Source organism: Carassius auratus, chromosome 4, assembly GCF_003368295.1.
Source record: "Carassius auratus strain Wakin chromosome 4, ASM336829v1, whole genome shotgun sequence".
Taxonomy (NCBI): domain Eukaryota; kingdom Metazoa; phylum Chordata; class Actinopteri; order Cypriniformes; family Cyprinidae; genus Carassius; species Carassius auratus.
The window spans coordinates 17,591,025-17,663,113 of NC_039246.1; the positions used below are offsets into that span (position 1 = coordinate 17,591,025).

Genomic DNA, 72,089 nt, shown 5'->3' on the forward strand with positions numbered 1-72,089 from the left:
CGAATCTGTAAAGGGTCTAGTTTTTTTTTGGATACAGACATAATAACAAAAAACCTTTGTGCACTTATAAAATAAAGATAACAAACAAGGTGCGCTGTCTACAGTCTTTATCTCCGCTGATCGTCATGTACAAACATTTCATTAAAATGAAGTGTAACTCCGTGAATACTCAACGAAGAGACATGAGAGAGATATCTATAGAAAGCCTGGAATGTCTACTTTTAAACTAAACAAGTGCTGCCGAAAACAAATATTCTGAGATAAAGTAATCCATATGAAAACAACGCAATGTCTGTTTTTCATATCTCCGCTCATTATATCTAATGTGACCACGCCCCCGCGCTTAACGCGCTATTCAGATTCAAACTGAAGCGCGCGGCTTGAATACGCCCACACAGAAGAAAAAGCAGCGAGACTATTCTTCAAGTTTTTATTTTATTTTACTGTTTGCTTCGCGATGAGAGGAATAAGACATAATTCACCCCAAAAAGATGTGATGTGGTTGAGGATTTGAGAAATGGATTTGCTCAGAAAAAAGAATGAAGCGCTTTATTCAGCAGAGATCATAAACATGAGTAAGTCTCTTTTTATTTATTTGTACTAGTTTTCACATAACGTGTAAACATTTTACTAGTTAGACTTTTTCCAAATACTTTTTCCAAACTATAATTCCTGACTAAATGTATAATCAAGTGAAACATTATGAAGTTTCAATAACAATATACAATACTATACCATTCAAAAGCTTGATGTAAATAATATAAATGTGACAAAAAGATATAACTCTAACAAATGTAAAAACAATGCAATTCTTTCGATTTATTCCCCCTAAAAAAACTGAAAAATATTATCAGCTCTTTTCAACATTAATAATATCAATAATAATGATAATAAATGGGGTTTATTTGGTAGAAAATAAGATTGTTAAAAGGATTTCTGAAGGATTGTGTGACTAGAGAAAGGATGCCAAAAAATTTGCCCTCAGAGTGGCACAGTTGAATGAGAGGCTCATTATGCAGCTCATTATGCAGGCCTTTGTCTTCTCAGGTGTAAATCACAATGATATTCATGATAGTTGACGCCTACTCGCATATGACTTTTACCAACAAAAAGTGTTTTAGAAAATTTAAATCAATATATTGTTTTCTGTGAGTGAGTAAACAAGATGATTTTCACATCATTCAGAAAGAAAAATTCTAGGCTACAAGCTCCAGTTCTCAACTTTTCCGGCAACCAATTTTATGTATGTGTTTTATTGCCTTATTCAAGTGATTTAACATTTTTAGTTTTTCACTAACCATGCATAACATTTTTTTTCTCAAAAATACAATCATGTACATGCATGCATTTCACATATTATTATAGCCCAGTTTGTGCTGATTACAGTGATATTAGACTTTACCCATTTAGATATTTATAAGAAACTGAAAAAAGCACAAATGTCAGGGCATGACAAAACTTCTCAAGGCCCCAAAAATACCCTTAGACTCCAGAGGGAGTCTATGTGAATATAAACAACTGTCCTTTATGTGTCCATAGAGTTTTGGGAAAATCCAAAAGAATAGTTTGTTTTGAATCCTAGAATAGTATTTCAGGAATGTCAGTATTTTAGTCTATACATGGAATGACTCCAATGAAAGGCTTGGAAACTCCCTCTCAGAGCTGCTGATATCATAGTTTAGACGGAAATAAATTATTGCCAATTATATGTTAGGTCTCATGAATGAAACCCAGCACTGATATGCCATCAGCTTTCTGACAAAGCATATAATATGGCTCCTCCCCAAATTAATTTTTTCCCAAGTATGTATACAAATTTTAAAAAGAAGAATAAAGTTTAGTTTTATTATTTTTTACTACTTTATAATACCTTAATTACTATATATTATTGTTACAATAAATATTAAATTATATTACAAAATTTATAAAATTAAGAATTAGAAAGTATGAAATTATAATTACTATATATTATAACTGACCAATACATTTCAAATGAAGAAATGACCTAACTCTAGTGATTGACCTTCAGGAGACCCTCCGCCTCCACATCTCCATCTGCACTTCTTTAGGATATCCTGCCAGATAGCTATTTTCATCCATTAGGTATTCCCATAGGGGTCCCATAGCCTTGTCCTGGAGTCAAATATTTTAATTTTAGTTAGATTTATATAGGCAACTCATAAAAGGATTTTAAAGGCAGATACATTATCCATCCTATTTGTGTGATTTATGTCATTGATTAGCAATATTGTTTACTTTGATCTAGTCTACTATAAAGAAGAAATTGTTGAGAAAAGTAAAAGAAGATTAAGGCAACACCATTAGGATTTGTTATTCAGTGTGAATGAGTAAATTCAGAAAACCTCAAGATGAGATCTTTTTTAATGTACAATAAACTGATAATTATGAAAAGCACTTTTGATGAATACACCCATGCTAAATAAAAGTAATAATTTATTTTAAAAAGTCTTACTGATTACAAACTTTTGAACATAAATGTAAGTATTTAATCATTTTCCATCAGGAAAATGATCTCAAACTTGTAAATTAATCATTAAGAGTGGTTTAGTAATCAGCCAATTAATCAAAAAGATGTAAACAAGCCTTGCATGCTGAATCAAATGTAAGTGTGAAGGCTGTGAGTGATATAGGCTTACCATCTTTCCAATGGCACACACTATACAGGGGTATCTAAAAAAATGTGAATATCATGGAAAAGGCAATTGAATTTAAACATATTTTCTTATATTCTAGATTTATTACACACAAACTTAAATATTTCAAGAGTTTTAATTCTAATTCTTTAATTTTTTTTAATTCTGATGATTACGATTTACAGCTTAGAGAAAATAAAAAATTCAATATCTCAAAAAACTAGAACTGGCTGTTCACAGAGTGCTGTATCAAAATATATTCATAGAAAGTTGACTGGAAGGAAAAAGTGTGGTAGGAAAAAGGTGCACAAGCAACAGGGATGACCACAGCCTTGGGAAGATTGTCAGGAAAAGCTGATTCAAGAACTTGGGAGAGCTTCACAAGGAGTGGACTGACGCCAGAGTCAGCGTCTCAAGAGTCACCACACACAGACGTCTTCAGGAAAAGGGCTACAGCTGTCACAATCCTTGCCATGCTTTGGACGCAAACTTCAGACAAAGAAGTGGATGACATGTTCTCCCAGCGCCGCTTTAAATTGTGGTCACACCAGCAGGGTCATCATAGGCTGTCACCAGCTAACATGTTTTTGTTGTTTTGAAATGTATGCTTCAGACACAGGTCACATTGAGGTGTTCCCCATAGCGACCCCTAGAGGACACAGTGACTTGTTCCTTACACAGGGAACAATGAGACGTTTTGCAAACAGATGACAGTGTTGTCAAAACGATGCAGAACATTGACCCAGATTAGCAAAAAATACAATAAATGGTGCATTTTTCATCCTTGGTCAGTAGTTGGCAATGTCAAAACACCACTGTCATGTAAATGAATGGCCAAAGTACATAAAAAGTCTTTAGCTGAAAACAGTGCTGCGTAAACTCCCCCTAAGGTCTTTGCAAATGTGTTGGCTATGTCTGTGTTCGTTATTTTGCATGTTGTCAATACATCTTCCACAGAGCAGTTAAGTGTGAAATATGACAGTTATTTTCATCAGATAAGACTCGTTAGCTCTAGCATTCTGCACATTTCATATCAAATACGGAGATGAAATAGTGCATTAAGATCATATTTATTTAAATGTATTATAGCATTTATTTTAATTAAGTATATATATATATAGAGAGAGAGAGAGAGAGAGACTTTACAACTCTTTATTTCAACATACTAAAACACTGAAGTATAATATGTTCTACCCATGCAGAAACACTATTACAACTTGCATATGCAGAAAAAAACATCAATGCCATATAAAAACACATATATAATAATAAGCAATAAAATATATGAATTACATACATTTAAAATTTTCCGACAAGTGTGGAAGATTTTTATTGGTGGGATTTTGCTCAATCAAGTATGATCAAGATGAATCTAGTCATATATATACATACGTGTTTTATTCCATTAGAATCATATAGCCTTTGTGTGAAAGGAATGTGCCTATGTCTGCAAAAAACATCCTGACCACCACTTTTCTTTACCATAGCAAGTCTCAGGAAACATCTGGAAAAACATGCAATGGGTCTCTTCTCTTTACCATAGCGTCTCCCTAGGGAGGGATCAAAATTGCAAGCCTAAGGAAAAGTTTGACTATTTGGAAACGCCCTGTAAAGGGTATATAATGAGATGCAACCTAGCATTTCGACAGAACTCCTTGCAACGAGCTCTCGACTTTGTTTTGCTTAAAATAAAGTCTTTTCTTCTAAGAGAAAAATCCCTGACTGAGTTTGATCCTTGGGAGAACCGGCAAAATACACCACAGATTTGGCACCCCAGATGGGACTGGAAAGGAGCAGAGTGGACGACTGCTTTAGAGCTGACTGATGAGCAACACACACACAGTGGTGGCCACCATAGAATAAGGTAAGCATTTTTTGCTTATATAATAAGTGTGTGTTGTTGACTGGTCAGTTCTGAGTGGTAAGGACACTTAAAATCTGCTCTTCCAAATTTAGAAAAAATAATATGATATCTAAATTGAAAAAGGGGTTTTACTCCAGAAGAAATAACTGCATGCACATATTTGGGTTATTAATAGGAAGGCCTTGAAAGGCAACCTCGATTTAAGACAAATATGGTGTAGGCAGAAAGACATGGCATGCTGTGTGTCTGTGTTTATCGGATAGCTGGGCCTAGGTAGGACAGTGATAAACGGATAAGCAGATTAAGGAATCGCGAGGAAAAGTCCCACGGATACCGCTTCGAGAATGTATAAGTGAAATTCTCGAAGGACTGAAATAGGTGGGCCCTTAAGGAGCTCTAGGTGAGCTGTGTTTTGTTGTGTGGATGTATTTGTGTCCGGACAAATGAATGTGTAAACAAATAAATTCTGTGTTGGGTGGGTAAAAGTTGCGCACCATTATTGGACTGTCACTTCAGGGTGGCTGGGTGGAGTTGGACGCAACTAGTATCCACTTGAGAGGGATGAATGTATGATGAGCCTTGATAATAAAAGGACAATTAATGACTGATTATCCCTTAGATAAAGGGAAAAAGTATGCAAGAATAAGCACTCTGGCTCAATAAAGAGTGCAGAAAGTGTGAATGAGGTTAGGAAATTAGCATCAATAAAGTTTGAACCAAGATCTATAATAGATTTTTGCATTTAGGATGTCTGGGTGAAATGGGAGAAAATTTTCTGAGCCCAGTGTAGTGGGAGTGAGAACAAAGGAGGACGTTTCCACAGTAAAGTTGTATTACATGGGGGGAGCAAGAGGTGCTCTCCCCTCCTGGACCATCACTTGGGAGTAGAGTTGTTCCGATTCCGATACTAGTATCGGAAATATCTCCGATACCACAACAAATTCTGGCATCGGCATCGGCGAGTACATGAACCCATATACCGATCCGATACCATTTTCTTAAAAAAGACCTAGTTATGACCGCAAGCTTTGCCTAACCGTTGCACGGTTCTTCTTCGCTGCTCAAAATGCATTGAAAACACAGGAAGTTGTGCTGTGTTGCCACAAGCAACCCCTGTTTAGAGCAGCGAAGAAGAAATGAAAACGCGTTAGCAGCCCTTATCTATATATGACTGGATCACTCATCACATTCTAAACTGCCAAAAGACAGTGAAGCCGCTACTATATTATAGATCAGTGGTTAGCAGTATGTCTCTGTAGTACCGGTAGTTACAGACTCTCGAGTATATTCAGTACCGGCAACTGCGTTCAGTCGCTTCCGTGTAAGTCAAAACGCAGGGCTCCAGACAGTAGCCGAATATATACTAGTGTCTGTGAATATTAAACTGCAAAATACTATTTAAATATTACTCCCGCAAAATCTACATCTCTGTGGGTGACTGGCACAGATGCGCGAGAGCTCGCTGTTTTGTAGTCTCTGCTGTGTGTCATGAGGACACGAACGCATAAACCGTCACTTCATGAGAATTTACCGTTTCATTTGAGAATACTGTCATATCATAAACACAGACACTCAAAGATCTTCATGGCAGCCCATTAAAATAAATGTTTGGTTTACATGAGTAAATTGACAATATATAAAGCTACTGTTGTAGCCTACAGTAATAATAATACATCTCTATAATAATAATAATTATGCCTAGATGGTTGCTTGTTTTTTACTTGTTTTTTACTTGTTAGAGATTATCTGATTAATAGATCTTTTTTTATATTCCTAGACTTATTTGTTGCAGTTTTTTTATACAGTTATATTGTAAAACTTAAATACCTTTTTTAGTTTGCGGTGTTAGATTTTTGGCTGCATTTGAAGTTCTTTTTTGCATAAGAAAATAAATAATACTGTCAAATTCATGTTAGATAATAAAAATACTGTAATAAATACAGTAGTTCACCATGTATTTGTTCATGTTTTATTGAGGGATCTGTCTGAAGCACACCATAAAAAAAATTCTAGCAATTTACACAGGGCTAGTAGTATATACAGCTGTATATACAGATATACACCCAGGTATCGGATCAGTACTCGGTATCGGCCGATACCCTGAGCCCAGGTATCGGAATCGGTATCGGGAAGAGAAAAAGGGTATCGGAACATCTCTACTTGGGAGTGATCAAGTTACAGAGACGGGGGTGGCTGGTGTTGAGAAAGGAATGCAGGAGCCCTAAAACAATAAAGTCAACTGTATGAAGGTTGTTTTAGAGAAAAATAAATACAAATGTTCCAAGAAATGGACTAATATAGAAATGGCAGATATGGTGGAATATAGAAATAATAATAAATTAATTAAAATAAGATATGCATTTATTATTTAATAACTTGTCTGAATAGATTAATTTAAAAGATGCACGTGCTTAAAACTTTTTTTAATACGTGAAAACATCTAGAATTTGTATCTTGTTATCCCTGGGACACAGTATGAAAGTTAATCCATTACAGAGTTTCAGAGATTGGGCTTGTGTAAATGTAAAAAATAAAAGAAATAACTTGTGCAATGTGGAATGAAAGCAAGATTGGGTGACCAAGTTAATAGACATTTTGATTCAAAAGCTATAGGCATTTTACAATAGGAAGGAAACTAGTTGCTTAAAGAATTAAATTTAATTATTTTATTTACAATAATAGGAATTATTTTATGTTGGTTAGGAAACATTAATTCACAAATACCAGATTATTCTGAATCCTGTATGCAAATATAGAAGAAAAATTATGATTGAAGTCTTTATTTTACCATATGCATGTCTGACTGTTATAAAAGGAAGGTTTATTTTGTTTTATTGCAGTATACTTAGATAATAAAGGTAGCTGATTTCTGCATTTTGCAAAGAAGAAAAAATGCTTGCCATTTTCCTGCAATGAAGAACTTGCTTTACTAACAAAGAATAAGAGAACTGCTGTTTTCAACCAGATGATTTTGTTTTTATTAAGGGACCACTGAAAGAAGAGGTTGAAAAGTGAAAATTAGAAAAAGAGCTGATTGCTCAGAAACAATTTGGTCAGAAGTTACATAGGTACATTTGATTAATGCAGTCTCTGAGTGTTAAACTTTCAGATGATTTCTGGAACAGTGCCTTGACAAAGGAAAGCAATGAACTGGAGTCTGTCGAGGAATGGCAAAGCAGCAAACACAGCTGCAGAGAGAAGAAGAGGGAGGGGCTGACGGATGTTCCCCTCCCCTCTTGAAAGAGAAGAACACACTTCAGCAAGGAGAAGACTGAATCAAAGCAGGAAAAGGTGAATCTTTCACTTGAGACTTTTCCTGAGGTTGAAAAGAACATTATGAAATGCAAAACTCTGGCAGAAAGCAACCAGAAGCCAGACTGAGAAGAAGCAGAAAAACAACGGAGACCGTACACCACAACATCAGGTCTTTGAGTGCCATCACAGACTGACAACCCAGTACAACAGCCCAGGCTGATGATGTCATCAGAAGGACTTCCATCCCTTCTGTGCACAGGTGCTGCATATACAATGAACACTATAGAGACTGCTTCAAATGTTAATTATTTAATTATTTTATTTACTATGTTTTAATCTTGATTATTCACTGGTCTCACAGCACTTCCTTAAATTCTGTGTTTTAACTAACTTTCTCAATCTGCTTTTCAATAGGTACCAGTCCAGCCTCATGTCTTAAAGAAAAAATAATTTTGACAGACAGAAGTGAGTACTTGACTCACCAATCAGATAAACATGGAGCTGGATTTGGCATAGTAAGACTGTTTCATTAAACAACTAGGGGGAAATGCACAACTAAATACTTGACATCAATGCTGAGCGCATTGGGAAAGAAGAGAATAAATAAATAAATAAAAAAGGGTATCTTGATGAACAATAGGAAAAATATATATGGTTGAGAAAATAGAAATATTGGTCACTCCATTTTGTTTTAAGGTAATTTTCTAAGGTAAAACTGAATAAAATAATAATGAATAAAAGATTATTCCAAAGATCCAAAATCATGAAATCACATATACTGTCATCACTGGGGATAACCAGATGGAAATGTTGATGGCCATGGATCCAAGATATGCAGAGATCTCCAATCCTCTTCTCAGAGTCGCTCATGAGCAATAACAAAAAAGTATTTGACTAAACTTTAAATTAGACAAACACATGACATTTGAGAAATGATAATTGGCTCTCTCAAATGCTCAATGCCTAGGCCTAATATTCTAAACAAATTCATCTAGGAGATTTTGGAAAAAGGAAGAAAAAAAAAAAAAAGGGGGAGTGAAAGTGTGTGAAAAAGTATGAATGATGGTGTTGTATGGCATGAAAGAGAGTGTCTGACGAGACACTGAGGCAATTCAATCAATTTGCCCAAACAGCTGTATACAAATATGAATGTGGGCCCACAGGGCAAATTTATGCCCAGACAAATAATGACCATGGATGAATTTGGTTAAGTTTCCTGGTCAGTACCTAGGTCCTTGTTGTGGCAGAAAGAAAAACAGTGCCACACATGCGCAGCGTATAACATGGGAAGGCAGAGCAAAGCACCCTTGCTCTGTCCACCCCACATCTAACTTTCTTTTCAGCATATCATGAGCTGATTGTGTCAAAAGGATGAAATATTGTCTTTCTGACTGTTAAAATAAATACAGTGGGTTGAGTGTTTTCCAGGTCAAAAGGCCTATGCTACTGAGCAACATAGGCCTAGATAAATTATCCAGTGATATAGTGGAACTCAGTTTACAAAATAAAAAGATAACTAAATAAGCAAATTGTTGAGAATAAAATTGAAAGGAATTAAAAAATAGTCAAAAAAATAAAAAATAAACTCAAAAAGGGGCCAAGACAGCCCTCAACCCACATTACATTTCCACAGGTCACACCAAGAAGGATGACTGGCAAGATGAACAAATTAGCATGCTTGATAACACTAACAAAAAATTCTTAAGTTTTCCATTTACAGGTGACAGCAGTTCCAGTAAGGCCAAGGAATGCTTCGCCCCATCAAAGAGAACCAGAGAGGGTGCAGTTATGATCTCAAGAGAGCTTTGCATGAATCAGAAAAACGGTTACAGAGTGACACCTGAGTTCACATCTCTAACCTAAAATACCCCAACCAAATTCAACAACTCCACACAGCATGAAGTGAGGGATGAAGGGCGTGCTAGTAACGACCCACCCTTGCCAACGAGGGAAAGACCATTGCAATGACTTGCAAAGAGTCTCCCTGGTGAAGATGGAATGAGAGAATGATGGGACTGCTACTGAGATCAAAATACTTGGGTGCAGATATGAGCCAACAAATAGAAAAGAAAAAGTGGAAAGAGAATTTTAGGTAATGGTAGATGAAGAATTTGAAGGTTATGAGAAGGGAAATATGGATGTAGGAAGATTTGAAGGGAAAATAGAGCAATTTGATGCAACAAATAGAATGAAAGGAGCAAAATAGAAAAGCTCAAGATTTGTGAATTGAAGAAGGAAAAGTATGTGTTATGTTTGGGAAAAATGCTGTATTTATAGAAGGGAGCATTTAATGAAGAACTGATCAAATTGAAAAGGCTAAGAATGATAGATAAAGAAAATGTTGGAAAAGATAATAAAATGTAAGACTGGTTTGATTTACAATTAGGAACATGTGGAGCATAGTTTACAACTAAATAGGGAAAGTTTTCAGGAATTGCATTAATGACAGGAGATTTACTATTTTACTGTATACTTCCTATATTGAGGTCACTAGTCAAAGCCACAGTTAAGCAAATTAAATTCAAAGATATCAAGATAATGGGAAATTGATACATAAGGTATCTAAGCTGAAGATCAACTATTATAATCTTGTGATATTCAATGTGTGATGTGATTTGTATTTGTATGTGTATGTATTTTTATGCCTTTTATACAAAACTGTGATAACCACAGGCAAATGCTGAACCATTTGCACATTCATGCTTTTAACAATGTCTACTATTAAAGAGGGGTTAGGGAGACTGGATCTTTTACTCACTCCTTGTCAAATTAGGAGAGAGATGTTTGGTCCAGTAATCCCTCAGAGTGGAATTTCATAATCTAGACACTGGTGAAAATACAATGTGACTTATTTAGTCACTAGGTAATGTAAATAATATGACTGGATTATGGAGTAGCACTCTGGATAAGAATAATCAAATGTGAGACTTATTAAGTCTCAAAGGGGAGAATATGTGGAAGATTTTTATTGGTGGGATTTTGCTCAATCAAGTATGATCAAGATGAATCTAGTCATATATATACATACGTGTTTTATTCCATTAGAATCATATAGCCTTTGTGTGAAAGGAATGTGCCTATGTCTGCAAAAAACATCCTGACCACCACTTTTCTTTACCATAGCAAGTCTCAGGAAACATCTGGAAAAACATGCAATGGGTCTCTTCTCTTTACCATAGCGTCTCCCTAGGGAGGGATCAAAATTGCAAGCCTAAGGAAAAGTTTGACTATTTGGAAACGCCCTGTAAAGGGTATATAATGAGATGCAACCTAGCATTTCGACAGAACTCCTTGCAACGAGCTCTCGACTTTGTTTTGCTTAAAATAAAGTCTTTTCTTCTGAGAGAAAAATCCCTGACTGAGTTTGATCCTTGGGAGAACCGGCAAAATACACCACACAAGCATCACAAGTTGAACACTATAGTCTCATCTTCACATATTGACAATAAAGCACCATTCACACACTATTTAAACTCAGATTTAAGTAAATTCTTTGTAATTTGATAAAATATATGTTCCACCCTGATCCTCAAGTCAATCAAAGTAGTAAAAATTGGTAGTACAATGATGTTTTTCCCCACAGCAACCATTCTACAGGTCGTACAAATGGCTAATTTAGCTTGTACAACTAAAAGAATTGCCAAAGTACACTGTTCTTTATGTGTTTTGAATACTTGCATCCATAAATAAATAAAAAATATCTTATTACACTGAACAAAATTATAAACTCACTATGGGATGGTTCGCTGAACAAAAACGAACCGTTCTGTTCTCCACATACGGTTCGGCACGTGCTAGGACCGCAGTTTAACTTAAACCTTATTAAGCATCTGTAATATGGTTTGGTATAAATAACACATAAAACAAACAGGGTTCAGCTAATATATGTTTCTGTTGATGGATGTGCATTCTGGTTTCCCGGAAATGACAACACCAGCGATGAAAAAAAACCTGGACAAGCATGCACTCAATATTCAATGCGAATGCCGTATGCTGGAATAGCAGTCATTTATTCCGTCATCACCTGGTTGCCGATAGCACGTGCACACAGGCTAGACCTGAACAGCACATGTTTATATCTGTGTTTAAACTAAATTCATTTAAGCTTTGCCAGTTTAAACATTTAAGTGCCAAAGGACACAAACTCGCACGCGCAGTGAGACGATTTGTGCGTGCGCTCATCCGAAACATGCAAACCCGTGCCTCAGAACATGCGCAAATAAGCTCTCTTTGAAGTATTGTGTTTAAGTAAACAAATTCACACAAAAAATTATGTCAAAATTCTCGTCTTGGTAAGTATCCTACAGCAGACATAGCCGCCTGAACGTAGGCCCACTGTATCAGTGTATTCTCTTAAAGTGACAGTCTTTATATTAATCGAACAGCAACAAAGAAATCACTCACTGCTCTTGATTAAAAAGCTTTTGTAACTTTAATAAAGAACCATCTTTAATTGATACAGTCTACTATACATTGCTGTTTTACATTTGATTACTTTATTCAATTCCTGTACCTAAAAGTAATGCTAGACGCCCCTAAAAAAAACTAAAAATCACTGTTTATTTGATTTGTATCTTTGCTCTGTTGTGTTTATTTGCGCTGTTGCTTGTAGTTAGATAGAATATTATATTTTTTTAAGTATAGTTTTTACATTAACAATACCGAACTATACCGAAACCGTGACTCTAAAACCGTAAAACAAACCAAACTGTGAAAAAGTTTAACCATTCCACCCCTAAACACAAAACTTTTGTTTTTGCCCCATTTTTCATGAGCTGAACTCAAAGATCTAAGACTTTTTATGTGTACACAAAAGGCCTATTTCTCTCAAATATTGTTCACAAATCTGTCTCAGTCTGTGTTAGTGAGCACTTCTCATTTGTCGAGATAATCCATCCACCTCACAGGTGTGGCATATCAAGATGCACTGCGTGAAATTATCGCACATGTGTGTCTTAGGCTGGCCACAATAAAAGGCCACTCTAAAATGTGGGATTTTTTTTATTTTGTGGGATTTGTACTTTATTCAAGTACAGTTTAAACTGACTACTTATACTTTTTCTTGATTACATTTCTGAAGAGGAAACAGAACTTTTAACTCCTTACAATATTATTTAATCTTGAAAAGTACATTACATTTTTTATTTTAACTTATGCACATTAAATATGTTAAACTGAAGCTGAAACATGCAGTTGACGTGAGAACCAATGATCGTTTTAATGCATGAAGCACACACATTTCTACTTCAGCTATGATTTCAGGACTTCCTGTGGCTCAGTGGTAGAGCATTGCATTAGCAGCGCAAAAGGTTGTGGGTTCATTTTTCAGGGAACACACATACTGCATAAAAAAAAATCAACAGGGTTTATATGAGTTACAGTCATATTCACTTTGTGTGGTTTTTGAAGTGTCATTTTTGGACGTCACGTACACTTGCATTATACGAAGAGAGATTTTTTTTTTTTCTAAAACTCTTTGTTTGTGGTCATCTGATGAAGAAACCCATAAATATATGGGTACTTTTCCTTTTTTAGTACTTGAGTACAATTTAAAGTTGTACTTTTTTACTTTTAGTCAAATATGTTTTAGGCCAGATACTTTTAATTAAATTGAGTATCTGCACTTACACTTGAGTATAATTTTTGAGTACTTTTTATAACTGTGCTCGTTGCCGAGGAATATAATGTAGCAATCTAGCATCTAGGCTATTTTATTAATAAAAGGTGCAGAAGAGTGTTGATAGCAAGTTTCTGTGTGTTGGCACCGCAGTCTTCGGTCTCTGACCTCTCTTTTTTCTGTCTTCTCTCTCTCTCTCTCTCTCTCTCTCTCTCTCTCTGTGTGTGTGTGTGTGTGTTTGTGTGCAAATGTGCGAGTCATACGGTTGAGGTCAAATGTTAACAACCCCCTTTCAGAATCAGAAAAATCTGCATATATGAATGCATAGACATTCTAACTGAATTTAGGACTGGTGGTGGTGTTAAAATGTTAATTATTTTACCAAAATAAGAGGAATGTTATTTTTTATTAAGTACTGACTTGAATAAGATATTTTACATAAAAGATGTTTACATATAGTCCACAGAAGAAATAGTTGAATTTATAAAAAATACCCTGTTTAAAAGTTTACATCATTCTTAATACTGTGTTGCTACCATAAACTGTGGTTGCTACCTTAATGATCCACAGCTGTGTTATTTTTTTTAGTGATAGTTGTTCATGAGTCCCTTGTCCTGAACAGTTAAACTGCCTGCTGCTCTTCAGAAAAATCTTTCAGGTCCCATGCACAAATTCTTTAATATTCCAGCATTTTTGTGTATTTGAACCCTTTCCAACAAATAATGTATGATTTTGAGTACCGTAATCTTTTCACACCGAGGACAACTGAGGGACTCATATGCAACTATTTCAGGAAACACTCACTGATTCTCCAGAAGGAAAAAAAATGCATTAAGAGCCAAGTGGTGAAGTACTGTATTCATATACATACTGTCAACTGTATATACATGAAAAACCAATCCAAACAGAAATGTTTCACTTGTTTTTACTGGGAAAACAAGACACAAATACTTACAATATATTAAAGAATATAATTATTCACACAGTAATCTGTGTATCTCACTGAAACCATTTGGTAGAGATAATGAAGGCCTAGTTTCAGGTTATTTAATGTGCAGATTCTTCCCAAGACTTGGGCATTTTAAATCACTTTCGCCATTGCTTGTTTGATTTAATGCATCTCTGCTTGAATGTGAGAGTGATCGGAAAAAGGACTTGCAACTTGCAAGCACATATGATCATTGACAGTGATAATAGTGGTTTGCAACTGATGCCAGTGTATTATATGATTTAATCTTAAATAGTTTCAAGTCAGATATACTGGAGTGAGGATTTCCATCTTTTTGCAGGCTGATCATTAAACACAAGCTTTAAAATATTTTTTTGATTTGTATAATGAAAAGGTCATCAATTAACCATATTGCCCCTGTGGAAAAGGTGTTCATGATTCAAGAAATAGACTGCACTCCATCAGCATTCAGTGTTTCTGTATCACGTTCATTGTGTTTTGTCTGAGCATTTTTCAAACAGTCAGTCATCGATACCTTAAAAGGGGCAAATATTTTTATATACCACTATATATAAAGTAAAATGTGACATTCAAAGTGATATTAAAAGCCTTGTTGTGGCATGTTCTTACCATTATCTCACCCCACTCTTTCCCAGACACTGAAAATGACTTAAACATCGATTCAAGGCCTTAAGTGATATGGATGTATCACTATTGCTCTAGTGCTTTTATAAACTGACATCATGTCACAAGATGGAGATCAGAACAGAAAACAGGATGTCCTAAACACGTTTTTGTTCAGGACACAGACTTTATATTGTAATAGATTTACACTACAGATGACCTCAAAGCAAACACACATGATGAAGACTTGGACCTCAGATACAAACGTGTGACGACAAAACTCAAAACATACTGTGTTCTCGCTGTTCTTATCAGATAGGTCCATGTTTCTTTTTATGCTATAACCACAGGTTCAATTCAAATCATCTTCCAATAAAGTCAACGAGAAGTGACATTAACAACATGGTTTGAATTTCAAACGTACGCCTGGTATTTGAATGAAGCGTTGTGTCGCTCGCTTGAAAGCTGAAGGCAAGATGAATGACTTTTACTGTTACTACTGCTGCCATCTAGTGGTCAGTTAAAGAAGTAAGTGGAGTAGGCTACTGTTGTTATTATTTATATTCCCATGAATTAATTATAATTTATTATTTATTAAAATGTTTTATACACAATCTATCCAATTACTTTGTCTAATTTTGGTCCGCTAATAAAAATATTTTCCAAACAATTTAGGACACAGACATATTCAAAACAATATAAATGTAATTTTTTACTAAAGTAATGTAGCCTACACAGTAACTGATTATGTAATCTAGATTACATAATCACACACACATACACATATACATGTATGTGTGTGTGTGTGTGTGTGTGTGTATATATATATATATATATATATATATATATATATATATATATATATATGCATAAACCAGCAAAGGACCGGCATAAACTAGCACATGACCAGCATAAACCAGCAAAGGATCAGCATAAACCACCAATGGACCGGCATTCACCAGCAACGGCATAAACCAGCACAAGGACCGGCATAAACCAGCAACGGACTGGCATAAACCAGCAATGGACTGGCATAAACCAGCAAAAGGACAAGCATAAACCAGCAAAGGATGAGCATAAACCAGCACATGAACAGCATAAACCAGCAGAGGACCGGCATACACCAGCAACGGACCAGCAACGGACCAGCATAAACCAGCACATGACCAGCATAAACCAGCAAAGGACCAGCATAAATCAGCGCATGACCAGCATAAACCAGCAAAGGACCAGCATACACCAGCAACGGACCGGCATAAACCAGCAAAGGAACAGCATAAACCAGCAAAGGACCAGCATAAACCAGCATCCCAGCGTCAAAACTTAACCAGCATATGCTAGGGGTTTTTTTTTTCAACAGGGAGACTATGCTTTGAGTATTTGTATTTTGTTGTACAGAAAACACTATTCATATTTTTATTTTATATAAAACATTTTTAAACAAACCGTGACAGAAATATCACTTGCATTAATCCCAGCTTTGCTTATTTAAATGCGCATTCTGCCCTACTGATGGTGCCAGTGCCTGAAAGACTAGGCCTACTTGAAGTAAATACATTATTTGTACTGTAATGTATTATGAGGATTTATTTTATTTTTATTTTCTTCCTTTCTTTTTAAGTTTTAAACTTAATTTTTTTTATTTTTCTTCATTGTGGACTAAATATATTGTGAAACAATGTACTAATTCATCAAAACAACGTAGCTATATGGACTGTATAATGGATATACAAGCATATGCAGTTATGTTTACGATAAAGTGAAACAGAAAGAACATAGGTCCTGTGTCATTTATGAATATGGCTTCGAACTATCAAGAGGATTCGGGTGAGTCTCATATAGGCCTAGTCTTTATTCTGGTATCAAATAAATAAATTGCATAAAACACACGTAACACATGTAACTTGTGTTCAAACTGTTCTCAGAATATATTTTTTTCTTTCAAGATGAAGGCTGCAACCAGAAATCAAGTCCCCCAGAGAAGACACAGATTCGGAGACAACCAGTGATTCTGGATCTGACACTGAAGAAGATGCACAAACATCTAGCAAGGTACAATTATTAAGACATTTCAAAGGAAAGCATGTAAAACGTTTAAAAGGAAAACATGTACAAATGTACTGTATCAACAAAACTCAATAAAAAGTGAAAGAATCTTCCACAAAACATTCTTAAACTTAAAAACATTTACATATGTAATTAAATCCATTTATCTAGAAATGATGCCCACATGTACAGTAATTAAAGTATTTAAAAGCAATTATTTTTATAATAATATAATAATATATATTATATAATATATTATATAATTATGTTCTGTGCACTACTACTAAACGAGTAATACATATTAATAAAATAAATAAAATATAAATAATATAACAGTCTCACAGTTCAAAAGATGATTAGTAATAACCACATTATTGAATGTGAATGCAGCTGGAGCTTAATAGGTGAATAAATCTTAATTATGATGCTTTGTGTTCAAGCGGAATGTCTGTATGCATTACAATCATGGTCACTGCCGATTTCAGGACAAGTGTAGGAATGAGCACATATGCAAGGAATTCCTGAAGGGATCGTGCAAGTTTGGTGCTGGATGTCGTCTCAATCACAACAGTCAGAGTTCATCGTCAGGACAGGGCACATGAAGAAGCAGACCCACATCTGCAGGTATATGTGTAATGGGGTGTAAAAGTATACTGTATCAAAAATACTCAATTATTGTTTGTTTACAATAAAAAGTCAAAGTATCTTCCACAAAACATACTTAAAAACATTGACATATGTGATTTCAATGATTATTATGCCTACATGTCATTAATTTAAGTATTTAAAAGCAATTATTTTTCTTAGCTATGCAACGCACTGGCTCTAGGACACACTCCATGCTATATAATATAATATATAATATAATGTAATTGTCATGCTTCTGAGGAGCGGGGAGAGAGGAAATGAGGAGAAACAGGAGTAAACTCAAAGTTAACAGTCTTTAATTAAAAACCAAAGGGAATACAAAGTGAATCAGGGCATGACGTACAGTAAGACACCGGACAAGGAAACCAGGAACAGAACACTTTAAATACACAACTAAACGAGGGGAAAATGAGACACGTCTGAGACAAATGAAAAACACTAGGAGCAGGAACAGGAAGAACCAAATATGGACACAAAGAAACACGAGGGAGAAAGGAGGGCATGGAGAGCTAAACAACGACAAAACATGAACACAACACAGGTCTGACATTGCCTCCAGGCGGATCAGGCCGCTCAGGGTACCATGGCAGATCAGACAGTTTCTCTCTGGGCTGGATGATTTACAGTTTCTCTCTGGGCTGGATGATTTACAGTTTCTCTCTGGGCTGGAATTAATTAGTCTGAATAGCTGTCAGCTGCTAATTTAAGTACACAATTAGATAATACAAATTTAGGTCAACCAACTACCAAGCAATGCTTCATTTTGTTTAGTCTGTGGTGTAAAAAGTTAGCATTAACAATTAAAGAAAAAACACTTAATCAAAACAGGATCAGATATGGAAGAATGTCCATGCCAAAGTGCCTTTTAATGTCAATAATTTTTGGTCCCAAATTTTTACAGGTAGTCCACTGTATGATTTTTTTTTTTTTTTTTTTTTTTGCTATCCTCGTTTACATAAGTTAATTATAGTGTCCTGCACCCACTAGTAAAAACATATATATAATGATATCTGGTGTCTGAATCATTTTTGGTTTGACTGTAAGTGATATTATGCATTAATGGGTTGGGTTATATTTAATGACTATCTGTTGACTGTATCTGTGTCTATAGGGCAAAGCCAGTCCAATTCAGAGCTCAGAACTGGAGATGGCATATCAAAACAACCGCAGTGGTTCAGTCAAGTTCACTTTTGACTCTACCCAGTATGAGATTAGCTTTAAAGGTTTGTTTTGTATTCTCCCACACACATCTGTTTCTTTCAAATTCCTTTTCTATAAACAGGAAAGATCACAATCATAAATGTCTTTGTGTTTTCAGAAATGTGTCAAAGAAATGTATCTACAGGTCATAAGAGGCATGTTAGACGACGCCCTAAATATGAACCATCTGAAAGTGGAGGGTAAATATGAAGAGTTTACTGAACAGATTTATGTTTGCCTCTTTACCTTATGAAGATTAAATCTTAGGATTAGACTGACTGACTTAAAGAAGTGATAGAAAGAAGAACACATTACCAGCACTTCTAAAAGTGTAATGTGTTAACTGAACAGATTCCTTGGAATAACCTCCCAATTAAAAAACATCTTTAGCCCTTCAACAAATACAACCCCAAAATGGCAGTTTAAAGGGAGAAATCAGTGGTACACCTTCAAGAACATGGTATAATTTTCTTTGTTTATTTTACAAATGCACAAGTCTTTTTTGGACATGTTAATGAGGACTTTGAATGCATATTTACTGTTCATGTGTACAATATATTAATTCATTTTAGCTTTTAACACAGCTTTCTACAGTAGTTGATTCTAGTCATATTTTAATTTCATATTTGAAAATGTATACAATTTTCAAATTAAAATGACAATAAAAAACTTACGATCTCAGTGATACTAATATAACACTGGGACAAATCTGGTGAAAACTCTTAGATTAAAGGTAATCAAAACCCTTCTAAAACCAGCCAACAGACCAGCAAACCAGCTTAGGCTGGTTTTTCTCATTTCTTTCACCAGAACAGTTCAAATGATTAAACATAAGGAATTAGGATGTAAATATATTTATCTAATTGTAGTAACTTGTCTGGCAGATCAATAATAATATGCAAAGTAATATAATATTGCATTGTTAATGTTCATGTTGTTGCTAGGCAGACTGATTTGTGATGTTTTAATCAGTGACAACTTTTGAAATCAGGAAGCAATTTTATTATTTTACTTATTATTTACAAATGTATTATTTTTGAGTTTTGAAGATAATCTATAAAATAAATAATGCAATAATTGTAACAAAATACAAATATTGAAATGTGAACTGAATTTTTCCATGACCATGTAATTATATATTTGGTAGCAGTGTAATAAGCGGGATAGTGTATATTCAACCGGAACCTACTTTAATATAAAGCCTCCAGGGAAACACAATACCAAACCCGATCACCCTGTAAGGGTTTAGTTTGTGATAATCATGGACTGAATGTACATTATCTCCTAATTCATGACACTGACTACTGTATTTATGGCCACAGAGAGATTCAAATCATTGTCACTGATCTTGATGTTGTTTCACAACAGGGAGGTTGTTCAATCTCAAGTGCTGACATTGAGAAGTGTTACCAACAAAACCAAACAACCATGACTTTCACTGTGAATGAGGACTATTAAACTCTGGATTTTGCAAGTATGTGAGCAAAAACATTTGATAGATTGCAAATGTCTTCTTTAGTCTCTAATATAAGGTGCCCTGTGATCTTCTTGAATTAACCTTTAAAATGCATTGTGAAAGTAGTGATTTGAATATTATAAAAGATGCTGTTTTGTCTTTTTCTTTTTATGCAGAGATGAGTCAAGTAAACCAGAGAACAAGGGCCGAACGCAAGGTAAGGCGTGTGTAAAATAATAAGGATGCTCAAGGTCTTGCAGAAGATCCAGATAAGAGTAGAATTTGAAGTGGAAGTAAACAAAACGTTATATAGTGATTTTGACTGAGATGAATGTTAGTGATTGTAATTTTGAATGTTTAATCATCATTATTGTATTATTTGGTAAAATAGAAATTCAGAAATTGTATTCGGGAATTTTGACAAATGTTAATGTAATATGAATGATTTTAAAAGCTGTTTCTCAGCTTGATGACACGTGTCTGAAGCAACCTGAAGCATATATTTTGTTTATTTATCTTAAAGAATTTTATATTTTAAGATGCTATCACTTTTGGTTATTCTATAATTACTCTTGCTAGCCAGTGTGCCATAACAATACAAGCATTATATTGCAAAATTTTACAATAGTTTACAATTAAGTGCCTGTTGGAAACAGCCTGAGAACCAATGTTTGAACACTGCTTGTGAAATTGTTTTCAGCTGGACAGTTTCGTTTTCAATCTCTAGCATTATGATAAAACAGTAATTTGGGTTTGAGTTTTATTTACAAACTGAGCTGTTTACTAAGAAGTAACAGCATGCTTTGCAAAGAGTCTGTAATATCAAATGGATACCTTTATGTAATACTTGATGGGGAAAAAATAAAAATAAAAATATAAAATTATAAATGTGGCCTTATTTAACACACACACACACAATTTCACACTGCTACTTTGACCCAATATTAATTTTCCACAGAATATTTTAATGAATTCCAATCATATGATAATTTTAATCACATATCAAGTTAATTATGGTGTCTAAAATCATTTGGTGAAAAAAGTTTTTTGTGTTGGTGCTGGTCATTTTTGAGCAACTGGCACAAATACTTTTCTCAAAAACTACAGACTGAAATGGTAGCTAAGTGCTAAGTAACTATCAATGTATTCCAGCGTTTTGGAACTACAGTATATTTGGTAAGTAGACTTATCGTGTGTTTTCCAATAATAATTTCACAACATTACTTAAGAACAGGTCTGAAAGTGTCCAATAATAGCTAAAATGGTTTTGTCAGTGGCTTCCTTTCCTTTCCAGTGGCACAGTACCAGCAGGACTCCACTGGGATAATGAGTTTCAGAGCGGGCAGATTCAGCGATGAGCTAGACTTCTCAGGTGTGAGAATGCACAGACTAACTCTAACTCGTGATGATTACGTTCTTGAAACAGTTTTTCTTCTTTACATTTTTTCTTTTCAAGACATTTACTATATGATTTGAAGACTCGGTTTCCTGTGCAATACGTTTCTTTGACCGCTTTCAACATTCGTGTCTGCACAAGTTTTTTATTGTTATTATACATTTTATTGGAGTCCTTCTATGTTAATAAAATTTTAATTTAAAAACTTTTTAAACGTTTTCATGACTTGCATCTCAATTACGATATTAAATGGAAAAAATAAGATTTATAAATTGAACTTAGTGCAATTCAATGCATTGTCTACTTTTTCATATCAAGTTACGAATTTCATATTTAATTTTTTTTGGGGGGGGGGTCCTGTAATTCTGTTTATTAAACAATTGAATACACTTTATTAACAAATATATATATATATATATATATATATATATATATATATATATATATATATATATATATATATATATATATATATATATACACATTTTTTTTTATCCAATAGTAAATAAAACCATGATTTATAATCATTTTTATCACTTAATTGAAATTATGTGAGTAATTTCTCATGTCAGTTTTAAAGGTCTTAAAATAGGTTACTATTAAGATATGTTATAAAATGTGAAATATGACCTGTACTTTTCTAGACTGACTACATTAGATGAACGAATGAATATTTGAAATGTCAGTCTGATGAATTGTATAAATTCAGTTAACACTTAGTAAACACTAGCTAGCTGAGGACCAACTGTTACTGTTTTTGACTCAGAATTTTTTTTTTAAGATAGCAGAATTATGCATATACATATGCTTGTAAAATTATTTTAAAATGACATATATTCTTTCTACTTCTAAAATATATGCGGTGCCACATGCTTCACTAATAACAAGCCTTTAAAATACAAATAAATGACTGAAGTGAAAAGATATTACTTTTTAAATAATTAATTTATTTGACTCCAAAATCACAATCTTTCCAACCATCCAGTTCACATATATATATATATATTTATGAAAACAATCCAGACGTTTTATGTACATTAATCGAGACTATTTGAAAACTGCATGTAGTGAAACACTCATACAGAAAGTTATTTCCACAATCTCCATCACAGACCTGTTATTGCACAACTCTCAATATAAGGCCTCTCATTCATTAGACCAGGACAAGCATTCCCTTAGAATAAAACCTGTCTGGATATTAAAGATTCTCCCCAGGAAAGTGATTCACTTGCAACACGATTAAAAAGAGCTCTAAGTGGCAGTTCTCCTCTATTTACTGTACACTTTTTTTTTTTTTTTTAAATAATACACATTTTGGTGATTTGCTGTGTTGCAATGGTATGTTTGGTCATGATATGTAATCACATGATAAGGAATTCAATTGGTCACTTCCTACAACAGGAAACTGCCCATATAATGACAACAGACAAACAAAAAAAAGTGGACTTAATGTAATGATCCGTAACTTCCTTCAGAAGCACAACATTACAAGAAAATACAGACTGAACAAACACAGGGTAAGAGGTAACAGCAGAGAACCAAAAGCGAAACAAATGTATCAGGCTTCATTCATGAAACACATACTTCTGTTACAAATTTGTTGTATACAATATGCTACAATTGACCATCTATAGCTGCAATTTATCCAAATAACGATAGGAAACCCCAGAACTAAATGCGAAAAATTGTATATCTTGCATAAAGATGCTTATTTATAGCTTTCTGAATTAAACTAATTTTCCAGTAATTCAAACCACGAAGAAAAAATAAAAAATAAAAAAATAAGTCAATATTTTCACACATTAAAAAAATATAAAACCGGTGGAAGCCCGTTTCAACTACTAAATAAAAAATAAAATAAGGTAATTGCAACTTTTTATCTCACAATTTGTTTTTTCTTAGAAAAAAACAAAACAAAACAATTGCGAGATATGAACTCGAAATTGGGAGAGAAAAAAAGAAAGACCGTATTGCGAGGTTATATTTCACAATTACCTTGTTTTATTTTTTATTCAGTGGCAGAAAAGGGCTTCCATAAAAACAACATTTTTGTAATGTGTGAAAAAAAAAATTCATTTTCAGTAACATGATGCAAAAAAAATATACATACAAAGTTGTATGAAGTTGTTGTTATAGAGTAGGGCTGGGCGATATATCAAACGATATGATCATGTGCATCTAATCGGTAAATCTGGTTCCGTGATTACCGCTAAATCTCCATCACCTGCTTTGAAATGGAGCAGCATTTAATAGACAGAGCCATAGATCGCTGACAAAGACACGCAATATCACATTCATTGTCGAATGCAATTCATCTGGGATAATGAACACAATATTGTGTAGCTTGTCAGTGATCTACGGCTCTATCCATTTAATGCCGCTCCATTTGAAAGCAGGTGATGGCGATTTAGTGGTAATCACAGAACCAGATTTACTGACTAGATGCGCATATCATATCGTTAGATATATCGCCCAGCCCTAGTATACAGCAAAATCTTTACTATTATATTACAGTAATGCATATTTATTTAGAATTAAGCACATCTGACTTTGTCTTTTAAAACATAACCCTTTATCCGAGAGAGAAATTTACAAAAGAATAAATCTGCTAGGTGTTTCATGAATGAAGTTCATGGATTCCATTTTACACAAACTCACTTTAAAGCACTGACAACATCCCAACAACATCTCAAAACCGAAATTTTTTTAATATAATTTTAGTGCACCTACAGTACGAAGACTGTGTCCTTCCTTTTAATAAGATATTTTACCTCAGTGGATCATGTATAAGTATGAAACTCAAAAAAATAAATCAGCAGGTACAGTATATACACAATTATTAAAACACTCATTTCGGCCCAAACTATGGATTATACAACTTCTTCCTTTACTGACAGCATGATAGAGACTTCATTTTTCCAGACACCATCGGAATAACAGCACATCCTGAGGCTATCGACGACATTTGCTCTGGTAGACAAAGTCTGCTCATTCAGGCGAGAGGGGAACTTGAGGCTCAAGCAAAAAGGAAATTAAACCAGAAGTGCTCGAGTTTGTTACTTCTTGTGTCTTCTAGGGCACATGTCAAGTCTAACGATACAACGAATGCAAGGCATCCACCAATTGAAGCAGCTTTCGGAGAAATAGCCCAAGCTTTCTGTGAAACACGATGTTTGTTTGGTGCCTTCGATTAATTCAAAAGGTAAGTGCACCATTGAAAGGGCAAAAAAAAAAAAATTACCAAACTAGCCAGAATAACTTTTAAACACTGTCTTTCAAGGACACCATGTACAACAACCATCCAACCAAATTTTGACTGTCATCGTCGCTGCTGATGGTTCTGATTCCCACACAAGGGGGAACATGAACGAAATGCAAATGCTTTATCCAAAGAGGTCTTTAAGATCGTTGTTGACTGAAGTGCTTTGCTTCATCCCTCCAGCATTGATTGTTGAAGAGGCCACAGGTTGCGAAAAGTTCTGAGGGTTGAAGAACGGGTTTGCTTGCATTCCAAAACCACCCTGAACTCCCGCCATCCCCATCGGAGTCGCCTGCATGGGTGCAGTCTGGGAAGGCTGGCCTGTACCAAACTGATTGAGCCATGGGGAAGGTGCAGTGGCTCCTGGGGCCGGTTTAGGGGCCATTTGGTTCATGCTGACTTTGGGTTTGCTAGAAGTGAAGAGGGAGTCTAGGACGGACATGTCTGGGGACTTGCTGGGTTGGTTTTGGTTCAGGGCACTGAAATTAGGAGTGCTGGTAGTGGTGGCCATGCCTCCATAGAGGCCTGGAGCAGCGGGTCTCATGCCCATTCCCATACCTGCCGTCTGGAATCCCATGGGTGAGTTGAAACCATTGCTGACGCCCATGGTGCCCATTCCACCCATTGTGGGTCCAGCTGGGAAGGTAGAGGATATAGTGCCGCCCTGCATGGGCATCGTCCTGGTCCCAGAGTTCAAAGAGAAGTTGTTCAGAGATGTCATGTTGTTCAGAAGACTGCTGGTCAGATCCTTTGCCTTGAACAATAAAAGTCAATGAAATAAATATTTTGTACAAATTTACAACAACAATCTGTAGTTATAGTACATACATCTCAAAAATCTAAATCCACCCTTTTCTAAAAAGCTTTGGGAATTGAAAATCAAATCCAATTCCAGAATCAGATACTTAAGGTCAGGAATCGTATATTTGTTAACTTGTAAATTAAAAATATCAATTCTGCCTATCAATGCCCATCTTTTACGTGGTGAAAAGGAGCTGTTAAACATTTATTTGACTTTTAATCATTCATTCAATAAATTTATTGAAAAACACACAAAAAACGAGGTAATCTTGAGTGAGTCATTCATCAATTAATTCCATTCATAAATTCCATAAGATTTTGTTGTGTAATATTTTTTTCACCAGAATTGTGAGAACTACAACCTCCATATATTATTTATATATGCAAAAGCATGCACCTGATGGTATTTACCGCTGATTAGATAACCAGCTTTACTGACTAGATGCGCATTAATTATCGTGATAAGTGTTTACACACTTCCATAGTTATTAACATTGTCCATCTAGCAAAGGTTTCATCTTTTTAAATCAATGTAAATTTCTATAAATAAACACTTTTATAACTTACGGTAACACGTTATAATAACATTCATAAACCATTAACAAAAATGATATAATGCTTAACAGATCATATATATATATATATAGCTAGAAATACAAGATAAAAATCTTGAGAAATATTTACAAATCTACTTATTTAATGTTTGATAATGCTCTTTTTAAAATCTACAAATGATTTTAGAATAAATTATATAATGTGTAATATATTATATCATTTTTGTTAATTATTTATTAATAAAGGTTATTACAAAGTGTTACCCATTGTACTTTGTGTCATATAACCTTGGCCTAGAACTGCATAAATTAGTTATTAGTTATTAGTTAATTAGGAAAAAAATTATAATAATAAAATGTTTTCTCTTCTGACTGCTCTTTCAGCTGCATTGCTTTTGAAAGCACTTTTCGTTTTCTCAATTTTCTTCATGAAGCAACCCACATCAACAAACTTTGATTTGAAGAAAAAAAAATTGCGAAAATCAGAGGGGAGGGGAGGTTATGTAATATTTTTCCACAAAGAATTGAAAATTATGCAAGCAAATAAAACCTAATTATCTACAGACACTGATTAGCCCATATAAAAACAGTACATTTGTAGACATTTCTTGATTTAATTATAAAAAATGTTTTAAGAGTGTAGGGAGACTGGCTTGATTTTTATTTTAAAAACCAAGCTGTTTAACTATAAAAGTCAAGCAATTTAAAAAGAACAGCAAAATATGACTCTCCATTACCCACAAAGATTCTGTTATCACTGGGTGCTGTAAGACATACAGTCTTTGACCCTTTATATTGTAGCTTACTATTTATGTTTCAAATGGTTATTGGTCATTTCCAGTAAATTACATCAGAGATTGATATTAGGCATTTTGGCTTTTTAATTAAAAGGCAAGGTTACCTCGGGTTAAACAGAATAACCCCGAGTAAAAAATTATGATACTAGTAGCTATTACCAGAAAAGTTTACCGGTTTCACTGCAAAAATTAATTCTGTGTGAAAGTGACAATAGGTTTCCCATGATACCTCTGTACAGTGTAAATGTTACCTGAGGTGTTGTTGTGGCTGGTTTGATACTCTGCGGAGCCAGCGGCTGCTGGCTTCTTAGTTTGGCAGCCTGTTCCTGTTCTTTAGCCAAACGCTGCTTTTCTTCCAGGGTGAGAGACACCTGAACATTACCCCAAACAACAGTTAGTACATCAACCACGTCTAATGTCAACAACCATCTGAGCTTCATCAAAACACATAGTTAAGCAAAGCAATCCCAAAATATTTTAAAGAATGAAGATGTACTCACTCGTGAGGGTTGTGTGATGGTCCATGAGGAACCGTTCACTTTACCATTCACACCTGCACCTCCTGAATTGCTACCAAAGATCTCATCGATCTATAAGAAAGAAAAGAAAAACACACAATCACAGTTCATTTCGTAGTGTGGCAACATTTCAAAACTGTGGACTGGTTGTGGGATATTTACTCACATCTCTGACTTGTGTGGCTGGGCTGGGTGTGTTCTTAGTCTCCTCTGATTGGTTGATCTGGTTAATGTTTAAACTCCTGAAAAAAAGACACAACACTTTTTCTTCATAACAGTTCGTCAACAACTGTTTGTATGGATATTGTTGTGCTCTTTCCATGTAAAAATTACTATAATTTAGCGCTGTAAAAATTAGCGCATTTAATTTTTCCAGTTTAACGGCATTAAAAATATTTTACACAGTTAACACTGGGGTGGAGCTAGGGTTCACAACTGCTGCTTTAGAATTGCGTTTATTTACATCAGACAAGAGACTTTTCAGATTCACACTCCACTTCACCTCAAACGATCACAGAAAGGGTACAGGTGACAAGGAACTTCAGTAGAATCATTATACTGAAGCCTGTATCATTTAAAATAAAGCGCAAATGAAACTACAAGCATACGAGTCAGATCCACATCACATTCAGCAGCAGCAGCTCTTAAAGTAATAGCAGCCAAATAACCTAATAATCCAGCTGCTGTGCTGTCTATTAATCAGAACAGAAGAAAAACTAGGAAAACAATAACTTTTGTAGCTTTAAGAATTCATCTTTTTAATTTAGAATTTAGTGTTTGATAACTTTACTCAATTTCTGTATTGCTGAAGGGCACTAGCGTGACATTGGGACATAGGTTTAAGTGATGACTGCTTTAAGTTAACTTAAATTAGATTTTTTTTTAATAGTCTAATAAAATGTTCAAATGCTGAATGGGTTTAGTCAATGGTTAAATATTAGGAAAAAAACATTTCCTAGGAAAATCAGTAGTATCAATGATCCTTGCCTTCTGTCATAAAAAAAAAAAATTAAGCCATTAAAAAAAATATATAAAATATAAAAAAGTGTATTTAAAAAGTCTAATGTTAAGTGCGATTAATCACGATTTATTGCAATTAGTTTCAGGAAAACTTGCTTAATTTGTTGTTGTTTTTTTTTATTATTGACAGCACTACTATAATTATAACTATGAGACAGCATGCTTAAGTGTGCAGAGCAAGTTAGAGTGTGGAACAGGCTTAATGACAGAAATAGTCCACTTAACAGTCAGCAAAATCTAAGAATGTGAACCACTAGATAGGGCTGTCACTTTTCGTTCAAAAATCGATTGCACAATCGATCGGACCAATAAAAAAAAAAGTTTCGAAAATTAAAGTATAGAATCGATTTGAAACAAATATGTACACTATTAATTTTAATTTTAAGAATTAAACAATTAAAAAATAGATGTAACAAAACTCACAAACAAACAGAAAGAGAAAAAAGAATTCCGAAATGCAGATAGGCGTTGCTAGCTAGACAGAAAATACCAGCAATTTTACGACCCAGTGACGTCGAAAGCGACCTCTACAGAAGGTGCTGAGTTATGAAAATGAGCCACCATTGCCAGCTGACAGCGACCCGCTTTTGTGGTGGAAGATTGGCAGTAAAAATTAGTACCCCTGGGAGCGCGTTTTTTCAACAGCTGGAAAAATGCTCTGCTCTGGCCCCCGAAAATGCTGATTGACTTGAGCAGCTGTTACTAAACAGAGCCGTTGTTAACTAGCTGCGCAAATCCATGTTCATTATCAGCGTTTATTTGCGCAGCTAGTCAGTGTAGTAACAGCTGCTCGATGTGAAATCACACACCTTATGGAATTTACCGCTGATTTGAGAACCGGCTTTACTGACGAGATGCGCATTAACGATTGTTCGATCGTGATCGGCGCAGCCCTACACACAAGGCCTGTTCTCAACTTCAAGTAATTTAAAGTTTCATTTTTTTGAACAGTTGTTTGAAAAGGATTGAATCATTACTTAAAATATTGGAGATTTTTGAATTGCCTAAATCATAAATGCAGCCGGGTTGAAGCCTGCAGTGATGTTTTTCTTATGGCAGCCGTCCCCTCTGCATATATATTATTAGAGAAGGTTGCACACCTGTTGCTGTTCGTTATTCTGCACGAAACTTCATGCCCATAAATAAGAAATATTGCTGACTTGTGCGTTTCCAGAGCTCTCTTTATGTTCGTCCATTATTTAGCGTTGAAAAAGGAAACGTCTTTTTTTTTTCTTTTTTTTTTTAGACATGGAAAATCGATTTTACAATCGATTCAATAAACACTTATGTCTTAAAAATCGAAAATGATTTTTTCACAAAAGTGACAGCCCTACCACTCGATGTAGAATCTCACTGCTGTCTTTTAAATGCAGAAACAGAATCTTTTTATTAAGAACACTGCATTTTAAGAAGGAATAAACACAACAAACAGAGAAATAACTGAAACGGAACCTTTGCTGCTCCTGCATGATGTGCAGCTGCTCTAATTTGGTCTTATGCTCTGCCTCCATGCGATTCAACATCTCCCTAATCACAGCCATGAAAGAGTTAAACTGAAACACAGAGACACAAAACTGTTTAATAATGTGTGAACAGAATCTATACCACTGAGCTGAAGTGACGCTGAATCAATATCCTGTGCATATTCTATGTGTAGAGAGAATGTGTGTTCACACCTGGTTAAGGTTAAGGTTGTTATCAATACTAAGTGAGACCAGATGAGGTAAACTCTTTCCAGCTAGGTGCTCTTTTGGGATGCCCAGTTTCTTATGGTTGAAAGTGCACTTGTAGATGCCTAAAAATATTTCAAATAAAGAATTAAAAAAATGCTGACAAAGATGATGTACGGATTACTATATAATGATGATTTTATGTTCTTTTTAAAAAAAAAATTATTACCCAGAATGCCCATGAGCACAGCTGGCTCCCGGGATGGAATTTGTTGCAGGAATGGTAGAATTTCATCAATGACGAACCATTTATCCAGGTATTCCAGAATCTTGCCTAGGCACACCAAAGAGTTCACCCTCACCTGAAAAAAAGAGAAATGTATCTTCTTTAGTAAAACAAACCTGCTATATAACGGATTACTGATATTCACTTATGTTACTGAAAACATAAGAAGCATAAGGACACTAACCGCTAGTGAGGATGTCTGTAAACAAGCAGATTTGATACGAGGAATAAGTGCATTCTTCATGGATGGGTACTCAATTAGATTGGCAAATGTGGGAATGATATTTAGACAAAGTTCCTGTTTCGAAAAAGAGCAAAAATAGTTGTTATAAGGGACGCACGTTATTGGATTTTGCTGATATGCTGATATTTTTCAACTCATTTTGGTCGATAGCCGATATATTTCCTATTGTTTGGCACCAACACCAATTCTCTCCTGTGCAGAAATTCTTTTTTATTTTGATTAGTTATTGAACATCTGAAAATAACTATAAGTAAGCTATATTCAAACACTGCATTAAAATCATAATTTGTTAAAAAAAAAAAAATACCATTACACAATAATGAATAAACCAGTATATTTAAGTGTAATTTTGTTGATTTTCTTTTTAAATGTATGCTATAGCTTCTGACATTTAAATCAAAACATACTCATGATTTTATGGCATCAATTACTTTAATTGCTTTATTTAATCATAAACACAGTCTATATATTATTTCTGTCTATGTTTATTTTGCTTTCATTTTATTAGAAGTATGCCAACAGCACCCCCTACAGAATTAAAACTAATTAATGAGTGGGCATTAGGACCCAGGCTGCTGCTGCTGCACATGCTATTACCGTTTACTCTTTATTCTGTATGTGCATTATGAATTTAAATGCTGTGATCCAAAACCGTGAATCTAATTATTTAGGCAAAACGTTTCTTCAAGAATGAGCCACACTGTTGACGTGATCTAATTGCACTGTTGACCTGAGCTAATCGCTACCACACCCTCAGCACATGTGAGTTAATGTATTTTCTCTTATAGGAAAGACATATGGCATGATTTTTCATATTGGGCTGATGCCGATATTTACATTTAAAGCCATTATCATACGATACCGATATTGGTCCGATAATATTGTGCATCCCTAGCTGTTATACTTTAAAATGTTGAAATACCTAAATGTCTGAAATAAATGATTCGGCTACTGGGAAGTCAAAATACACTGACACCTTAAAACACTACAACAATAAATTGGACAATTAACAGTTAATGAAGATTATCAATTCAAATACTAATAAAACAACTTGATAAGCAAATACATTTTTTCCTATCCAAACAAGTTTATGGTGTGGTCACCTGTATTTGAATAGAGGGGGCTTCCACCGCTCTGTACACCATGGGCAGAACGCTGTTCTTGATGTCTTCAGGAGGCGTTTTGGTCAAAAGTAGGTCCATCTTTTGTAGAAATATTAGTAGGATCTGTATATATGAAAAAGAATTAAAGAACTAAGATTTCTAAGAGCCAACAAATGAACATGTATCACTAGAAAAATAAAAGGACACACACACACACACACACACACACACACACAAAACAATGCTAAACAAATGGATTAAAAAAAACCTGTGTTGATCTTATGTTTGTTTTTCTGTGTCTATTGTTTTAATTGGAGTATGCTGGTAGAGCACTTTGGTTAACACTCGTTTTTAAATGTGCTTTATAAATAAACTCTGAAGACAAAATAAAACAATGTTAAACAAAAAGTTAAACAAGACAAAAAACAACAACCAAACATAATCATGAGAACCACATTAAAAGATCAGTGCAAACGGTAGAAACACAAAAGCAGCCAATATACTATAAATAAAAATATGAACCTATTATAACATAAATAGTGCTGTCGAACAATTAATCATTTGACAGCACAATTTATAATATCATAAGTCCAAAATAAAAGTTTGTTTGCATTATATATGTGTGTGTGCGCTGTGTATATTTATTATGTATATATAAATGCACACACATGCATGTATATATTTCAGAAAAATATTTACTGTTTATATATTAAATAGATTTAATTTAATAAATAATATTAATAATCATATAAATATATACATGTAAATATTTTCAATATATAAATGTATATGTGTGTGTATTTTGTAAATACATAATATACACAGTACACTCACATATATTATGTCAACAAAAACTTATTTTGGATACGATTAATTGTTTGACAGCACTAAATGTAATTAAGATGAAATAAACTATCACAAAGACAAAAGTTCAAACCTCACTCACCATGTTGCTAGCCTGATAGCATGAAAGAGAGAATAAAAAAATACAAATTTGAACCTTATGGATTACACAGGCATGTGGCAGCCACTGCAAGTCCACACCAAGTGCAGACAGGGCCAGAAAGGTTAAGTGTCAGCTTAGTGCTCTAATATGTCAGCTAGTATGTGGAGTGGAAACAAAATGGGTGTTTATGAGGTTAGATAAATTATATGGGTTAATTTTAATGGTGCGGAATGCTTTGAGTGGGATGGGGAATGCATTAATAGTATGTGTGTGTACCTGTACTGGCTCCTGCTGTTTGAAAACTGGGGTGAGGTCTGGGAGAATGAGGCGGACATATTCCTCCTTTGTGCACTCCTCAGCGATGAGCAGCACATTTGGAAGAATGAACGGAACCATGTCAGGATTCACAAACTCAGACGTGAGTGCCGGGAGGATTCTGTTTACTATCACTCTCTGAGGAGAGAAAACAACTTAATGCCATAAATTACATGAACAAAAATATCACAGAACTTTGGACTCCTCTGACATGAATTTATTTAAGGGATACACCTCAAATATCGAGAAACACTTTATTTTAGCGTCCAATTTGTTGTCAGGTTTAGGTATTGGGGAAGTAGAATATGGTCATGCAGAATATGTGCTTTATAAGTACTAATAAACAGCCAATGTTTTAATTATATTCATGCTAATAAGCAACTAGCTAATAGTGACAATTGGTCACAAAAATGTTACCAGATATTTTATTACATAAATACTGATTGTTCTTGCCTTGGGCAACTTGGGCAGAACTTTGGGGAGACTTTTGTAGAACTGAGACTTCTGTAAGTTGTCCCGCTGGAAAAGCGAGTCCAAGTACTGAAGGGTCATCGCTCCAACATCATCGAAGAAGGGAATCTGTGCACACACATAGACTGAGAAGTCAGAATTTCACTCTCATAGTCTTAAACCATAATGTTAACATTATGTATGTTTTGTTTTTTTTTAAGAGGAAAAAAATCATCAAAGATAGTAAGATCTGACCTTTGTCATCTGATCTGCATCTGGACGCACGTTTGAGGTGACACTGAGCAACATCTTCACATGCTCCCTGACCTCCTCTGGGATCTGACTCAATAATCCTGGACTCAGACGGCTCAGCTACACAGAAGAATGAGGAACATAATGAGATTCACATATTTAAGAGTTAATCACAAGACTAAAATTATGTTTTGGGGTACGAAAACTAGTGTTAGCTGAATATTGTGGCAATTCTGATGTGGTATTAATCGTTTTCAGTATATCCAAATACATTATTGATATTTGAATTATTATATTGGTATTTACAAATTAATTGTTAATAAATTAATTCCTTTTTAATGATTAATACTATTCATTTGTAGCACTATATAATGTGTGTAATATATTGTATATAAAATATTGTGGCATTTATTCAGCAAATCTTCTCCCAGAGTTACCATTTTCTGCCATTTTGGAGAGTACCCCAGAATGTAATCAGCATTATGTTATTATTGTTTCTTTGCGCACAAAAAGTATTCTTGTAGCGTCATAAAATTACGGTTCACCCCTGATGTCACTTGGATTATTTTACTGATGTCCTTGCTACATTTCTGTTCATTGGTTGTGGTAATATCCTTGCTGTCTATGGAGGGTCAGAGAGCTCTCGGTATGCATAAAAAAATATCGTAACATATCGTATTGTGTTCCAAAGGTCTTCCGATTTGAAACAACATAAATGACAATTTTCATTGTTGGGTGAACTATCTCTTTAAAGCTGGGGTACCACATTACTACTATAGCAATAGTTTACAGTGAAACAATGTTTCAAACAAAATGCGAAGGTAATGCGCTTTAAAACAGGAAAACACTGCATTGAAATTGCTGTGTGTGGACTCTTCACCTGGTCCAGTTGTCGGCTGAAGCTTTTGAATATGTCCTGCTTGTTGACCTGAAATACGGGTTTGCCTTCATTAAACACGGCGTGGATCAATACGCCCAGTGAGTACATATCAGAGGCTGCGTCACAGCTGACGGACAGGATGTACTCAGGAGCCACATATTCAGGGTTCGCGAGGCAGAGAGGCGGCAGATTGGGATCCCACTCTTTACAAACATACTTGGGCTAAAAGGCAGAAATACAAAACTATGTTAAGAACCAGCAGACAATAGAGAGAGCTAAGAATGTTCTGACTGCTTTGTTTCTGAGACAATAATGACTGTTTCTAACCTCAGCATCAGACGGGTTACTAGAGGAGATACTGAAGTCAAAGCCCATGATCTTCCAGGCTCCACTCTTATTCAAGATGATGTTCTCTGGACACAAGTTACCATGAACCATTTTAACCCCACTGTGAAGAAACGACAAACCCTCTGAGACCTAAAAGAGAGAAAACAAAGAGATAAAAAATACTGTAAAATATATTTGTTAAATTGCATTATATGCTATACAAATAAGTAAAAATGTGTGTGAGCTGTAGTTTCAGACTTTTTTCTTGTCACTTTGAGATAACATCACTTTTACCCAGAGGCTCTACTAACTCAAAAGAAAAAAAAACATACCTCTTTTTAGCTGAATGAGAAACACCTCACCTGCAGTAAGCCGTATTTGGTCTCAACGTCGTAGAGTTTGTATTCTTTGATGTCTGTGGGAACAGGACTAGGGAGGTTGTCCCACTGGCCGAGCACATTCGCCAGACTGGCAAACACAGGCTCTGTGCAGAAAGCCAGACAGTCTCTAGAGGTAAAGAGACGAAGACATCCAGTGAGAACAATAATGACAGACAGATAAAAGCACAGAAAGTAGAAACTGCTCGAAGGATTCTGATTTGCCTGTCAATGTTTTTATCATTCATCAGCTGGAGGAAAAACATTCTGAAAAAGTGCTTCAAATTATATTGTCCTTCTGTGTCATTATCGTTATAGCTGTAAACGTTGATAATCTCATAGAATTAGAACGATAATTAAAAATGTGTAGTTATTACTATAGTATGTGAACATGAATTATAATACATTCTATTTGCTTTTGATGCAAGATGCATTTTTTATCCTAACCAGGCAAGACAGCAAAGTATTACTAGCAACACAGAATTATGGTATATAATATATATAGGATAAATTTCCTCTATGATGCAGCTGACATAAAATATTGACGGTAAAGAAAACATAATGATCTAAAATGTTTCCATTTTATATAAAATAAATATTCAAGATAGACAATCTTACAGGAACCTCAATTTTTGTGAGATCAACTTCAAATTTGGAACATAACTTTTATTCCAAATTTGAAGGTGACACAAAAAGTGAAGTTCCTTGTGAGATTTTGTTTAGACACCATATGAAAAATAGCCACCATTAACAGCAAAACTTATAAATCTTTTATTTATTTATTTTTGGATGCATTTTCATGTCTCAAATTTAGGCACTTCGGTCACAATATTATGTAGTTATTAACAGTTGAAAGCTCAACCTTGAGACACAAACCTTTCCAACAAACAAGACAATTTCATGACAAGGATTTTATCAATGGTATTTTCTTTTTCCAATTTAAACTGAATTAAAGTTGATTCATTTGATTATGCACTTTTAGAGAGCCAGCAAACTTGCTCTTCTGTTTTGAAACTGGTTTGGTTGTGTCTTGTAGCTCTGTCGCATCTCTTGTGAACAGACAAATTGCTTGCCCTGGAATCTTATTGCATCGTGTTTAGTGAGAATAACATGTAGACTGTAGACAGCAAGGCTAGATTCTGGAATGGAGCTTAAGTCTCACATCTCCTTAGAGATTCATGTTTTATTCAGGAGAGATTTTCCACAGACGAACTGCTGCTTTTGATCTCACGCATCCACACAGACACGTATTGATTGTAGCAGCACAGGAGCCAAATCTTAAATAAAGAAAAAGCTCTGAACTCTTAGATTCTTTGCTTCTGAAGCTTCATATCGGTTTTATTCCATAAATCAAAGTGAAAATAAATCAAAGTGGATTTAAAATGAAGTGCAGTGATGATAACACTGGCTTTCTTCAAACAGTAATGAGCTGACCTAGAAAGCACTTTCGGCCATCATATGCATATTTATCTAAGCTGGACAAAAGGCTGTCCATGTAGACAGCTCACTAGGTTGTCTGTGTCACTGCAAGTAGTCACCTGGACTCCTCCAGGGGGTGCTGGACCGTGAGGAGGCGCGGATGTCTTAATCGCGTCAGCTGTTGAACTCCTTTCTTCAGTGAATCAATGATCTGATCCTTCTCAAACTTCTGATAGCGATCAATGATCTTCTTATCGAACACAAAGACTGCCACTTCCTGGGGGAAACAGAGAGCAAATTTGTAGCAGTGTAACGTTTGAATGGCTGAACACACATACACAAAAATAAATTCAAATAGAATAAAATAAAATACATAAATTCCAATAAAGAGCCTGAATGAAATTAAATAAACAATGTATTTATTAATCAATTCCAACAAATAATTAATACATTTTACATTTATTTTGCAAACAAATGAATGTCTCTACATTCCACAAATTTTATATATCTGTTTATATGTACATTCAACATTAATTTATAAAATCATATTACATTTGAAAAATTATCTGTAAATCTGCAAAATTAATATATAGAATATATAGAAAGAGATGTAATAATAATTTTAATATAATTAATATTCACATTATTATTCGTATTACTTTTGCAATAATATCTGTACATTCGACCAAAAAATAGAAATTTTTCACTTTACAAAAACATCTGTACTTTGGCACAATCAGCAAACAATTTAATGAAAAACACTTGTTATTTATTTTGCAACAGTATCTGTTCATATGTGCATTCAACATATTAATTACACATTACATTTACTTCTTAATAACTCAACCTATTCTAACTGATGCTTCCAAGGCTACCACAAATCATTTGCAATTTTAACCAAAACCACATCTGTATTAGCCATCCAAACTATTTTATTTTGATGGCAACGAATTCATTTCAAAACGCATGTACGCGATCAACAAACGCATGAATGTGGCAATGTGAGGAAGCAAGAACGGTCCTGATAAGTCATGACAATTACATCATTCAAAAAACTGTGCTGTAAGTTTTCTAGGTTAAATGCTTGCTCTTCCACTGTAAACATCTTATCAACATCAAACGTGATCCTGTTCATGAAAAAGACTATAATAAGTACCCCACACACACCTGTTTGGTGGATTTTTTGGTGCCATTGTAGATCCTCCAGCTCATTCCTGGACCCCCGCTTGCGATGTGTCGGCCCACCTCAAACTCCCGCGTCACAGGGTTGCCCATGACAGCACTGGTCACATCAGCGGTCACCTTGGTCACGGTGCTCTTTAGTTTATTGAGCATGGACTCCATGACTCTACCGGCTTTCAACCTGCAACAGGAAGCAGAAACAGTACATAGGCTTTAAGAGTAATTTCATCATGTTGTCATGCTTCCTGTAGGACAAAGACTTTAGAGGGTTTTGTTATTAACTAAAAATACAAATATTAAAGAATGTTTGATAATTGAAATAAAGCTAAAATATAATATAATATAAATTGAATTATACCCACGAGTGCACTGCTAAATAATAGCTGCTAGGATAAAATTACAAAAATAAAAAATAAAAATTGACCTAAATGCATCTGAAAATCTGTCACTGTGAATTTTCAGAAGGGTCCAAGTGATCCAGGCTCAAGATAAACTCTGTATTGATGCTGACAGCATCTCTGGGAGTTTGCAGGAGACCAGGAAGAAGAATCCACTGTTCTGTCAGATGAATATAGGAAACCGTCTCTTGTAATGGTTGCTTTACACACTTTTAATTTGGCTCCAGATTTAGCTGGCTGGATTTTAAGCAGAACACACACAAAATAAATTACTAGAATAAAAATTTTTAATTAAAAAATTAACCCTGACTAACTTGTAATACAATAAATAATAATATAAATAAATACTAATACTAATAAATCTGCATATTTTATTATTTAATTACTATTAAATGTTAATAATAATAATAATAATAGTTTCCCATTATGTTAAGCTATCAACAAAAAAATAATAATAATAAAAATTAATTAACAAAATGTACTTATTCTAAGGTTATTATTAATGGCTTGTAATTATGCATAATACACTGTAGTAAGTAAACAGTACTATTAGATTATGATCGTTATAATATTAAAATAATTACTATAGTTGTGTGTGTGTGTTCTCAATGAATAAATTATAAAATAATTACAAAAAATTAATAACTCAAAATAAAACAAAACTATAGCAGTAAACCAATTATACTGAAATTCCATCAAATTAGAAATTAGGCTGCTACTACAGGATGACCACATTTAATCATACATTAATTAGACTGAAATTAAACCGTTAAATAATAAGCAACCATGACATCATAAAAGACTGAAATATGGAGAATGTTAGTTATTTTATTGATATAATATCATCATTAGATATCATATCCTCATATTTTTCATTGTTGAGGGTGTGACGTATTTAACACGTATTTGATGAATGAGCGAGCGCCAGGCAGATTGAGATTCAGAACAAAACACTACTCGTTACTGACGGAAGAAACTTCCGTATTCACTTAAAACATCAACTTTTTCCTTCGACACCAAATAAGAAAACGTCGCCTGAATTATACATGATGCCCAAAATGCTGTCAGTAACGTTAGGTCTGTAAATATTACTTGGGTTTCTCAACGCAACAAAACCTCAAAGTGCTATCTATGAGAAATTAACTGAAACGGAGAAATATTATAACGTTCACAGTGCAGATATATAATAAAACACGACATAAGCCGAGCTAACAGGCTAAAGCTAATGGAGTGAAGCGTCACTACACAGAACGGATCGATAACCGCGGAACAGAGTCTCAGAACAAATATCCCGCTCATAAACACAGAGCATGCAGTCTTACCTTTACACTAGAGGAGATGACAGCGAGATTAAGAGCAGGATTTAGACAGTAAGAAACCCGTCAGCAGTGCTGGTGGCTAACAGCCTCCATGACACTTCATCAAACACCTGAGACTCCGCTTCAGCGAACGGTCCTCACTGAACCAGCGACGATAAAAGTCCTGCCTTTCAAAATATTCGCTTTTAACCAGCATCCAGCTGATGTTTATTTTATTTCATTTTGGACCCCTGATACAGTTTCTTAATAATAATTAAGCTATTTTTTGCTATTATATTCCTCTTTTCTAATGAAACCCCACTGGATATTATTAAAACCTGATCACTTATATTTCATATAAATATTAAACGCTTTTTTTTAGTAAATAAGAGTCAGAATGAGAGTTCCGAATTAATTTTAATAAGTTTAAAATATCAGGAAAATTTAAGTGCATATAAAAAAAAATAATTTTAATGCAATTACAATAATTTGTAAGGTATGCCATTCACCTTCTGTTCAATTACTTATTAATAAATACCATCAATATGTAACACCACAATGAACATAGTGCATTTATGATTTGACAGTCAAAACCAGAAGTTGAGACTTATATATTGAGAACAGTAATATACGAGGTCAACATTAATTTAAATCATCTGCGCTCGCAGCCATTGCAAGAATAAAGTAAATAAGTGATAACTCAAATCTCTACCTTTAAGGCATAGGTATCTATATCTTGATTTCAAGTGCAGCTACAAGTATTTCTAATAGCTTTAAAAAAAAAAAACCTGAGCATTTCACACAATTCAAGTAATTCTACACTGATATGTTCATAAAACACTCCTGAAACTCACCAGATGAAATAGTGTACAGTAGTGATTAGCAGTTTCTTCATTAAATTAATATTTCTAACAACAGTCCTGCTTATAAAGCTTGTACGAATCAGAGTCTACTTGCAAATTCATGGACTAACAGATCAGTTGTATGCAGTGTTTCTAGAATGAAGAAAATAAGTGCTGGAGGAAAATCACTGTGTGATGTCTCTGGAAGTGTTTGGCCAGTCATCTCTTCTGTTTGACGGACAGACCGTCACTGTGAACAATCTGATGCATTAACTGCTTCAAACTGTAGAGAGTGGCTTTATCTTTGTCATCCTCATACTGCTGGGGCGACACCTGATTACAGAATGTGAACACTGCAAACATATGAAAGGAACCGTTAAATCGAATCAAACTGGAAATCAGTTTTACAGTGAGATTGGAAGCGGACTTACGTGCTACATTATCTAGATCCCTCCCTTGCTGCAAGGGTCGTAGTGTCTTCCTCACAGCCTCTGTCAGTGATAATGGGGTCTGGATGTAGGGAAGATAAAGGATGAAATTTAGTGTGAATCACACAGAATTCTAAGAGACAATGTTTAAGTAAAAAGGTTGTGTGTGATTATCCATGAGGAACAGCAGCAGTTGTTCACACTGGACACGAGTCATTTTCTGGATCACAGCCTTCACAAACATCTTGCTAACCAAAGCTGTTTGAACACAAACATAAAGAGCCTGTTCATTTTCCTTTTTTTTTTTTTTTTTGGATAAACTCCCTACATTTTAAGTGAAAATTTAGGCTGTGGATTTAATTTAAGGTTATTAGAAACATTTACATCACAGTTTTAAAGATTGGGATCAGAACAACAAATTTCTTTTTTAAACAGATTGTACTTTTTTTTCTGCAAGGATGCATCCAATTGGTGAAAAGTGACAGAAAAGGCTTGCATTGTTACAAGGAACATTCTATTTTGAATGAATTGCTGTTCTTTTGAATGGTACATTTATATATATATATATATATATATAAAGTAATTAAGGCTTCCACTGAAATATTAAGCAGCACTACTTTTTTTTAACATTGATAATGATAAGAATTATGTTTTTTTTTTTTTTTTAAGAAGCAAATCAGCATATTGGAATGATTTCTGAAGGATCATGTGACACATGAAAATTGACCTCAGGAATAAATTAAATGAAAATTTAATTAAATTTATGCATTTAGCAGACGCTTTTATCCAAAGCAACTTAAAGTGCATTCAGGCTATCAATTTTCACCTATCAAAAAAATATAAAATTACATTTTAAAATATATGTAAAAAATGAAAAATAGAAATATTTTAAAACGTAACAATATCTCACAATATAACAATTTTCACTAAAACTGTTTAAAAAAAGTAACCTTTTTAAAATATACTTTTGTAAAGTATTGTTTATTAATCCAATAATGATGTACTGTGCAATTATTAATAATGCATACATTTGTATTAATATTAATATTTTAGGATAAATTCCTAATAACTGACTTAATTTTTTTTTTTTTTTTTTTTGAGTATGAACACCAAAAGTGTAAATACAGTAAATACATTTATAGAAGAATCACATACAAGTAAAACATAATAAACACAATGAAAGACGTTTACGTTAGCTCTCCTGATAAGGATCTTGACTCATTTGGTGTAACCAGATCGTTATTAAACTAGTGGAAGCATACAGATAACTAACAACATCAACTGTGTGTAAACGTCCGCGTATCATCATGTAAACCGTGTGTTTGTGTTTATACCTGACAGTTGTTGTTTCTCTCTGAAACAGCTCTGACTGTGTTCAGTTCACGCGGACTCAAATCCACCACCATCGCAGCACCGGAAATGGCGTCACACGCTCGGCGTAACATTTAAATGTAAATAAATTAATAATTCACATGCTAATGTCCTAAGACATAAGCACGGGTACATGAAATAATCAAATTTTCTTGTATGCCAAAAAATCATGAGAATATTAAGTAAAGATCGTGTTCCATGAAGATTTAGTAAATGTCCTACCTTAAATATATGAAAACGTAATATATGGTTAGTAAAATGGATTGCTAAGAACTTTATGTGGACAATTTTAAATGCGATTTTTTTTAAAAAAAGTTTTATTTATTTATTTCGGTCCCTCAGAATGCAGATTTTCAAACAGTTGTATTTTGGTCAAGTATTGTCCGATCCTAACAAATATACATGGAAAGCTTATTTATTTGCCTCAATTTCGAAAAATAGACCCTTATGACTGGTTTTGTGGTCCAGGGTCACATTTCAATTTCCGAATGCATTCATATGCTCTTTTCTAGTGACATATGAGGAATATAAGTAAGTTCTTTTTACAAAAAGCACCATTATACCTGTAATTTTTATTCATTTGAATGCACATTCATTTCTGGACTGAGAGAGAGATGGACACGTAAACATTAGCCACCGTTTAAACTGGTTCACATCATTCACGTGTTTCGCCACCGAGCGTCTCGAGATGTATTTATTTATAAAGACAGTAAAAGTGAGGGGTGTTGAAGTGACTCTTTTGTTTTGAGCATAGACGGTTTTTAGCTGTCTGGTCCTCTCAGGCGTGACGTCACGCAGGGACACTCCACGCGACAAGTGCGGACAAGATGGCGCGCGCTGCTGTGCCGCAGGAGTAACCAGTGCTCGGCGACAAATCAGGTTAGTGAAATATCACCGATTTCAAACAGCTCCGATCATATCGTGTGCACACCAGCGGCGGAAATAAAACACAATCGGTTTGTTTCAGACGCCCAGGACCTCCGCCTCGCTTCACTGCTGTGTAATTTTAGCATTAGCGCACTAGCATCCCTTGCGCTAGGTAACTTTCCTCTATAACTTGCCGATTAGAGACACTAGACTAGCGGAGCTGCTCTGAGCTGGTTAGCTCTTTGAAACCACCGTGAGGGAGATGAAGGAAGTGGTTAGTGCCGAGCATCATTCGCCATTCTCGCGCCTAAACACCATCAAAGTCAAACTGATAGTTTTGACTAGTTAATTGAGATCAGGATGTTTGTCCATCCTCGTTAAATCACAATCCCAGAGCAAACTTCGAGTAAAACCATAGCGATAAAGACCAGCACTGGCTGTGCGCTAATAACTTTAGACAGAATAACAATGCGCTGTACGCATGTTTAACCTTCTGAACAAGACTAGTGTCTACAAAGATGTGTTTCTAGGTTGACTACTGGTTTGTTTTTGTTTAACACACGTGGGGCCCAGAGAAAGCGAGGTGTTATTTTAGTAGTGACACAGATAATAAGGCGTCCGTGAAGCCAAATAAGGGACATATTTGCTTAAGCCGGGTTGTTTACATACTGAGATAAATACTCTCTGATGGCTTGAGATTCATGCTTTAGTTTAGATTACACTTTAAAGCACCATGATATTATCAGACACAGCACCGAGGTAACGTGTCTAAAAACATGGTATGTCATGGAAATACTGTGCTAAATATGTTTAGAGTGACATAAATACCATGTTATTTGACTATGGTGAAGATTCAGTGTTGTGATATATCAGAAACCTAAACTAATTCTATTTGACCTTTGTATTGTGTGTGTGTATGTATGTATATGTAGTGGTTTATAGTGTATCAATGTAAAACAGTTTTTATTATACTTTTTTTTTTTTTTTGGGACATGACATACCATGGTATTCTTTAAATCACTTTGTAGTACCTGAATATAGCGCTCGCTCTGTAATGTATACTTCAGTTTACCTTGGTATTACTGTGTTGGAGAAATACAGAGATTGTTAGTTTCTCTGTGATCTCTCTCTCTCTCTGTGTGTGTGTGTGTGTGTGTGTGTGTGTATGTGTGTGAGATGGCGGGAATAGATTCTTCCTCCTGTAGTATCGGCTCAACCGTGTTCTTGTGCAATAGTTTTATGATGGCTCTGTTAAACTGCTGTCTTAATATAACCTTATGTACACTGTGTGTATCTAAGGTTTCCTTTGATATGGGATCACTGAAATGGGTTTCACAAAACACTGAAGACACAATAAATATTACTACAAATTTAAAATAACTGCTTTATATTTTAACAGATTTTAAGTGTTACCTAATTTTTTTCCTGTGATGCAATGCTGATTTTTCATCATTGCTCCAGTCTTCAGTATCACATGATCCTTCAGAAATCTCTCTATTGTGCTGATTTGCATGTGAAAACAGCAGCGATTTGTTTTGCAGTGTTCTCTGATGATTGATGAATAGAAAGTATAAAGGACAGCAATTAGATATTTCTTTTTCAAATCTTTACTGTCACTTAAAAAAATAAAGTCTTAATGAACCTTGAATTTTCGAATGATTCTGTACTTGTTTGAAATATTTATGACTAGAAATAATGTCACGAATGAAGGATAGGCCCACTTCTACAAAAAAAGCCCACATTTGTTTTCATCTGATCCATTTTTTGCCTTCTGCAGATTACCCATCATGCCTTGGGAGGAGCTGGTTTCACTGCTGGCTGCCGTCACCTTGGTGATGTGAAGAGGGCGGTGACTGACTGTGATGGACAGGTGTAAGCACGTGGGTCGCTTAAGGCTCGCGCAGGACCACTCGATCCTGAACCCGCAGAAATGGCACTGTGTGGACTGCAACACCACCGAGTCGGTGTGGGCATGTCTCAGCTGTTCGCATGTAGCGTGTGGACGCTACATAGAAGAACATGCGCTTCAGCACTTTAAGGTATGATTAAATGATGAGTCACGTACAAGTAATTGATATATTGTTTAAAGTCCTTTAATATATACAATTTATGCCAAAAATTGGGTGCTGTTTTCGACTAACTGGGACCCTGGCACACCACTTACATATTGTTGCTTTTTTGTTGGTTTTGTTTGCTTCTGTTTCCCTCATTTGTAAGTCTCTTTGGATAAGTGTCTGCTGTGCTAACTGATTAAATGTAAATGTAGATATAAACGTGTTAATATCTATAAAAAATGGCAAACCTATTGTTAGATTGCGTCTGATTTTATAATACTGTTTCTTTGATGTTATATTCATATTATAGTTTATTTGTCTTTAGGAGCAGCACCACCCTTTGGCGCTGGAGGTGAATGAATTGTATGTATACTGCTACTTATGCGATGACTACGTGCTGAATGATAATGCGACGGGTGACTTGAAGCTACTGCGTAGCACGCTAAGTGCCATCAAGAGCCAGTGCTATGAAGTCACCACACGCAGTGGCCGCACCTTGCGCTCGTCCTCGGTCGCAGGTGATCAGTTGTCGACCAGCACACAGGAGCTGCAGTTGCGTGACGAAGACCGTATGTTCACAGCGCTGTGGCACCGCCGTCGTGCCCTGATTGGCCGTGTGTTCCGCTTGTGGTTTGCACAAACAGAACGGGGGAAGAAGCGATTGGAGGAGGAGCGGCAGCAGGAGGAAGAGGACGAGAGGAAGCGGGAGGCACGGGAAAGAAGGCGGCAACTCAAACGGCAGCTCAAGGAGGAGCTGGAAAGCGCACCTCCGAGGAAGAGCCATCGCATTCGTCGTCAGAGCCTAAAGGCAGCTTCTACGGATGCCACGGCAGTGTCAACCAAAAGCACCAAATCTGTCAGGCGTAGGTCTGTTCCTTCTCGTGTCTCCACCCCTACTCCACGAACTCCTAGAGAGAGAACGCCTCAGCAGAGGCCCCGTCCACAACCCAAGGCTAAACGGCCTCGGGCCCCTCCCCCTAAAACAGGCGATTCACCTGTCAAACGGCGACCCACCGTAACTCCAGGAGTGACGGGTTTGCGCAACCTTGGAAATACTTGCTACATGAACTCGATATTGCAGGTTCTGAGTCACTTGCATGTATTCCGGGAGTGCTTTTTGAGGCTAGATCTGAACCAAGCACTAGAGCTGCTAGCCTCTGCGGTCAGCCGCAAGTTAGGACTCTCTACACAGCGTGTGCTCCAGCAAAAAGGCTCCAACCAGGGGTCAGGGCTCAGCGGAGGGGCCTCCCGTTCGCGCAACATGGAGCTCATACAACCTAAGGAGCCCAGCTCCAAACACATCTCGCTTTGTCACGAGTTACACACACTGTTTCAGGTGATGTGGTCAGGCAAGTGGGCTCTGGTGTCTCCGTTTGCAATGTTGCACTCCGTGTGGCAGCTGATCCCGGCGTTCCGGGGATATGCACAGCAGGACGCGCAGGAATTTCTTTGCGAACTCTTAGATAAAGTACAGCATGAGCTGGAACGGACCAGAACGCTGACACCTGCCACTGTTCCGGCCAATCAGAGACGGCTTATCAAACAAGTCCTAAGTGTGGTCAACACCATCTTTCATGGCCAGCTCCTCAGTCAGGTAGAGTTTGCACGCAACATACAATGACGTATGGAGTTTGAGCTAATCTGTCCTCACCGGGATTCAAACTCAATTCCTGGAGAGCCACAGCCCTGCAGAGTTTAGCTCCAACCCCAATTAAATGCACCTGATCCAGCTAATCACGTCCTTCAGGCTTATTAGAAAAATTCATAGTTTGTGTGTTGGAGCAGGGTTGGAACTAAACTCTGCAGGGCTGAGGCCCTCCAGGGACTGAGTTTGAAACACCTGCCATAGGGTGTCCCATTTGACATTTCTAGTTTTCAGAAGGGTGCTCAAAAGTGCCTCTCTTTGAAGCTGCCATTTATGTGCACTTTTGTAGAGCCCATGTTAGTACACGCTTGGCAAAAGTGCACATTAAGGATGACGACCCAAAGGTCTATGTAAAATTATGAAGGACAGCAAGGGATTAGGGTAGAATTTGGGACAGGACCAAAAAAAACTTATAGCAGAACACAGTGTACATTGGGTGTTGCATTCTCTGAGTTGCCACAAAGGGTGCTGAAGTGGGGTACTACAACGCCTTTATGCCAACATTGAGAAAGCCACATGTGCTAGCTTTCTGACGAATTTCAGATGCTTCAGTTGGATTTAATTTGCATTCACATACCTGAATGGAGTGTCCTTTAATCACTTTTTCGCATTTATGAGATACAATTTTGCTAGGTATTTTTCTCTTTTCTCTGTTAGGTGAGGTGTTTAGCGTGCGATCACCGCTCAAACACAATAGAGCCCTTCTGGGATCTTTCTTTGGAATTCCCGGAACGTTACCACAGCAACAGTAAGGATGCTGCACAGGTTCCATGTGGGCTGACGGAGATGCTGGCCAAGTTTACAGAAACCGAAGCTTTGGAGGGAGCAATTTATGCTTGCGACCACTGCAACAGTGAGTTGGAAACAATTACATGCAATGCTACTTTAATAAAATGTTTGGGATAGTAAATAAGTTGGAATTTGAAGGGGATATCATGGCACTCAAAGGTATTGCTTAGTAAAGAGGATTGTTACACTGTTACACTGTTCTTTTGATTGGACAGTCAAATAGATAACACCTAAACTCACATCAATGGCCAAGTCTGAAGTTGTTGTTGAGTTGCTCAAACAATGAGAGCAATATTTTGAAAGCCTCGTTGACCGTTTTTACACTATTCAGGATATCAACATTTTAATGGCTAACTTAGTCATCTAAATATTAAACTGGGATCAAAGAAAGTACTACAGTATCGAAAGAACACACCTTACTTTTAAGTTTCACCTCAACGGTTCAAAGCTCCTTTTGAGGAGTTAATCCCACTCATCAAAAATGCTTTAATGCAGGTGTTTTGTTGTCTTTTTAAGGCAAACTACGGCGGTTCTGTTCAAAGCAGGTGGTCTTGACTGAAGCTCAAAAACAGCTGATGGTTCACAAACTGCCTCATGTTCTCAGGCTGCACCTCAAACGCTTCAGGTACTCGTTTACATAAACATGACCTACTTTCCCAGCTTTGAGCTTGCTGTTATCGGTCGGATGTTAATGCGTGCATGTATGTTTAGGTGGTCTGGGCGAAACCATAGGGAGAAGATTGGCGTTCACGTTCAGTTTGAGCAGGAGCTGAACATGGAACCCTACTGCTGCAAAGACCCCAGTAACGTCCCCCACCCTCAACACTTCCTCTACCAACTCTCTGCCGTCGTCATGCATCATGGGAAGGGATTTGGCTCTGGCCATTACACTGCCTTTTGCTATAATACAGAAGGAGGTAAAATACGATTCTTTTCATCTGCCACTACTGAATAGCCTACTCTGTCAATCTGTTGTACTTTTGCAGGATACCAAAAGAGGGCATGAGTATTATAAACCAACTTATCCTTTTTCTTTTTAGGGTTCTGGGTGCACTGTAACGACTCCAAACTGAGTGTGTGTGCCGTGGAGGAAGTCTGTAAGGCCCAGGCCTACATTCTCTTCTACACACAGAGAAACTCTCAGGACAAAAGCAAAGCCAGTGACCTCTGACCCCTTCTGAGTACCCCATGAACCCCACAGAGACTGTTTGTTTTGTACATTGTGTTAATACAGTTTTAAAACGGTTAGATCCTTTTTCCAGTGTACAGCAATTGTGGTAAGTATGCTTTTGTCACGCACACTTATGCCTTACAGTTTTACAACTGACAGATTTCGGTAGGAGTCATTCTTGCAGTGATTGTAGCATTCGTTTGTGTGCGTGAACGAAGGGAGTGAAATTGGTCCAAGTCGGCAGCATTAATGCCACTGTCATGGGTGTCTGGATGTATTCCTGATTGTTGTCCACAAACCAAAGTCGAGTTGTGAATGTGTATCGAGCCTGAAATGTTTTTAGGGTCAGTATGAAAGAAGGTGTAAGAAACAAATGCTTTTTTTCTCTTCATATCACAAGTGTTTTAATGTCTCGAACCATTTTTTTTTTTTAAAGTGCCCTGCCAAGTCAAATCAGTTTAAAGATGTTGAGACTTTTAAACAAGACTCGATTCAGGATTTTTTCTGTCACCTTCTCAGAATGTAGTTTTATACCTGGTATTTGGGTAGAGATTTCTTTTTTCCATTTTACAGGAAAATGTAAAAGACTTTTTCACCAGCAAAAGACAATGGATGCTGTTATATTTTCCCCGTCTGTGTGTGGCGTTAATGACTGCTCTCTGTAGTCTGTACAATTTGTTGGATGTTTGCGTGACACACACACACTTGCTCAAATATCTTACGGCGTTTCCACATTTTGTTTGTTGTTCAAATCCATTTTCCTCCTCTGCTTTTGAGCAGGTATAGATGTAAAACTATGCAAATTGTTACCTCACTTCATAGAGAAATTTACCTCAATAAAAGGAGAATATTTTTGCATTTTTCTAAACAACTTGTCACCCGTTTTCTTTACTGTTTTAAAGATTGTCTTGAAACTTTTGGTGAAATTAAGTTTCTATGAAATGTGCATGTCTCTTAATATTTTACAATTCTTTTAAACTATTGGAAAGAAAGATTTTTTTCATAAAACATGAGCAAAATGCAAATTCTTTTTAACCATTCTTTCACAATTGTCACATGTAAATCATTCATAAAACCTAAAACTGTTGTGTAAATTGTTGCATTATACTAAAATGTATAAAAATGCGTAGTTTGTTTGCAAAACCTAAAAACATTCTTGCACAAATTGCAGCATATGAGTTAAACTACTGTACAGCTGCATCGTGCCATATGTAAATGAGTATAAGGCATAAATTATTAATAAAATCATTCTATGTAATTGTCTCATTCAATGGCAAAATAGTTAACAAACCTTAAATTACTAAATGTCTACATTGGACTAATTTCATAAAACCATACCTGTGTAAAAACACCAATGCATAAAATGTCTTTAGAAAATCTAAAAATGCAGGTTAATGTCAGGCTAAATGTGTACATTTATACAATGCATAAATGAATGAAACCATTATGCATCATTCTCACATAAATTGCACATACAGGTCAAAAATTAGTCATAACATTTACATAATTCTAATTACAAATCTTATTTTGAACAGAGATTCCTCATTATGTCGGCTACTATTTTAACATGATTTCTGTTTCAAAGCTTCTACTCTGAATGCTAATGTCAGGAATAATATTCATGCCACAGCCTTCAACGAAAGATTTAACCTGTAAAGAACTACAAACACTTTGTAGTATTGTACAATTTATTATTTTTTTTAAAAATAATTCAGGGAGTTCAAAATGTAATAGGTACTATATGAGACAGCCATTTGATATTATACAAATACCAAAAAAACTGTAAAAGCTGTGCGCATTACAGATTCATTTCCTGATGAATTTGTTTTTCTCGCAAAAGCCCTTCAGTGACGTGTAAAGGCAAGCAGCCATACTCTTTACATTCTCTTATTCCCTACATGGAGTACAAATGAGTATAAAGTCTTTATCTTTATCACTTCGGGCACTGACTAGTACCCATGCATAGTATTTTCATGCCTTACTTAATGCTGAGTATAAGCTGTGTGTTCACAGCAGCATTTCCTTAACAGCAGTTCGGGTTTTAAACTAGTTTCTTCTTTTAAGAATACTTATATGTTTGTGTATGTATTCGCACAGGACTGGAGTGCGAGTGTTTATGCATATGTACGTATCAGTAGTCATCTCCGCGGCTCACAACTTCCTTGCATGTAGGTCTGAGCAGGATGGTGTGTTCGAACTGAGCAGTGTATGAGCCCTTGGCATCACAGAGAGGGGGGTAGGGGTCAATGATGCCCAGGTCACACAGGTTCTTCAGGGCCATCAGGTACTTGCTTTCACCCAAACGGTCGAGCCAGCGGCGACAGAACGCCAGGGTGCCGAAGTTCTCGTTCACAACATTTAGCAAGTGCTTTGCCCTGGGCAGCCTGAAGTTTATTTTTTAAAAAAGCATACAAAGAAAACAAATGTTTTCTGCTAATTGTTTAGAAATAATTCTCATATAATTATTTCATAAAACCTAAAAGAATATTATAAATTGCTGCATTTTACTAAATTCATAAAATTAGGAAATTGTTCATGTACAATGAATTGTGTAAATAGTTAGCAAAATCCAAAAGCATTCTTGCGTAAACTGAAGTGTTTAATGGATACATTGTTCGTAAACCTAAATGTATTGTGTAAATTGTCGCATTCAGTGGAATTTTTTTTAGGTTTTAACGAACAATTCTCACATATAATGCACAAGTTATTTGTGAAAAAAAGAAAAAGAAAAATAAGATTGTGTAAATAGCTGCATTATGCTAAATATATTAATGTAAAATGTGTCAATGCACACAAAGTGTAAATTATTACTAAAAACACCCATATGAAATTATCTCATTTAATGCATAAATTGTTTGCCATACCTAAAAATATTCTGGCATTTAATGTAGAAATCATTAATGCATACAAAGTGTAAATTATTAATAAAACCATTCTTATGAAATTCTTGCATTCAATGTGTAAATGTTTTCAGTTCTTGCGAACAATTCATCCATCATGAAATTAATCATACTCATTCCTAAACCTAAAACGGTTCTGTAAATACCTGCATTGTGGCAAAAACATTAATGTAAAATGCGTAAATACAAACAACACAAAAATTACCTTGCCGCATTCAATGCATATATTGTCAAATCACAAAACAGATCTTCCAGATATGCTACATGTGCTTATGTAAATGTATGAGTGGCTGATTATCATTGGTTCTTACCTGATTGGCACATGTCCAACATTAAAGTTCTTCATGTAGTGTGAGCAATCCATGTCATCGTGGACCACTCCTTTACCAGTGCTGCCGAATGTCTCGATAGCGTACACCTCTCCTTCCTGGATGTGAATGGAAATTAATAGAGAGGCAGTCAAAATATTTACATATTATTCTATAAACATGAAAATGGATGTAATATAGTACCATTTTTGTCTTTCAACAATTTAAATGTCTGAGTTTATCAGATAGTATAATTAAAATGTGTACAGAAAAGAATACAACTTGCGCAATTAGCTTTTTAACACTGCAGTAAGCAATGACTATATGCTAGTAGGATACTACGGATCATTTGTATCGTACTTTTCACAAATAATAAAAAAGTAGCATAAATACATAAAATTGTAACAAAAAAAGTTTCAACCAGTATACTACATTGTTATCACTTGATCTCATGTCATAAATAAAAATGGCTGCTTTTTTCAGTGTTTTGCAGTTCTGTGTGGTAAAAATGTCAATATGATCAAGATAGATCAAAGCAGCTGATTTTTTACTTACTAATATTACTTTACGGTTTAAAAAAGCTGAACATGAATTCCAGCACAAAGTTTCAGTTTTAATGGTGAAAGAGTGAGTAAAGAGGTAAGCAGATAAACTTTTAACATTTCACATTTTACGACAGAAATGGCAAGCAACCAACAGAAATATCTAGTGCAGACTACTCTAATTTTGGTTCAATTTTGTATTTTGAATAGAAAATATGGTAACACTTTATTTTATGGTCCAATTCTCACTATTAACTAGTTGCTTATTAGCATGCATATTTCTAGCGTATTGGCTGTTTATTAGTCCTTAATGCACATACAGTATTGCTCAAAATAATAGCAGTACAATGTGACTAACCAGAATAATCAAGGTTTTTAGTATATTTTCTATTGCTACGTGGCAAACAAGTTACCAGTAGGTTAAGTAGATTGTCAGAAAACAAACAAGACCCAGCATTCATGATATGCACGCTCTTAAGGCTGTGCAATTGGGCAATTAGTTGAAAGGGGTGTGTTCAAAAAAATAGCAGTGTCTACCTTTGACTGTACAAACTCAAAACTATTTTGTACAAACATTTTTTTTTTTCTGGGATTTAGCAATCCTGTGAATCACTAAACTAATATTTAGTTGTATGACCACAGTTTTTTAAAACTGCTTGACATCTGTGTGGCATGGAGTCAACCAACTTGTGGCACCTCTCAGCTGTTATTCCACTCCATGATTCTTTAACAACATTCCACAATTCATTCACATTTCTTGGTTTTGCTTCAGAAACAGCATTTTTGATATCACCCCACAAGTTCTCAATTGGATTAAGGTCTGGAGATTGGGCTGGCCACTCCATAACATTAATTTTGTTGGTTTGGAACCAAGACTTTGCCCGTTTACTAGTGTGTTTTGGGTCATTGTCTTGTTGAAACAACCATTTCAAGGGCATGTCCTCTTCAGCATAGGGCAACATGACCTCTTCAAGTATTTTAACATATGCAAACTGATCCATGATCCCTGGTATGCGATAAATAGGCCCAACACCATAGTAGGAGAAACATGCCCATATCATGATGCTTGCACCTCCATGCTTCACTGTCTTCACTGTGTACTGTGGCTTGAATTCAGAGTTTGGGGGTCGTCTCACAAACTGCCTGTGGCCCTTGGACCCAAAAAGAACAATTTTACTCTCATCAGTCCACAAAATGTTCCTCCATTTCTCTTTAGGCCAGTTGATGTGTTCTTTGGCAAATTGTAACCTCTTCTGCACATGCCTTTTTTTTAACAGAGGGACTTTGCGGGGGATTCTTGAAAATAGATTAGCTTCACACAGACGTCTTCTAACTGTCACAGTACTTACAGGTAACTCCAGACTGTCTTTGATCATCCTGGAGGTGATCATTGGCTGAGCCTTTGCCATTCTGGTTATTCTTCTATCCATTTTGATGGTTGTCTTCCGTTTTCTTCCACATCTCTCTGGTTTTGCTCTCCATTTTAAGGCATTGGAGATCATTTTAGCTGAACAGCCTATCATTTTTTGCACCTCTTTATAGGTTTTCCCCTCTCTAATCAACTTTTTAATCAAAGTACGCTGTTCTTCTGAACAATGTCTTGAACGACCCATTTTCCTCAGCTTTCAAATGCATGTTCAACAAGTGTTGGCTTCATCCTTAAATAGGGGCCACCTGATTCACACCTGTTTCTTCACAAAATTGATGACCTCAGTGATTGAATGCCACACTGCTATTTTTTTGAACACACCCCTTTCAACTAATTCAACTAATTGCCCAATTGCACAGCCTTAAGAGCGTGCATATCATGAATGCTGGGTCTCATTTGTTTTCTGAGAATCTACTGAACCTACTGGTAACTTGTTTGCCACGTAGCAATAAAAAATATACGAAAAACCTTGATTATTCTGGTTAGTCACATTGTACTGCTATTATTTTGAACAATACTGTATGAATGCCTTATTCTGCATGATCATATTCTAGATCCCTTAACCCGACCCAATACCTAAACTTAACAACTACCTTAGTAACTATAAATAAGCAGCAGTGGAAAACTCTTAAACTATTAAAAAAGTTAATAGTTAATGTGTTCCCTATTATGAAGTTTCCGAAAAATACATGCTATTATTCTTTCATGATTCATAACAAATATGACGAATCAAAAACATTAGGCATATGTTTTGTTTAAGGAATTGTGATCCTGTCAAATTTCAAGACACGGTTACAGCCTTGTTCCAGTTAATATGTGAAAGGTCAAGCTGAGTGCATTGCATTATGGGATACAGTTTTCCATGCAGTATGACTCCATACTCCAGAAATAGCAAGAGGAGTAATCTAGTACGCTAAATTGAAATGTAAACCTTCAAGATTAGAGAAAGGTGTGAAATTCCATGCATACTGCGCAACGTATACATACTGCATAAATAGAAGTAGTAGTATGCTATTCCAGACATAGCCAAAGTAACACAGACACCTTTAAGGCAACACAAAATGAAATTACATTGACACACACACACACCTCCATTCTGGTGGCTTCTCCTCCCTTCACTATAGGCACTGTTTTACCAGCATGTATCCGATACTGACCAATAGAGTGTCCATTCAGATTCCGAATAGGTTTGACTGAAGAAATACACACAAAATGAGGTGCACTTAAGGGATTAAAATTACTATTAACAATTTGCAATAAAAAATATATTTCATCAATACCTTGGTACGTTTTGCCATCTATTTCAACCTCGTACGACTCCATCACTTCCTGTATTGATTCTCCAACATCGCAAAGACGTACATCTATACCTGCACACTGTGGAAAGACAAAAAGTTATTTCCGCGCACACAATAACTTTGTCATGTCAGTCGCTCACACACTCACCTTGATGCCTGTGTTGGTAGCATCTCTCACAGCCTCAAGCAAGCGGTCATACTTTGGATTGAAGGTGACAGTGAAGGCACAGTCAATGATCCTGCCTAAAACACACAGTACATTTTTACTTAATAAAAATCTTCTTAAAGGGTTAGTTTACCCAAAAATGAAACTAAGCCTGTGTTTTACCTCAAATCATCCTAGGTGTATATGACTTTGTTTTTTTTCAGACAAATCCAATCAGAGTTATGTTAAAAAAAAAATGTCTTGCTCTTCCAAGCTTTAGAATGGGAGTAGGCGGCTGTTTTTGTTCAACAGTCCAAAAGTAGTCAAATAAAGTGCGCACAGGATTCGTTTAAAAGAAGAATGTCATAAACACCTAGAATGCCTTGAGGGTGAGTAAAACATGGGCTAATTTTCATTTTTGGATGAACTAACCCTTTCTTATTATCAGTGGCATCTCAGCCAGTCCACTTTTTTTAAATCAAAGGGAGGCCCAATATAGCCATACCGTTGATGTGTGTGCCGAAATCAATCTTGCACACATCATCGTACTGGAGGACGGTAGGGTCTCCAGCATTTGGTGTGTAGTGAGCAGCACAGTTATTCAGCGAGCACCCGGTTGGAAACGCCAGCCCTGCGTTCAAACTGTTCTCTTTGATCAGCTTCCTGCTGCAGTCCTCCAGACGCTCACTGACAGAACATGAAAATAGGGTGTGTTATGATCTAGCTGGCAACTAGGACCCATGTCATTAATATCAAAAACAACTGGCAAATTTGGACACTTGGGCTTGATTTCTTTTAAGAATAGCATCATTAGGTTGGGGAAGTTACTTTTTTGTATATTATCAACCAATTAGTTTTTTTGTTTTTTACATTGCAGGTGTACAGATATCAAAGTCATAATGGGCTCACCAGATGTCAATCATAGTCATTCCAGGTGTGATCCAGCTTCTTACATATTGGCGCACCTGACGATGGGCTTCGGCCGCCTCCCGGAAGTCATTCCACATCTCCTCATTGGCTTTATCCATCGCTTGCTTCTCATCATTGCTTTTTCTCCAAGCAGCGCTACGCCTGAGTGGTCAAAAAAAAAACACTTTATGATGCAAGTACATTTATTTACCTTGAGAATAACCTTGATCATATAAACACTGTAAGAAATGGAACCGTAAATGTATTTCCAAGCCATTATTTAGATTGGAAAAGTCTTATAAAGTCTAATATGTTTTTTTTTATTAGCTAGAGTAAAATGAAATGGCTCAGTTTTGTGGATGTGTTATTAAATATTGCACCAGGCTATTAAATAGAAAAATAAATAATAATAAAAATGGTTAAATGAAAGATAAAAACTAGTGAATGTAATTAAGAACAATATTAATTACAAGAAAAAATTCACACAAAAATTTATAAATGACATTATTTTAACATTTGGCTAGTCGGGTTAAATTTTTTTATTTATAGTTGTTTGGTTGTACTTCCTCTGATGATTACGGTTAAAGTTAAGGCAAAGTCAGGTCAAGATCATACATTTATAGGCCATAAATGTTTTTGAAGACTGCTGTAGGACTCTAGTAAGGGACAAGATGATGTGAGGAAGTTTAAGTATATGAGCTGCTCCTCGCACACACAGCATTCACAACTATTTTTGGAGTAGTTTAGGCGTGAGGGAACATGAGTGACCTCTATGTCAGTAGTCTCAGCGATATAATATTACACAGAGCACAGGGTAATATGAGGTAGAAAGTACAAGGTGACCTGAGGGGGGCGTTAAAGAGGGTTTTCACTTTGAGAAAAGACTAAATATCTTACCCATCCTGTGACGGAGGGTATTCACACTCCTGACCCACAGGAAACACACCGCTGGGGTACAGATCACAGATGGGGATGGATGGAGGGTTCGTTTGGGTTTTGGCTAGAGGAGAGATGGTAGATATCAAATGCATTTAATGGGATAGTTCAATCTAATTTAGTTGTGCATCAAAATGAATTTTATCCGTGGATTGTGGAACTCGAAAAGGAAATATTTTGCAGAATGTTCACGTTGCTCTCTTCCATACAATGTAAGACTATGTTTTGGTGTCCACAAAAGCATTAGCCAGCTGGAAACGCCTTTCTTTTTTTTCTTTTTTTTTTTTGGTTGCTGTAATACGGAACATCTACGAAAATGTTAATATTATCTGATTTCGCAGCCAGTTTATGAATTTGAATTTGTATTGTGTAAATTTGAATTACTGACAAGTTTCATTTAACAAAACTGAATATTATGTGACATTTAACATAATTCTGAATCAGATTTTTTTTTTAAATTGAATATTAAACATTTGAAATTTAACAACCTGAATGTTTTTTTGCCGGAGTTTTAAAGACGTATTTTTAAACAGCAAATTTTTTGTTCTGAAATCTTTTAAAACATACAGCTTCAAGTTTTCAGGATTAAGAGGAAATTCGAACACCTGTCAATGATTCAAATTTACACAACACAAATTCAATTAGTTTTGTCATATTATAAGATCCATATTCTGGCCCTTGTTTTAAATGTGTTTGTTCCGTTGTTGTGCTTCTTGTTGGCGTAGGTTTGCTGTAGTGGTGGATGTGGTGATTGGTCAGTGTGGTATTTGTCCTGCCCCTCGTCCAATATGATTGGGCAGCTGGGATGAGCTGGGATTTAAAATAAGTTAAATAATAGCTTACCGCCTCGTCACATTCATGGCGTTTAAATAAAATAAGTCTCTCTCATTGAAAGCAATTGAAAACAAATTAATATGCTAGCCTTGAGAAAAAACATTTTGGTGGGAACGGCCTAAAGAAAGCTCTCTGAGTGGATGGATACCATGTGGCCATCACTTCAAATGCTCCTACAAGGCCATTCTAACACTCACACACACACACACACACACACTAAAACCTCCCATGCGTGAGATGCTGAAAAAAAGACTCTAACACAAGAGACTCTAAAGACACTAACACAGCGGTCAAAAAAGAGGTGCATTAGAATGAATGTTTTAATGAAATTTGAAGTTTTGAGTTGCCTATGACACCTATAATAATATATTGGTATCACATTAATAGTTTTATTTTTATTTTTTATCAGTATCAGCTGATATTAGATATTTATTGTACTAATCATTCCCCCTCCATTTGTAGTTTTTAGATTATTTTGCCCCTTAAAAAAATACTCTAATAATAATAATAATAATAATAATAATAATAATAATAATAATGAAGTTACACTAATAATTCAAGTTTAAATGTAATCTGTAGTAAATAAAAAAAAATTAATCTATTTTTTATAATGTAAATTAAAATGTTCAATTGAAGATTGAAAGACTGAAAATGAGTGTGAATACATGTTCCTTCATTTTTTGGAGAAAATATTTGACCATATGAAGGCCTGTCAGTTAAAATGAACTGATAACATCAGTTTTTCATGTTGACTTGAACGTTTTATGTTATGACTCTGATAAATATCTGCTAAATAATGTCAAGCATTTGGTGACCTGCTCAAAATCCTGTTGAAATAAAGTCTGCACTGCAGGATTTTCCCAGAGGCACAGCGATTTGGCGTTTGGCCAGTCTGCTGCATCGGCAGTCAAACACGCTCTCTGATCCCTTCAACACACACACACACACACACACACACACACACACGCACGCACACACACACACAGTCTTCCTGAGGTCCCCGTACCGTCACACACTCAAAGGTGCTGCACTGACACGGTCCCATTCACACTGATGATAACTGATTACTCCTCATTTCTCTTCAGTGGTCATTATCTAACATCTTGTCCAATCAGCAAAGAGCAAGGGCATTTTATCAGCCAACGAGCTCCGCTCTGACTCTGGTCCTGCAGGGAACACAATGTACAAGGAGATGAGAAAAGACACTTACGTCCTTTCTTCTTCTTTGTCTTCTTTTTTTTCTTTTTCCCAGAGACGCTGTCAGCTTCTTCACCATCTGAGACACAAGTGTTGTGTAATTAAAGAGAACATACATATATATATATATATATATATATATGTACATTTATTCATTTAGCAGATGCTTTTATCCAAAGCGACTTACATTCATTTGTGTATATATATAATAAATATATTCATATATAAATTACATTATGTGTGTGTGTGTGTGTGTGTATATATATATATTTAAATATATATGTAAATATATATATATATATATACAAATACATACATGTGTTTATATATGTTTTTATATACACAAATAATAAATATACACAGTACACACACTTACAGTATATTACGTAAACAAAATGTCATAATTTTGATGCAATTCATTGTTGCCAGCCCTATATATATATATATATATATATATATATATATATATATATATATATATATATATATATACTGGGGAAAATACAATTTAATAAAACTATATACACATAAAAAAAACTAATAAAAATGACAAAAACACAACAAAACCACTAAAATAAAGAATAATGGAAAATATGAAAAATAAGACAAACTCAAAATATTAATAAAAAAACTAAAAAAAAAAACTAAAGCACGGTGGTATCTTGAATTAAACAAAAAAGGTAATGTGACATTCTTTATAAATGAATTTTTTTTTTTTAAATTATACAAACATATATATATATTTGTTGTGTGTGTGTGTGTGTGTGTGTACTGTATTTATTATATAATAATGAAATGTATTCATTACTTATAATTGAGTAAGTATATTAAAAAAAAACATAAATGATGATCATTTTCTGCAGTGGTATGCTACAGTGAATTGCTGTGACTTGACCTTGAGACCATGAGTTATTTTTGAAATATAAAATTATATTTTGTATCTTAGCATAATAACACATCAATCTAGAGATGTTAATCTACCAACAAAAAAAAAAGGAAGAAGAAAAAAAACACCTAGAAATGTATTGCATTGTGAGATACAAACCCAGTGCAAGGAAAAGTAAGTGGTAGTGTGAAAACACACGGTCTGTGAGAACGAGAGCGCTGAAGCACTGTAGGAAACCAGCGATGTTAGATCACTGATGCTGTAAAAGAACTAGAAACGTGCGTCTGAAAGCTGAATACCTTCTTCTCCATCCTCCTCTCTATCTTTCTCATCCAGGTTCTGCTGTTGGGTTTGTTTCCTCAGCTCCAGCTCGCCATCCTCACCCTGCTCGCTGTGTCCTGCTGCAAAGTCACACACACAGGTGAACAAGCCCATAAGCAAAGGAAGTGCTAAGTGTGCCAGATACATCAGAGGCTGCAGTCTCCAACACTGTGTGTGTGTGTGTGTGTGTGTGTTTGTGTGACAAGGAAGTAAGTAACTGCTGTCAGTTTGGAAGCTGTCCACAGCTTCATCTCATATACAGGATCTATATGACAGCACACTTGGCTCGGAAACAAGCCTGAGAAACAATCTGCAGCATCATATAACCTTGGGAGGGCAACACATCAGACCTGATGATGCAAGCACACAGAGCAGTACATACTGTAAAATACAAGTGTGTGCATAGGCAGAATTTGACATAACCTTAAATAAGAACAGTGTTATGCAAATCAGACTGTTTCTCAAAACTCAGTAACTTTAATAGCAACATTAAAAGTGGCAATCACACTTCTGCCGGGCTGCTAGCAAACATATCATTTCAAGTATTTATTTATGGCTAGCTGCCTAACTAGGTAGCATTTATGTCAACTGTTTAACTAGACATTATTATAGAGATGTGTTAGGTTAAAAACCTAGTGAGCTGTCTACTTAGTTTGCATTTTGGGCTCAAAACTTTGTGGACCACAAATAAAAACAGCATTTTCAGCATATATATATATATATATATATATATATATATATATATATATATATATATAAATAAATGCTAGAAATCTAGGAAGCTATCAAAAACAGAAAAAACACATATAAAAAGAAATAATACAAATATTTTTTAAAGTATATTTAATAAATAATTATTACATATTTTGTTAATAAATTCTAAGTATGTTTTATGTATTTTATAACTTCATAAAAATATATTAAAAGTATATTGAAAGTAATTTCTGTAGGAGCAAAATAGCCTATATTTATTATACTGTAAATGTTCTAGGTATAAAAGTATATACAAAAGGTATGTTATAAGTAACAATATTTTATATTTATTTTATATACATTTGAAAATAATATTAAAAGCACTTCTTTAGGAAACAGACAGCATGTTTTGCAACCTATATCAAAGAAAAAATGAAAATAATAGATACAATATGAATATATATATATCTATTTTCTCCAAAACATCTCAGATAAAATTTGAAAGGTTGGGAAAAAACTTTTTCTTCCTTTTTTTTTTATTTTATTTTTTTACGGTGGCTCTTACTAATGCTTGACCCCAGACGCAGACAGACACAGTAGAGATCCAGTCCAGTTAATCTGAGAAGTTCACAGCGGAGCGTTTAAAGCCTGAGGGGCCTGGGCACTCTATGAATGAGACACTCACCGGAAGCGGCGGACTTGCTTTTCTTCTTTTTCTTCTTCTTCTTCTTGGCTGGGTCGGCTTCTTCTCGTTCCGCCCCGTCCCCGTTCAGGATCAACGTGTCCACGCCGGGCTGCACCGGCAGCGGCTCGGTCCCGTTCGCCTCCATGACCGCGGACGCGAGTGGAGAAAGACCGGTGCGTTGTGGGAGGAGCTGAGAAAAGCTGATCAGCTGAGCGCGTGACGCCAAATGCCAAATTACTCATACTATGGCGAGGAATAACCTCATGAATGTTAATTAGATCGTGATGACGCTGGAAAAATATCGAATTAATATTCATGAGCCGTGCCGTTAATTGGCCAGCTGACTAGCGCGTTCTGCGTCTTAGCCAATCAGATAAGACCATTGCGCGAACGTCAATTTATAGAATACATATAATTCACAAATCAAGGCATCCACGTTGTGAGGTTTGTAAAGCAGCAAGCGGAATATTAATGATGGAAATCCATTCACACTAAAGTTTGACAGTGCAGGTTTATTTTTAAATATCCAAAGTGTATATTCTAAAGTTGCTATATAGTTACGTACGAGATTTAGTCATAATATCTATAGACACTAATTAGTTGGTACACCATGTTCTTTAATAAAAAGTATTAATAATAATAGTAGATTAGGTTGTGCACGTATAAATAAAACAAAAATAAATTTAAGTACCATTCTGAATGCACTGATATATTATATAATAAAAATAATACATATACTTTACATTATAAATTATGCTTTATATTATCTAAATGTATAAATGTGTTATATATTTATAATTATAAAAATAGAATTATTATTTTGTCCAGTAGATGTCAGAATCTTTCCTCTGATGGCATGGTTTTCTTGTCTTGCAAGTGTGCTCAGAGTCAGAAGTCTATTTTTTAATGTTAAAGGCATTGATTCATCTCACAATGACAAACACATATATGTACATGTACTTTATTTCACAAAAGAAATGCAGGATTGCCACTTTTGGACGGAGGAAAAACTTTAGCCTTTAGAAAAGGCAAAACTGGTGTTGAGTGAGGACAAACACATAGAGATGGTCTCTGTCATGGCCAAGACGATTGTTTGAGAGTCATGCATATGCATGGAGGGAAATTAGTTCAGGTTAAACAAAGACATCATACAATTCACGCACATAGTTATATCTACGATTTCGCTCTCTGGTTGAATCAACATTGTCATTAACAATCTAAGTCTCATTATAAGATTTGAGTGTAGTTGTAAAGTGCAACAGTTCTTACAAGGGAACATTGTTTAAGGCAAGTTAAACCGTAACTTTGTACCTTTTCCACCGTGTTTAAAGTTAAAAAAGGGGTTAAGTTTCAAGAACTAGGGTTCTGTGTGAAAGGCTGAAACTGGCAATAAGTCGATTTTTAAAGTTTTGTTATTACTTTGAAGCAATAACCCTGTGATGGTCACAGTGGTGAAACTCCAGCTTCGTCTGAACAGAAACTGTCAAAGGCTGATACAGAAATGAAATCAGGTCAGCTATTTATTTCCCTAAAGAACAACCTCGCAAAAACTAACTTATGAAATGGAGGCTTCTCTGCAGAGATGCTGTCTTTTTTAGGTCAACATACCAGTTGCAGTGTGGTTTTTAACTTTGCCTTTTGTTAAAATTAATTAGGTGAATAGCATGTGTGTGTCATACTGCAGCCCAAAATTGAAATGAAAATCTTAATAGAGAAAGGGAAGCCTAATTTTGTACAAATTAAGATTTTGTGCACTGTTTACTTGACATTATATATATATTAGGGGTGTAACGATACGCGTATTCGTATTGAACCGTTCGGTACGACGCTTTCGGTTCGGTACGCGGTACGCATTATGTATACCGAACGGTTCGTTGGAGTAATTAATTATATTTGAAAAAAAAAAAAAGAGAGAGAGAAAGAAATATAATGATATGCGTTCAACAAGGTAGCCCAATAACCCAAACAACGTAACAGGCAACGCCCCTGACACTCCCGAAGAAGAAAAAAACACCATCTTATATGTTTATGTTAGGCTACTCAGCAGGCGCTCGCTCACTCAGTACGCGCTGAAGGCTCGTTGCAAAATAGCCAATGCGTTTAACAGACTAGAAATGAGAAGATCCTCCAATAACCAACAGGTCTGGTGTTTGGGTGCACTTTGGATTCCCTTTAAGCTATAATGGTGATGGCAAGAGAGTGGTGGATAAAAAAACAACGGTATGTCGCATCTGCAACATGACAGGGTACACCAGCGGGATTACAAAAAAAAAAAAAAAAAAAAAACAGCGGGAATATCTGGGATATATGCGTCAGTACTATCTGGGAAAAGACGAAAAAAAGGAGAAACATGCACGCAGCAAACTATCCCTGCAGCATTTAGACACTAGCTTACAGGGAATCCAACCCAAACACCAGACCTGTTGGTTATTTTAGGATCTTATATTTCTGGTCTGTTAAATGCATTAGACATTTTGCAACGAGCCTTCAGCGCGTGCTGAGTGAGCGAGCGCCTTAGGGGCCGTTCACATATCGTGCCTAAAAACGCATGGAAAACGCTAAGCGCGTCTTTCTCCTGAGGCGTCTGTCTTTGCTAAGCAACAATGACGTGCTCTCTCCATGAGACGCGGAAATTTCAGCGAAGGATAAATGAATTTGCAGCTCTAAAAATCGCTTGCAGTAGCTCTGCTACTGAATTTATTTCAAAATTGCAATCCATATACAACTATGATCAGCTGTTCCTTCATCTTGGCTGAGCTCTCAACGTTGTTACGGGAAAGGATGAAGCTGATTGGTTGGTTCTTGTCACATGACCCGCGGTGCGCTTGCGGCATTCTGAAAAGTTGAGATGTTTTTACATTTTGCTGTATCTAAAACGTATCGAACCGAACCGAACCGAACCGTGACATCAGTGTATCGTATCGAACCGAACCGTGAATTTTGTGAACCGTTACACCCCTAATATATATATATATATATATATATATATATATATATATATATATATATATATATATATATATATATATATATTAAAGCCACAAAAATGCACAATATTTCTTGCATTACGCTAAGGCCAACTTTATTTGTTTTGTATTGCAGTAAAAAGAATGGGCTTTAATTTGGAAAAAAAAAGTGTTTACTTAAAATAATGTAGCAATAAACAAAACAAAAAAACAGCAATACTAAAATAGACTTCTTTTTCCTCTAATTTAATTGAATTGGGGTCAAATTTGACTCTGACATGTTCTTGTTGGGCTTTATGGGATATATCCAATTAAACTGACTTTTAAGAGCTCGTTTTGGTTACTCTGTGTAGGACCTCCATTACAGTGAATGACACTGGGATATGGCCAAGGACATGTAGTTTTGCGTTAATGTTTAGGTTTTGGTCTGTTATTTTTGTGTACTAGCACGTTCTAGTCTGTACCTGAGGCCTGTCATGAGGGAGAGTGGACGTGGGATGTCACATGAAACATAAATCCCCCAAACACACACACTTTAAAACAGAGACCAAAAACAGATTCACACACACACCAGCTACATCCAATGATGTCTGTGACCTGAAATCAAGCTTCATAAATACAACCAAAAGGATGAGAATAAATATCTTTGAGGTTTCAGTCCTCGTCAGTTTCTCTCTTCTGCGGTGATGTCACTTCCTCTTCCTCCTCCGAGTCCTCATAGGTGCATTCCTGCATGTGTGTGAACGTATGCGAGCGCGCTGCTACCTGGGCAGCAAGGGCAGAGCTGAAACTGATCGCTTCTGAGCCATGCAGTTCTGTCAATCGGTCGATCACAGAGAGGGTGGGCACTCTGGGTGTGAGCGGGTGTGTCCCATCATGCCCCTCTTCTATAAGCCCATCTGACTGGAAGAGCTGCGTTTCCTCCGCAGTCTCATCTCTGGTATCTTTAGCTGCCCCAGTTACGTCAGAGTCTCCACAGCAAAACTCAGTCACAGAATCTCTCTCTCCTTCCGCCTCACTCAGGATCTCTGTCTGCGGTTCACATTCATTCTCCTCTCCTGGTTGGGAGACATGGTTTTCCGTGGTAGGCACGGACTCTGCTGAAATATGCGGTTCTAAAGAGTTTGTGTCCGTTTCTGATGTGTCCTTAGCAAATGGAGCCAGGGCGGCTAGAAGGACAAAAAAGACAAGTAGTTTAAGCTACAAGTAGATTGAAAGTGGCATTTGAAAAGGTTACATTACAGATGGTCAATGATAAAGAAAGTTTGAATCAAAGCAAGCTAAAAACAAGCAAAAACTAGACTAACGCAAGTTTATTCTAAATATTACTTATCAAGCTAAATTTGTATGTTTTCATTGTTCTGATAATTGAAAGAAAATCCAAAAAAAAAAAAAAAAAAGCACAAAAAAACAACAACAAAACCACAAAGCAAAGCCAAACAAAACAAAAAACACACATAAATGATGAGAAACAACAACAACAAAATATTTAAAATTTTGCCTGAAAAAAGTACTAAAGTTACTTAAACTGAATAAAAAAATAACAGACTAAACTAGATTTGAAACCAGTTAAACAAATCAGTTCGGACAATTCATTTAAATAAACAAATAAAAAAAGCTAATAAAAAGGACAAAAGTACATTAAATTACTAAAACTGAAAAAATTTAGTTTATTAAAATATTAACTAATATAAAAAAACTCATTCAAAATAATACCAAACACTATAACAGTATATAAATAATGCTAATATAACACAGTTAAAAAAATTTAGTAGTATACATTTTTCTCATAAAAAAAAAAAAAGTTGTTAAAAACGGTTTGTTTGTTTATTTGTTTGTTGTTTTACCAGTTTATTAAAATGAACTGTCTGGACTGATTCGCTTGGTCTACTTGCCATTATTGTCCAAAAAATATATATATATACTGTACACATCTTAAATATTTACATTTAGTCTTTAGCTGACGCTTTTATCCAAAGCTATTTAAAAAAAAGACTAAATATTTAATTATATCATAGTACATTTTTTATTCCCCGCTGAAATAAGACTGTTGTAAGAACTGAAACCGAACCAGCCGACTCAAACTCAAAACAAGTGCTTCTGGGAAAAAAAATCCTCCGATGTTGTGTTTGTGCATGTAGTACCCTGATCACTGAACAGTAGAAGCTTGCGCTTGTCTCGCTCTCCATCTGACGTCCGGATGCCCAGGACAGACTTCAGCTCGAGTAAAACACGTCTGGACTCCTCACGTTCCCGCCGCTGGCGCTCCTGTTCCCATGGCGACAGCATGTCCGTGACCCCCCTCCACTCCGTCTCAGAGTCTGAGTCCGAGACGTACGCCTCCAGCTCCTGGCCAAGAAAAGCATCTTTGTCAATCCCAGCTAAGCTAACCACCACAAAATTGTTAATGGTTTATGAATCTCTCTGCATTTTTGCTAACAACAACACTGAAGTCTTAGCAGTTTGTTTTGCTTTGTTCCACAATTTACATCTGCTGCTGGGAAATCCTTTGTGAGATATAAAGAGGGGAAAAAAGCATTTACTTACGAACAATAAACAAGTGAACTAGATCTGGACAAAAATATAAGTGGTGCTTGTCCGTTATGCCGAAATGTAATACTTGATTGGGTCACTGATAAACCATAACTGAATTATACATAATGAAGTAAATCTTGTTTAAAATGTATGTGCAGCAAAAATAAATATATTTTCAATTCTTCTTAAATTTATGCTTGTGTTTATTTCTTCATTTATACTCTTATCGTTTTTAAACACATATTTAAATGTATTTTAGAAAGTTTTTAATTAAGTTTTTTTTTAAAGACGTTCTTTTTTTTCTTAACTGATAAATTCATATGCTTTTTGGGAGTTGCATCACCTGAACTAATGTTGCCTTATAAAAAACTCAAATTATTTCATTTTTTTAAGGCATGAAGCATGAACATTTTAATGTTGAAGCTTGCCTTAAACACTACTACTAATACAGATGCTGATATTTCTCCCATGCTAAAGTACACAGACGCAGTACCTGCTCCTCTGGGACGGGGTCTCTGTCCTGTATGTGTGTGAAGGGGGCAGGAGGAGGGGGATCTGGGACAGCTGTTTCCTCTGGCTGATCTGAACTCTCTGAGGAACACACACAAATACACAGCATCCTCTTAATGTGTGTCTTTTTCCAGCAAATGACACAGGACAAATTCAGTTTCTATGTGAATCATATGTTGTGGTATTATTATTCATTGTGATATTACGGCCAAAAACTGACATGGATTATAAATCTGTTGATCCATTACTGGGTCTTGTGCTGAGTAATGAAGTTATTCTGTTGGGTTGGTGTTGGCGCAGTGGATAAGACACATGCCTTTGGTGTGAGAGACCCGGGTTCGTCTCCACTGTGAGACACCAATGTGTCCCTGAGAAAGACACTTAACCCCTAGTTGCTCCAGAGGCGTGGGACCTCTGACATATATAGCAATTGTAAGTCGCTTTGGATAAAAGTGTCAGCTAAATGAATAAATGTAAATGTAAAACCAGCTGCTGTTGTTTGGCACCCACATGCAGATGTTCAAAAGTACATCAAACAACTGCACAGCTGAACTTTGACCTTCCTCCATCAAAAGCACCAGTCTCAGGAGGGTTATATGTATGTTTTTATTTTCTTGTGCATTGTGGCCTGTTCTGTAAAGGACGTCACACACCCTATCTCTCTCTCCCTGTCCTTTTTTACCCTCCTACTTCCCCAGAGCTCCCTAAAATAACCCAAGGGAGGAAAATCAGTTGAATAAGGAACTCTAAAAATATCCCAAGACACACTCTGTTACCAGAGAAACACACAAAGGCTTATGCACCTCTTATACGGTGAGTACGTCATTTCAAGAGCTCACAAACACTTATGGTCATACTTCCATGTGGCAAAGCTCTCTGCAATAATTGATTTTGATTGGTCAATTGGTTTCTGCAGTGAAATGGTTTTCTATAATAACTGCACTATTACTGGCTGTCTGTACAAACTCACTTACATTATCCTGTCTATTGTCCTACCTTTTTTCTTTACCGATTTATGGTAGCAGGATTTGTGACACTGTCAAGAATACTTCAACTACAATAAAATAAAATATTCAGCTTTTTATAAAACTTTTAAATTAACCACACTACTAATTATAATGATTAAGACTCATATGCTAATCAAGGCTGCATTTATTTGATCAAAATCACAGTAAAACCGTAATATTATGAAATATTGTAACAACTAGAATAACAAACAAAAAAACATTTTTTATGTAATTTATTCCTGTGATGATTCAGAAATCATTATAATGTTGTGATTTGCTGCTAAACTATTAATACCCATTCTTATTATGATCAATTATCAAGATCCTTGATGAATAGAAACTCAAAAGAACAGCATTCATTTTAAATAAAAATCTTTAGTCTTAACTATCACTTTTGATCAATTTAATGGGTCCTTGCTTTATAAAAGTATTAATGGTACAGTTCAACAAAAACATAGAAAGAAGATGCTTTGAACAACACAGTTTCTGGTCCCCACTAAAATTATATATATATATATATATATATATATATATATATATATATATATATATATATATATATATATATATAAATATCTTCTTTTATGTTCAACATAAGAAAGAAAGACATACAGGTTTGGAACGACATGATAGTGAGTAAATTACTTTTTTGGGTGAACGATCTATTTAATTTATTATTAGTATCAATCGTTTCTCAAAAAAAGCATACAGATTTGGAATATAATTTTAGTGAGTACATAATGACATTTTTGGATGAACTACTCCTGTAAGAGGGACGTTTAGCCTGACTGTACCCCAGTAATGAATTTTTTCATTTTAAATTTAAAATGTCTCAATTTTAATTTAGGTGCCATTTCTTAGGACTATACTTCATTATAACTAAACTAATTTAGAAAAAGACACCCTAAAACACAATAAAAATCAGATTAGCACATGAATGAAACAGTCATTCATTCAGATTCCAAAGCAGTGTGCAGTGATTGGTTGAGAGGATGACCTCTGACCTGGGCAGCTGGAGACTCGGCGTAGCATGCGGTCGACCTGCGCGAGTGTGTCGTCCCAGCAGCAGGTGCTGGCCTGCATGTGAGGCTGCAGCAGCTGCAGACGCTCCTTCAGCTCCTGATAGCCAGCACACGTCATCTCCTCTGTCTCCTTAGCAACCATTAACTTCTCCAGATCATCCTCAAGTATTATGACCCTATGAGAAGACAAATAAAACAAAACTAAACTAGGTGCATCAGCTTATTCTACAGGAAAATAACCAGGGTGTTATACTGGCATAGTTTGTGAACTGTAGTTATGTGTATATATATATATATATATATATATATATTTACACAACTGACATTTAGTCTGATCTTTTTTTTTTACTTTTAATTATTATTATTACTATAATTATTATTTAGAAATGTATTAATTTAAGCACTTTCTGGTCATTTAAAGGGTTAGTTCACCCCAAAATGAACATTCTGTCATTAATTGCTCACTATCATGTCGTTCCAAACCCTTAAAGGTTCCCTTCTTCGTGATCCCATGTTTCAAACTTTAGTTAGTGTGCAATGTTGTTGTTAGAGTATAAATAATATCTGTAAAATTTTAAAGCTCAAAGTTTAATGCCAAGCGAGATATTTTATTTAACAGATTTCGCCTACAAAAAAACGACCCATTTGGACTACATCCCCCTAGTTCCTGCAGTAATGACGTCACTAAAACAGTTTTTCGATTAACCTCCGCCCACATGAATTCACAAAAAGGGGGGAATTCACCAATCATCTTTGTTTGGGCTTCCCAGGGATGCTGTACTTGGAGCTTAATGGTTACAATTTATGTTTAACTCAATTGCCGAAAATTAAAATCCACATGCAAAACTATGTGCAGCACATTTTGCTAAGGACAGATTCCTCAATCTCAATCAGTTTAATGCCGGATTCACACAAAGATTATTATTGAAAGATGGAGCAGTTCCCTCTTTGTCTGGAGAAGGCATTGTTTATGGACCACAACTGGTAACTGTATTTTATTATTTAAGTTGGTGCGTTTAACAGTTTCCGTAACTTATTACACAAAGGGCAATGCTGTTTAGCTTTGTTAACTAGATGTTAGGGCTGTGCAAAAAAAAAAAACGAATGCGATTTTCATGCGCATCTCGTCAGTAAAGGCATTCTGTGATTAGAAGTACATCTCCAGCACGTGTGTTCTAGTCCAATCGCATTTCAAGGAGGGCAGCCTGCGCTCAGCTGCTGTCGAATCACAACACAGGAACCGCTGGCACAATCAGAACTTGTTACGTATTTCTGAAGGAGGGACTTTATAGAACAAGGAAGACATCAGCCCGTTTTTATGACAGTGAAAACAGCGGTATACAGATAAATACTTTTTGTTTTTGTTTTTGTTTTTTTACACGCGAAACATGAACACATTTTAAATTGCACACTGTAAACACAAAGCTTCAAAAAAGCGTGAAAAATGGGACCTTTTAGACATTTGTTAGAATAGATTTATACATCATCTGAAAGCTGAATAAATACAATTTTCATTGATGTATGGTTTATTAGGATCGGACAATATTATGGCCTATTTAAAAACTATTTAGAAAAACCAGGAAATCTGAGGGTGCAAGGAAATCAAAATACTGAGAAATTTGCCTTTGAATTTGTGCTAATTAATTCTTGGCAATGCATATTACTAATCAAAAATCAAGTTTTGATTTATTTACAGTAGGAAATTTACAAAATATATCCATGAAACATGATCTTTACTTAATATCCTAATGATTTTTGGCATAAAAAAAAATCTATAACTTTGACCCATGTTTTTTTGGCTATTGCTACAAATATACCCCAGCGATTTAGGACTGGTTCGTGTCTCCAATAAGCATTAATCCACAAAAAACGTTTTTAATGTGGCTGACACTCCCTCCGAGTTCAAACAAACCAATATCCTGGAGTAATTCATTTACTCAAACAGTACACTGACTGAACTGCTGTGAAGAGAGAACTGAAGATGAACACCAAGC

The 72,089-nt window shown here is 35.5% G+C and overlaps 4 protein-coding genes and 1 pseudogene across 7 annotated transcripts in view; 2 read left to right on the plus strand and 3 right to left on the minus strand.

Annotated features, from left to right (window-relative positions):
- The first annotated feature begins 16,762 nt into the window (after positions 1 to 16,762).
- Positions 16,763 to 20,545, plus strand: LOC113056781 (uncharacterized; annotated as a pseudogene).
- A 4,326-nt stretch (positions 20,546 to 24,871) lies between these two features.
- LOC113061157 (SCY1-like protein 2) lies at positions 24,872 to 39,979 on the minus strand. 3 transcript variants are annotated; one of them, XM_026230248.1, is made up of 20 exons: positions 39,830 to 39,979; positions 38,534 to 38,744; positions 38,095 to 38,290; positions 37,047 to 37,204; positions 35,494 to 35,638; positions 35,132 to 35,281; positions 34,805 to 35,026; positions 33,928 to 34,044; positions 33,676 to 33,801; positions 33,184 to 33,360; positions 32,908 to 32,919; positions 31,962 to 32,084; positions 30,799 to 30,912; positions 30,558 to 30,690; positions 30,335 to 30,453; positions 30,111 to 30,211; positions 27,805 to 27,880; positions 27,621 to 27,710; positions 27,372 to 27,491; positions 24,872 to 25,722 (listed from the first exon to the last, which is right to left on the minus strand). In XM_026230248.1, the coding sequence occupies exons 3-20, from the start codon at positions 38,269 to 38,271 to the stop codon at positions 25,093 to 25,095; spliced, it is 2,790 nt and encodes a 929-aa protein (XP_026086033.1). In that variant the 5' UTR covers positions 38,272 to 38,290; positions 38,534 to 38,744; positions 39,830 to 39,979; the 3' UTR covers positions 24,872 to 25,092. The 3 variants fall into 3 exon arrangements, with proteins under 3 accessions (XP_026086033.1, XP_026086032.1, XP_026086034.1); XM_026230247.1 differs by lacking the exon at positions 38,534 to 38,744 and having other exon boundaries at positions 39,830 to 39,977; XM_026230249.1 differs by lacking the exons at positions 32,908 to 32,919; positions 38,534 to 38,744 and having other exon boundaries at positions 39,830 to 39,977.
- Positions 39,980 to 43,189: 3,210 nt separating this feature from the next.
- On the plus strand, positions 43,190 to 49,840 carry LOC113061193 (ubiquitin carboxyl-terminal hydrolase 44). Its single transcript, XM_026230250.1, has 7 exons — positions 43,190 to 43,325; positions 45,091 to 45,352; positions 45,693 to 46,961; positions 47,670 to 47,865; positions 48,318 to 48,426; positions 48,513 to 48,718; positions 48,842 to 49,840. The coding sequence occupies exons 2-7, from the start codon at positions 45,176 to 45,178 to the stop codon at positions 48,970 to 48,972; spliced, it is 2,088 nt and encodes a 695-aa protein (XP_026086035.1). The 5' UTR covers positions 43,190 to 43,325; positions 45,091 to 45,175; the 3' UTR covers positions 48,973 to 49,840.
- Positions 49,841 to 50,637: 797 nt separating this feature from the next.
- metap2a (methionyl aminopeptidase 2a) lies at positions 50,638 to 62,287 on the minus strand. Its single transcript, XM_026230255.1, has 11 exons — positions 62,056 to 62,287; positions 60,656 to 60,757; positions 59,484 to 59,549; positions 57,401 to 57,503; positions 56,504 to 56,665; positions 56,100 to 56,281; positions 55,598 to 55,692; positions 55,432 to 55,528; positions 55,241 to 55,344; positions 52,184 to 52,299; positions 50,638 to 51,356 (listed from the first exon to the last, which is right to left on the minus strand). The coding sequence occupies exons 1-11, from the start codon at positions 62,198 to 62,200 to the stop codon at positions 51,104 to 51,106; spliced, it is 1,425 nt and encodes a 474-aa protein (XP_026086040.1). The 5' UTR covers positions 62,201 to 62,287; the 3' UTR covers positions 50,638 to 51,103.
- A 2,790-nt stretch (positions 62,288 to 65,077) lies between these two features.
- LOC113061217 (vezatin-like) overlaps positions 65,078 to 72,089 on the minus strand; it is a 20,916-nt gene continuing 13,904 nt past the window's right edge. For both annotated transcript variants that reach the window (XM_026230267.1, XM_026230261.1), the window contains exons 9-12: positions 70,078 to 70,271; positions 68,050 to 68,147; positions 67,166 to 67,370; positions 65,078 to 66,190 (exon numbers count right to left, since the gene is read on the minus strand). In XM_026230267.1, coding sequence (XP_026086052.1) covers positions 65,676 to 66,190; positions 67,166 to 67,370; positions 68,050 to 68,147; positions 70,078 to 70,271 — 1,012 coding nt within the window. In that variant the 3' untranslated portion in view covers positions 65,078 to 65,675. The remainder of the gene's footprint in view (positions 66,191 to 67,165; positions 67,371 to 68,049; positions 68,148 to 70,077; positions 70,272 to 72,089) is intronic.

What these genes read in the sequence shown, in the direction of transcription:
- LOC113061157 (XM_026230248.1), bottom strand. Translation starts at nt 38,271, where the DNA reads ATGGAGTCCATGCTCAATAAACTAAAGAGCACCGTGACCAAGGTGACC. An exon ending in CACCCCCTGGAGGAGTCCAG is followed by an intron (nt 35,639 to 37,046) that starts GTGACTACTTGC and finishes CTTTACCTCTAG; the next exon opens with AGACTGTCTGGCTTTCTGCA. An exon ending in TGTGCTCATGGGCATTCTGG is followed by an intron (nt 30,454 to 30,557) that starts GTAATAATTTTT and finishes AAATATTTTTAG; the next exon opens with GCATCTACAAGTGCACTTTC.
- LOC113061193 (XM_026230250.1), top strand. Translation starts at nt 45,176, where the DNA reads ATGGACAGGTGTAAGCACGTGGGTCGCTTAAGGCTCGCGCAGGACCAC. An exon ending in CTGCACCTCAAACGCTTCAG is followed by an intron (nt 48,427 to 48,512) that starts GTACTCGTTTAC and finishes ATGTATGTTTAG; the next exon opens with GTGGTCTGGGCGAAACCATA. An exon ending in TTGCTATAATACAGAAGGAG is followed by an intron (nt 48,719 to 48,841) that starts GTAAAATACGAT and finishes TTTTCTTTTTAG; the next exon opens with GGTTCTGGGTGCACTGTAAC.
- metap2a (XM_026230255.1), bottom strand. Translation starts at nt 62,200, where the DNA reads ATGGAGGCGAACGGGACCGAGCCGCTGCCGGTGCAGCCCGGCGTGGAC. An exon ending in CTACCAACACAGGCATCAAG is followed by an intron (nt 55,529 to 55,597) that starts GTGAGTGTGTGA and finishes GTCTTTCCACAG; the next exon opens with TGTGCAGGTATAGATGTACG. An exon ending in GAGAAGCCACCAGAATGGAG is followed by an intron (nt 52,300 to 55,240) that starts GTGTGTGTGTGT and finishes ATTCACATCCAG; the next exon opens with GAAGGAGAGGTGTACGCTAT.